Source organism: Heterocephalus glaber, unplaced genomic scaffold (assembly GCF_053883595.1).
Source record: "Heterocephalus glaber isolate CG9 unplaced genomic scaffold, H.glaber_assembly_v1.0 deba00001429, whole genome shotgun sequence".
Classification (NCBI taxonomy): Eukaryota; Metazoa; Chordata; class Mammalia; order Rodentia; family Bathyergidae; genus Heterocephalus; species Heterocephalus glaber.
Window position 1 is genome coordinate 6946107 of NW_028258294.1, and position 72089 is coordinate 7018195.

Below are 72089 nucleotides of genomic sequence, written 5' to 3' on the forward strand. Positions count from 1 at the left end.
GAGCATCAGTATGGAATTGGGAAAGAACAACAGGAAGAATCGGCATCAATGAAGAATATTTTTAGCTGGAAGCAATGACTGTGAGACTTTGTGTTGGTTCCTCCCATTGGGTAAAAGCAGCTCTATTTCTCTTTGGCTGTCAAGGTCAGTCATTTTATAGTAGTCTCTCTGTCTTATGAGCAACACTGGAGGACTTGTTACACAGATTGCTTAGTTTCTGACTCAATTGAATTAGGATTGATGTGGGACTTCTCACTTCTAACAAACTGTCAAGTGATACTGATGCTGTTGCTCTGGGAATGCCCTACTCAGAGCCACTTCACCAGGTAATTGTCTAATACACTTGTTCTATCTGATTAGGGATGGGATGTGTGAAGTCTTCTTCCTTTAGTGTGAAAATTGCAAAAGTATCAATGGGTATGTTTTGGGGAAAGATTTTAACTATAGGAATAGTAACATGTGTGGCTATTGGGCAGGAAAAAGAATGGACTATATGACCGTTGACAGTGTATTTCGGGCTGTCTAGCACTTGAAAACCTAGTCTATGTTTGTGAAATATTCTACTCTGTGATTTTTCATGTTCTCTAAACAATTTCTCAGTAGATAAGCTATAAAGCCTAAGCATTTCTGTTTCCTGCCAGTAGCAAATAGGGCACAGGCACATGATCTGATTGCTTCCATGGTAGTGGTGGGCATAGGAACTGTGGAGCAGTAAGTTAGAGCCATCAGTGTCTTGTAGCTATAGCCACAGTATCTTCACAAAGATGTTCCTGTGCTTTGGTTTTTTCCATAGTTATGCCTGGAGGTCCACTTTAATCCCTTTCTATATAAAAATGATTTTCTATAAACTACTGTTTCTCTTCAGCTGAAGTTGTATTGGTGGTGTACATTGATTGCAAAATAGAACCTAACTGTATGAGTAAGTTTTGTTGTTGTTAGAACACAATGCCTGTAACAGTCAACTTTCCCCTTTCTGAGACACAGTACCCAATACCCACAACTTACAGGAAGAGATGTTTAATTTAACTCACAATTTCAGGGGATTCAGTACATGTTTGGCAGGCTCCAAGGCATGAGCATCATAACAGAAGGAACAAAACTGCTCGGTTCATAGTAGCTGGGAAGCAGAGCAGGAAAGCAGCCCCAGAAAGGAAGGAGCAAGGACCAGATAGAGTACCCAAGGTCATGCCCCCATGACCCAGCCAGATACACTGAGAAGTGTGCTCCACCAATCTGATGGATGGTTCCCAAGCCAATCAAGTTGACACAATCAAGCTTAACTATCACATTACCTAACACCCACAATTTAAAAGAGGATAGGTTTAGTTTGGCTCATGGTTTCAGGGGATTCAGTCCAGGGGTGACTGGCTCCAAGACAGAAACATCATGGAGGAATGGTATGGTGGAGCAAAGTTGCTGAGTTCATGATAGCCAGGAAGCAGCAGAGGAGGGGAATGGTGCCAGAGAGGTGAGGGATCAGGTATAGAACCTGAGGTCATGCCTCCATGACCTACATAAAAACTCTCAGGAGTATGCTTTACTAATCCCCTTGCAGAGTTCCCAGCCAATCAAGTTGACAATCCACTTTAACCATTACACTGACAGATAACAAGCCACAGGTCAAAAACGATATATAGTACAGGTGAGAAAGTTTTACAATAATGTCATTTCAATAATAGGAAAAATACCTTTTTACGTGAATGAGATACCATTTTCATATGCTTAAAGAACAAGCATCCAAAGCATTGTTTAAAGTGAAAGGGGATATTCATGGATGAGTCTTAAATTTTGTTTCACTAAAACTAATCAAATGGGGGACTAAAAGTATAAAATTCAGAAAAATCTATTTACTAGGTAGGATATATCTCTTTGACTATTTTGCTAGATGTGGTGGGTCTCCTCAGATGAATATTTTGCAAAGACAGAAACTTGCTTCTCTGAGCAAACACAGAAAATACAATATTTTGATGTTATATATACTGCCTGTTTTATATGTTTATCATCCTGCTTTTCTTCAAAATTGATAATAACAATGACCAGAATAATAGTCCTAAGGTTGGTCTATTCTTCAGTGTTGATTCAAATTAAGTTTTTTAAAAACTATCTTGTTTTTATTTTTACTAGTACATGTTTGCAGTACATAATGATCACATTCCTCATGGGGAGTTGGAACATGTACATAACAAACCTTAATTCTTTTTTCATAATCTTCCCCTCCCTCTCTCTATCCATCTCTTGGTACACTTTGCATTTGCAAAAGATCTATCTACTTGTTTCTTATTATCATTTATTTTGCTCTTTAACTTATTAATATTTTGGGTTTCTTATATATGAGAAACCATGCAATATTTAGGCATATGTGTTTGATTTAGTTCACGTAACATTGTGGCCTCAACCTTCATCCATTTTCCTACAAATGACTCAAATTTATTCTTTTTTATGGCAGAGCAGTACTGCATTGCGTATAAATAACACATTTTTAAATCCAGTCTTCTATTGATAGACATATAGGCCATTTCCAATATTTAGCCATTATAAGTTGTGTTGCTATAAAAAAATTGTGACAGTTAATTGATTTTATCAATTTGAGTAAGAAACACTCAACTAAATTGGATCAGCACAGTTCTGGGTGTGATTGAAGGAATTTACTGGAAACAGAACACTCATCTTGGGTGTGAGTGGCACCAACCATTATGTTTGTTGCCTCAGTGAAATAAAAGAGAAAGAAGAAAGGATCACTCTGTTTCCTCACAGGAGCTTCAGTCTTCACATTCACCTTGGACATCATCTCCTGCCTTCCAGCCCAGACTCTTCAGCCTCCAGCACAGAACTTTCAGCCTTCCATTGTAGACCCTTTGGGCTCCTGATATGAATTTGCTTGGGACTCTACAGCGAACTCCAGATCTTCAACTGAATCCTTTGGATCTTCATTGCATAGACACCCCTTTTTCACTCTTCATCACCTGACTTTGAAGGCAGACATCGTAAGCCTGTCTTGTAAATCCTTATATATTTGTTTATCTTGCATTAAATGTTTCTCCAATAGGCACTGACAGATATACAAGGGTATTCATGTATCAGTGTAATAGAGTTTCTTTAACAATTTTCAGAAGATACCTAGAAAGGAAGTAGTTGGAGTGAATGGAATTTCTATTTTTAGCTTTTTGAGAAATTTCCATAATGGTTCTAGTAGTTTACATTGCCAACAACAATATAGAAACGATCTCCCCAACCCAGCCTTGCAAGCATTTGTTATTATTGGATTTCTTGGGTTTCTTTGTTTTGGTTTTCTTGAGACAGAGTCTCACTATGTACTCTAGGCTGGCCTAGAACTCACTGTGTACCCCTGGGCTTGAACTTGTGGTGATTCTCTTACCTTCTCCTCCGGAGTACTGGGATTGCAGGCAAGCACAATCATGCCTGGCTTTGATTTCTTGATGATAGCCATTCTTTCTGGAATAATATGGAATCTCAATATTGTTTTAATTTGCATTTCTGTAATGGCCAGAAATGTTGAATTTTTTTCATATATTTATTGAACATTTGTACTTCTGAGAAGTGTTTATTCATTTTAGTTGTCTATTTTTTTAACTGAGTTTTTTATTTGGGGGTGATTTTTAAAAATTCTCTTTATAGTCTAGATATTAGTGCTTTGTCTTTAGCAAAAATATTTTTTCCCATTCTGTATGTTGTCTCTTCACACTGTGGGTTGTTTCCTTTGTTGAGCAGGAGCCTTTCAATTTGATATGATCTTGTTTGTTGATTCTTGATTTTATTTCTTGTACAGTTGGGGTCCTGTCCAAAAAGCCTTTGCCTATGCCCATGTTTTTAAGAGTTTTATTTATTTTACCTTCTCGCAGATTAAATATTTCTGTTCTAACATTGAGATCTTTTATCCATTTGGATTTCACTTTAGTACATGATGAGAGACATGGGTCTAGATTCAGTCTTCTGCATATGTATAGTCAGTTTTCCCAGCACTATTTGCTAAAGAGGATGTCTTCTCTCCAGTATATATTTTTGACACCTATGTCACTGATCAGATAGCTGAATGTGCCCAGGGCTATTTCTTTATCCTCTAGTCCATTCACTGATCCACATATATGCTTTTCTGTCAGTACCGTGCTATCTTCATCACAGTAGCTTTGTAACATAACTTGAAATCTGGGTTTGTGATGCCTCCTTCTTTGCTGTTGTTGTCCAGGACTGATTTTGCTATTCTGGATCCCTTCTGTTTCTATATGAAGTTTAGGATTGTTTTCTCTAGTTCAGTTGGTATTTTGATTGGAACTGAATTAAATGTATATCTCAGTTTTAGAAGTATGGTCATTTTGACAATATTGGTTCTGCCTTTCTTGTGTGTGTGTGAGACAGGGTCTCACTATACAGTTCAGGCTGGCCTCAAACTTACTAATTAGCCCAAGCTGACCTTGCAGTTGTAATACCCCTGGCTCAGCATGCCAAGTGCTAGGATTATAGGTGTGTGCCACTATGCCCAGTTTACACATTCTGATTTCCTGTTGGATGTCTTTTTTCAGTGTTGTGTTTTTAAAGTTACTCAGATGGCTATAATCATTCTTTGATATCAATATATTTGAAACCAGATCTATTTAGTTCTAGGGGCTTTTGTCTGATTCCTCAATATAAAAATGTAGAGATATTTATCAAACATTTTGGTTCAACTAAGAGGAATTTTTATTAAATAACAAATAAATTATTTTGTTGTATATATTAAAGGTATTATACATATTAAGGTGTACAATATGATACTTTACAGTGTTTGAGATTGAATCTAGGTCCTTGTAGATGCTAAGCAATCCCTCAGTGTGCCATTTCCTTAGCCCAAACATACACACACACACACACACACACACACACACACACACACTTCAAACATTTTATAATATACTTATTGGAGAAACCAGTATTATTCCTTGTTTTTATTCCAGTGAGATGAGTCTCTATTAACTGTTATGCATATAGTAAAATCATTATTAGAGTCAAACAAATCTGTTTTTACCTTCCATAGTTACCTTAGTGTGTATGCTGCTAAAATCTATTCTCTTACTAAGTTTTCGTTATGCAGTGCAACATTAGCCACACTTCCCAAGCTACACTTTAGATCTCTAGAGATATTCACTTCTATAACTGCAAGTTTCTTCTCTTTGAGCTACTTCTCATTTCCTCCTCTCATCACTTCTGGTAACCACCATTCTAGTCTTTGTTTCTGTGTATTTGATTTTTTTCCCCCCAGATTACACATGCGTGAGCCTGCAGTAATATTTTTTCTACTCTGTAGCTTATTTCATTTACCATAATGTGCTTCCAGGTTCCAGATTACATTTATTCTCAGTTGTGTGGTATTTTTTTTTTTTTGTACCGGGGATCGAACTCAGGACCTTGAGCTTGTGAGGCAGGCACTGGAACCATTGAGCTAAATCCCCAGTCCTCCAGATTATATTTATTAAAGAGACTTTAAGGTGAAGTAAAAAATGTTTGTGATGATTACAAAGTAATTTTGTTGGGGATGAATGATCTGTGTATGTTTGGTTTCTTAGGATAAATAGTTTGGTACAGCTTTTGCTTTGTGAAGAATAGAAACCATTTATCGAACCAACTCTCTCACATTCCCCTGGAGCACACCATGTCCTCTTATGCCTTCTTGTCTCTTCTTATCTTGATCTTTTCACCCTTTTTAAAATGTTCAAACCTGAGTCTTTATAACTTCATCACTGAATTATGTGACATTTTCTTTCACACATTACCTGATGGCTTTGCTTGTCTGGTTTCAAGAAAAGCAAGCATTCTGCATGAAAGGTGATGCAATAGGGGGATGAACGGACTAATGCCTGGCAGCTTTTCTCAGGGTAGTCTGCAACTTAGGAAATTAGCATTGAGTCCTGACTATTGTCAGTACAATTGAGATAAATACAAGGTTGATCGTTTTTTGTAGATCTGGTTTGCAGAATAAGAATTCTGTTCCCATTGCTATGAATTACGATATCCTATATCAGTCTCTGTGATCAAGAAGAGTAACTAGCTAATAAAGTCTCATTTCACTGAAGTAAAGATATGAAGCAGTTTTAGTGTTTCCAACATGTGCCTATTATAAAATTATTGATTATCTCTTCCTTGCTATTTCGCCTTGTTAGGGATCCCTGGAAGTATTACTAGATGGCAAATGAGCAAGAAATCCTCTTGCCATCTAATAATACTTCCTTCATCTGTAGACAAGTGGGCTTACTCTACTATCTCCAGGGGATGGCATAGTACTCCAAGGTCTCCCTTGGGATTTATCTGGTGCTTTGTGATGCTGGTAATCTCTGTTGATGTGGTAGATACCCAGTTTCCATATATTTCCTTGGTGGAGTCTTCCTGGGAAGGGAGGTAAGTTTCTTTTTTTTTAAACTTTATTTTATTGGTATATTTTAGGTATACAATATAATGACATTCATCATTGGAAATTTGCACCTTTACATAATCTCTTTTGGTTCTTATTTTCCCCCTTCCCCTGCCCTCCCTTCAACCCCTCCATTGGGAGGTAAGTTTCAAAACCTAGATTATGTGGGCTTTGGTAGTCACTTTCGTAAGTCTAAATTTTGGTTTTGAGTTTAAAAAGAAGGCTTCAGAGGGTTTATATAACATGGTTTGATTGTTTCTTCAGTTAGAACTTTCTGTTGAGTCAAAGATGGTCTATGTAAGAGCAAGACTTGAGGAAAGACCGGTTAAGAGGTTTGCAGAAATCTAAGTGAGAGATGACTGTGGCTAACATTAGGAGAACTGTGGTTGAAGGTGATTGAAGACATTTTGATTTCAGAACCATCAGAGCCTTCAAAAGGTTTGGATGAGATGTGAAAAAAAAAAAAATGAGGAAGGAAGACCCAAAGGAAAAGGTGAAATCACAAGCTACCAGGCAGTCATTAAAATCACTGGAGAGGGCAGGGGAATATGTTGGTGCTTGTATTAATCATTGTCCTGTTGCTGGGGTAAAATACCACACAAACACAATTTAAAGGGTAAAATGTTTATTTTATCTCACAGTTTAAGAGGTTTCATGGGAAAAAATGACAAATACAACTTAAAGGAGAAAAGGATATTATTTTGGTTTATGGTTTCAGAGGTTTCAGTTGTCACCTGGCTCCATGGCAGAAACAGCATGGTGAAAGAAAGCTACAGATCTCATGGCAGCCAGGAAGCAGAGTGAGAGGGAAAGAGCCAGAATGAGAGAGAAAAGGCTCCACCACTAGCATATACCCTTTCAGATAATGCCCTCAGTGACCTATGTTCTCCAACCTGGCCCCGCCTCCTAACAGCACATTTAGCCATGAACTTGAGGTTAGTTCCCTCATGATCCAATTGCCTTTCTAGACTCCACCTCTGATGCTGCATTGGGCATTGAGCATTTACTATCTGAGTCTTTGTGGGATGCTCCATGTTAAACCTTAACAGTGTGCAACTGGGGACAGTGATGAAAATAGGAAAAAAACATAATCGAAGGGAAGTGACCTCAAAAACATATACAGTGGAATAATGGTGGCAATGGTAAGATCTGTCCTTTTTCTCTGTCCCCATGGGTCAAAGGAGAACCAAGAGGAAATGTCCACTTAACTGGAAAGTGGTATTGTCAAACAAAACTAGATATCAGACAAGATGGGGTAGAAAAAGGGACTGTTTATGATAAGATTAAGAATTATAGACATAATAAGATTACACTAAAGAAATCCGGGGATGGTGCCTGTAAATGAAGCTAGAAAATGAGGGTTAGATGAAAAAGCTCCAGTGCTCCCTAATTCTGGCATGATCCTTTAGCACTATCATGAGCAATAGACTGAAAGTACATGTTAAGAACAAGGAGTGAACAATGCTGACCAGAAAGTCTGGTTTAAAGGTACAGTTTTACAATTTACCAGTGTCAAGGTTCCGACTGGAATGTTAGCATGATAGTAGGTGTTTTCTGTGTTGATGGGAGAGCGTAGGACAGCTCTTCTCTCTGTTTTACAGTTTTGCTTGGCTCTTTCCTAATTTCTACATTTATTGTTAGGTAGAGTAATTGTGACATCAGAGGGAAACCAGCCAATCATGGTTTCTGCTTCTCTTTTAAGTTTTCTTCTTGTTTTTATTAGCCTTTTTCTTACTATGAATATGTCTTCCTTTGTTACCTATTTCACCTGATGTATGGATTTTTATATATTGCACAATAAGCTAACATAATATTTCACTTCTTGTTTGTAACAATTTTGGAGTCCAGAATCTTACTCAACTGGAATGTATCTCTTGTCATAAGTCACAGCTGTCTGATATTAACCAGTTACTTATTTGGAAAATGAACATTGCTGCTGGATGATCATATCATGTGAACCTAGTATCATTTCTGTGGTAATGTTACCATGTGACATCATGAATGGCTTAATGTCTATACAGTGATCATACAGGTTACACATCTCGCATGAAGGATAAGGCAGCATCTTTAAACAAACCATGAAATTAATGAGACAGCAGCTGGTGAGGCTGTGGGTTTGAAAAATATCTAGCCATTTTATCATCAAGCTAAACATTATCTCTTATTTAATAAAACTTAATTATGTTTATTAAGGAATTTACATATACTACTTTATTAGTACATATGTCACACTGTTTTCAAACTCAGCCATCTGAAGAAACTTGCTCTTTGGAGTTACAAGATTACTTCTTCTATGATTCAAGAAGAGAGAGAGAAGAAAAAAAGGGTTGCACAGTCCAGATATAAGAGAATTTAACCTGAGGAATGGAGAAATTGGCGAGTTTTTTCATGTGACAGGCTCACTGAGTCATGAACAGGTCATGTAGTTTAGTTGTGAGATTGGTTTTGCAATTGAAAACATTTCATCTACAACTTTTAGCTTTGAAGAAAAAACTTAAAAGTATTAGCATAAGTCAACAGTGTTGTTTTGTTAGGTGTGTCTTGGAAAATGCAAACATGCTAAGATACTAATGATTAGAAACAATTTTTTTGTAGTAGCCTTAATTAAGATGGAATTCTGAATGCTTGCAGCTTCTGTGTTACTAAAAGAACTTGTTGAACCAGCTAACTGGATCTTTTACAATGGGTTGTCAAGATACAGATTGCAGATGGCGCCTAGTTGGGAATCCACAACGTTCTCATTTCAGGCAATACTGTTCCTTCTTGCAACTTTACATTTCATTTCTCATTTGATATTTGTCTTCACTCCGTATTATAGGGTTTGTAAAGGTAAGCCTCATATCCTCAGAATTTTGCAGAACCAATGACATTCTATAGCTCCTCAGTAAATGTTGATTGAATTAACAGTCTAACTAGAGTTGGAGAAGATTAATCAAGTTGGCAAATTATGCTAATTAATACACCCTTTTCTTTTTTATAAAACTTCAATTTGTGGTCAAAATTGAGATAGCAGTGGGAATGCAAACTTCACTAATACTTAAGTCATTTTAACATTAGTTGCCAGTTTCTCTAACAAACCTTTTTGTAGCGATGATTTTGATGTGGTCGAGATAAGAGTTGGTAGCCAAAGTCCCATTGGGAGCAGACAGGAAAAGTCAAGAGTCTAGAAATAACAAGTTACATTATCAATTCTCACCATGTTTATGTGTAACAGAAGTAACATTTGCTATTGTTTATGCATAGAGGATACTCTTGTCCCAACTGATAGACATAGGAGAGTTATTTAAAACTTTTTATTCTTTGTTAATGCAACAGATAAAAAACTTCTGGGTGCTCCTTCAGAGGGATTTTTAAACCACATTTGAGGAATACAGTTACTTCATTGGCTATTGCACTTTTTGAATGATTTCATTCTAATTTGCTACATATGTGCTGTGGCTGTGTGTTATGGAACTTACTTTGTTATGAAAATACATATGGAAAGTTATTCATTTCTGAGATAATAAACAGCAGAGGCATCATATGGCAAATTGGACATCCAAGGGGCCAGTAACTGAAGGTGCTGATGTTAGGAGGGACTTTAACAACATAAAGTGCCGCAGACCAGCTGCAGTCGATGTCGATGTAGGGTAGGAAGGGGAGATGTCCTGGGCCGACGATGAGAAAAGAACCTTCTCAAGCAATGTTCAGGTTCCCTCTGAGAAGTCTCAGGGTCTGATTTATTTTTATATCTTTAAGCAATAGCTAGGAAGCATTGGGCGGAACATGTTTACATTTTAAGTTGCCTTAGCAATTTCTACTGAAATAAAGGTTATTTTTTGCTAAACAAAGTACAGTTTTTCTAAGCTGTTTCATTTTGTTGATCATCATGAATACATACTTAAATATTACAATTGTCCCCTTATTTACCCACACCTAAACAGAACAGAAAGTAACTTAATCAAAATCTTTATATCAGCGGGGGTACAAGCAAGATTTAATCAACTAAATGTCAAACTTGTGGTCACCAGCTGGCCCTTGAGAAACTGCACAATGGTTAATATAGTTTGCTATTAGCTCTCTATTTTTCGGATTTTTTTTTTTTTTTTTGTGCCGGGGATCGAACTCGGGACCTTGCGCTTGCGAGGCAGGCGCCAGAACCACTGGGCTAAATCCCCAGGCCAAGCTCTCTATTTTTCTATACCTCTATTCATCTTAACTAAATGTCATTCAGGTTCATAGTCCATGAGCAGGAGATATTTACAGCACTTTGAGAAATATTGAGTAACTTGTCTCCTTAATGTATTTACCTGTCTTAACATTCTTTCTATTTCCAATTTTCCACTATTTCTTACACCTAAAGTCTGTCCTTTCAATCTCTTCATAAGACCCCTTTAGTAAAAAGAATGTCAGCAATAAGAGGGGGAGTCATAGTAGTGGGGAAACAGAGGGGGTTTTAGGAGAGGTTTCTTTAGGAGTGAATGTGGCAATAGAACTAAGAGAAACTGGAATTTGGGACTTGTGAGCCAGATCAGATTTCAATACATCATTGCCAATTTGCCTCATGAAGAGTTTGTTGTTAGTCACAAACACAGTGACTCCTGTGACCAGAGTAACAATTATAAACATTATGGCAAGAAAAAATAAAACATGAGGGTACGATGTGTTCCATGCTTTCTTTCCCCCAGCTGGAGCTTTGTCAAGCAGCATTGGAGGTCCGTTGGGCTTCGCCAATAAAGACATTTAAAAATCAATTAATTCACTAAAGATATTTATTGCAAAGCTAACTTTCAGTGATTCTACAAAAGTTTCAAAGGAAAAGCCACTATGTATTCCAGTCTATAATTATATTCAAGAGAAACAGATTAGATGCCTCTAATACATTGTTAGAAGCAGAGAAAGGTGCTTCACTTCAGGCCATCCACCAGGACTGCAGACAATGCATTGAAGGTTGTGATATAGGGGGGAAAATACAGCTCCCAACCCGCTAGATGTAAGATACACCAAGTTTCTGAAATTGAAGAATGAACTCCAAAGGACAAAGGAGGTTAAAGAGTAGGAAAAGTCTATTGGGGAATAGGAGTAGCTCCTGAGAGACAGTGGGGGACCTGGAAATGGGTTGTGACTGAGCCTCTTTGTCAGGGGTAATTTCTACGGCAAAGTCACAATATGGGTACAATGTGGGTCAAATTATAACCAAGATTGCAAGTATAGCTGCTTTGCTAATATTGATTAAGTAGGGAACCAGGTCGCATAACAAGGAGGCATAGAAAGAACAAAGGCATTTTTTCAAAGGGATGGGTCCAGATGCTCTAGACCACACCCACCTGTGTGACTGATAGCTATCTGGACTTTACTGGGCCAGGTGGTGGTAATTATAGTATAATTCCAAGTTACTGCTTATCCCTTAGGGAGGCACGTAAACCTGGCCATAACATCTTTATTTGGGGTCTGGCCTTCCAGAGGTGCTCCTCCAGCCACAATTCTGACGTCTTTATTTTTTCTGCTGACTTTCTGGGCAGCCCACTCTCTGTCTGACTGTATATCAATTTCTGTCTAACTTAGCTGCCTATAATAGTTGGACATAAACCAAGATATGCCATCTTCTTCAAAGTCCACTCAGAAATTTTGGTTTGGCTGCAAAACTTTTTGGTTAAGTATAAAATGTCATTTGTAAGTTGCTAAATTTTTCCCCTGGGGTGAGGTGAGTGTGTGCAGGAGTTCTATTTACACTACAATTTGCAAGCCTTCTAGACACTTTTAAAGAGAAATGCATTAGAGGGCAATACAAAAAGGTAGACAGGGGAATGATATTTAAAGAACCAGCTGTCAATAATAGTGCAAGGCCCTGTCAAAATTAATTTCATTCATTTCCTCTCCAGGTATGTAAAAGCCTCAGTTAAAGGAGAGGAAACTGGAGATTGTTCAAGTGAGGGGAACGAAAGAACTCAATACCATCAGTGTGAGTGTGGATGGATGGATGAGGTCCTAAAGCAGCATTTAAGTGCAATTTGCAGCTGAAATTCATAACTCTTGGGGGTGGGGATGGCAAAGAGGCAGTAGTTCAATTCTTTAGGAAACAACTAGGGACATTTTCAGCAGCTCCTGCTGCCAGCTTTGCCCGAGTTCCTGCAGGATACACAGTATGGAAGTTGCCTGCCAACAGGAAGAAAGCCTCCTCCTTTGGCAGGCCTTCCTCTCTTCCCTCCAGAAGTGGGCCAGGAAAAACTTGGCACTGGCTGGATTCTTTAATCTCCAGCCCTTGGGGGCGGGCGGAGGCGGGGCTTGTGAAGGTTAGCAGAGGTCCAAACTCGGCCTCCTGAACGCTCAGCACCTTCCAGTCTGGCACAATCTCTGTTCACCAGGAGCTCCGAGTCTTGCAGCGACCGCAGCAGCAGCCCAGGCCACAAACCCAGAGCACAAGAAGCCATGGGGAGGTCCAGGCGCCGACTGTACCTCTGGATGTGCTTGGCTGCAGCGCTGGCATCTTTCCTGGCGGGCTTTATGGTGGGTAAGTAGGAACCGGGCCTCCCCTTTTTCTCCCCACTCAGGCTAGCTCTCCTGACTGCACTGCCCCCTGCGAGAGACCGGGAAAGCCGGGGCTGGAGGGCTGGAACTGGGCACTGGTTTCCTGGGCAACTCTGAGGACTGCAGCAAAAAACAGAAACCAATGCAATTTCAGCAAAACTAGACGCTGAAATTCGAATGTAATAGATACTCATCGAGTTCAAGCTACTGTTAAGGGCTGTTGAAAAGACAACTTAGGGCTGTCACCATCCACGACAATGGAAAAGATGAGTCCGCAGGATCAGCTAACATGGACAGCTCTTCAGGGAACTGCCCTTTCTTCATCTTTAAATAAATACATTTCGGAATGCTCTCTGTGTGCCTCAGGCGCTGTTCCAAACTAGATTGGGGCAGGGAGAGTAAGAAATGCCTCCTTTCCGTGATTCCTAACCTGAAAAATGAAAGCACATCCCTCAAGTGAAACTTGACCAACTCAGAGTTATATTACATTTCAGAGTTCAAAAGTTTTCTGCATTGAATATGGATCTTTTAAAAAATAATTTCAACACGATCTATGTATTTGTTAGGTACATATGGGCTCTGTCTTTTTCATTTTAATTTTAGACAGAGTTCTTTTCAAAAGCAATTGTGTGTGTGTGCGCGGGGTTTTTTTTTTTTCCTCAGGCTGGTTTATCAAGCCTCTCGAAGAAACAACCACTACAGAGCGGTATCATCAAAGTATACGGTGGAAACTAGTATCAGAAATGAAAGCAGAAAATATCAAATCATTTCTTCGGTAAGTTTGTCTGACATTTTTCATCCCAGAAGTAGTGTTTAAAATGCTGCATAGTCGAAAGTGTGTTAAAATTGGTTATATCCGTTTGTGAGGTCTTTGTGTGAAGTTATACATTACTCATAATGTAGTTTATGATTGTTTAAAATCTCTTTAAGCCATCTGTAGGGATGAAATGTGTAGTTTGTTACAGAAGTAGGTGTTTCTTCCCTAATTGCATCTTCTAAAAAATGTATCTGGTTGGTTTAAATTCATGCAACTTTGGGCTGCAACTGAATGTTATTCTTTGTTCCTGACGCATGCATTTAATCAGCATAGTTCTTTTTTAAACACATCATGTTCTCTTAGGAAAAGTGAAGCGATTGTAGACTCAATGAGTTAGTAAAAATGAGATCAACATTTCAGATTCTGTCTGCTACAAAGTTGTTTACAGATAGAATAGAATGAAAACAAAAGTGATCAGTGCAAATTCTTCAGCTTCTAAGCATGATGAAGAGTGATTTTCGGGGGAATGTTTATAAACTTCTCGAGGCAGTCAGCATAACATTTATATCTCTGTGCAGACTCTTTCATTGGGGTGCCATTTGAAAAATCAGCTTTATTGAAATATGATTTGCATAAAATAAACTGCCTGTCTATAAAACCAAACATTTGAGAGTTTTTACAGGTGTTTATTATACTCAGCACAACACTTCCTCAATCAAGACACAAAATAATCCATCATAACCTTTGCAGCTTATTTCTCCCTTTAGCTTTGGCCCTAGACAATCACTGATCAGTTTTATGTCACTATAGCTGTATTTGTGTTCCCTAGATTTTATAGAAATAGAATCACAGGATGTGCCATATCTTATCTGGCTTCCTTCACTCAGAATAATAATTCTGAGATTCATCCAGTTGGTTGTATGTGTCATTCCTTCATTATTTTTGTTGCTGAGTAGTATTCCATTGTGTGGGTATATTCCAAGGGATAGCTGAGAGATCTTTGGGTTTTATCTATTTTCTTACTATGGTGAATGAAGTTTACATAAACATATTTACAAGTTTTTTTGTGGACTTACATTTTTATTTTTCTTGGTAGGGCTGAATGATAAGTATGTGTTAGTTTTGGGTGTATCTAGTGCTAGAAATCAAACCCAAGGCTCACATATGCTAGGTAAATGTTCTATTCCTGAGCCACATCCCTAGTCCTCTTTAGCTTTTTTTTTCCCAGAGAAAAATAAATTATTTAATAAAACATTTCTGATATGTATAAGCAAATCAGTAATAGAAGAGGTAACACTTTCTTTTAATGGTAAACTTTCATGCTAACTTTATAGTAAAATGGAAAAACTCATTTTCATACAAAATCTGATTCCATTTAATTCAGGTATTAATACATAAAGAAAACATGTCTTTTTCAATCTCTTTGTTATTCTTTTTAGAGTCCTGTTTTATGTAAGGGGCCTGACCTAACACAAAAGTCAATGCCATGTTCACTCTTTATACTGCAATGCAAAGATTAAACTTCAGGACTTGTTCACAAAATTAAAGCCCAAACTATCATTCTTTCTCTGTGCTCAGAGCTTAGTGCTGAGGTCGTGAAGTGATGAGAGGCTTTCTTCTTTTTAACAAGCAAAGAATATTATAAACAGATTCACCTGGAAATACTGAAAGTAGTAGGAGAACTCTTCTATTAGTTCATTTGAAGGCTGGCACTTAACCTTAATTCATTAGTCTCTGCTTTGATTTACTATGGTATATGCTATCAAAAGACATTTCCACTTCTTTACAATATTTAACTGAAGGGAGAACCACACTGATTACAAAGAAGTTGCTTTATGTGTTGCAATATACTTTTGAGGGAAAGTTTATTATGCATTCATTTTAATCTGAATGCATTAATCAGTAAATGTGTACCAAATTTGCAAAGAGATTAAAATGATAGACACAAGCCATTTTTCTCTTCGGTGTCCCATTTGTACCCTTCATAAGTGTCGGTGTGAGTTCTAAATAATGATATTCACATGCAGCAAGCAGCTGGAGAGGGCAGGAGGAACTTTCTATCCCTTAGGTTCTTTCAGTGAACACAGACATAAGCACTAAAGTGATGTTTATCTGAGTCACATTTACTGCTTAGCATGACCATCTTCTACACATGTATTTGTCCTAAGAGGCAACTGTATACAGATCACGGGGTAAATTCCTTGCATACAGCTAAGATTTATTGCAACAGAATCCTAGTCTCAACTCTGTGTTACATTTTATCCACATAAGACACCTTAAGCACTGTGCTTGCATACGTGTCAGCTATTGATAAAGACTTCCAGGGAGCAGTATGAGGGTAAATGAAGGGGAAAAGTGCAAACAGGAGGGCCATTCCTAGGTTTTGTTCTCATTAACATTCACTTGACTCCTGAACCATCTATTTCATAGGTTCCTGACCTGTTCAGGTGTGTGTGTGTGCCGACACACAGGAATGTGTTTGGGAACCAGAATCGGGTATGATAGCTCTGGAAGCGAGTAGAAATGAAGGGAATTACATTCTGGGGTACCTCCTCTACAATGAAGATACTTAACTAGCAGTATGCCATTATTCTGTGGACTTGTAGTGTCTCTAAAAGAATTTTTGTTGTTGTTGCCATTAAGAGGGCCTCTCTCTGTGAAATCCTGAAACATTCCTTTGGACCTTCTGGATAAATGCAGAAAACAGAAAAGGGATAGGTATGTGTGTGTGTGTGTTTATGAAGGACCAAGTGTGGTAAGAAGGCAGAATTATGTCTCTATTCTCTACTTTGATGACCATTCTGCTTGCTCTTTCTCCCAGATAGCCCTCCTGGTCACACCTGGTTTTTGCTGTCCAGCTCTCTGTAACATCCTTTAAAAGCAGCTGCCTAAACTCTAACCATGTGTTAACCATGTATTCTGTGAAGACATTGCATGCATCATTTTCTGATGCTCAGACCAAGGAGGAGGACAACAACTTCAATAATGCAAGGGCAAGATGGTTCTTACTGGGCTTGTTTCTGGCCTAAAAGAAAAAAGGACCTTGGGAGATCCAAGTAATTTCCAATACAAGATTATAACAAGACTATATTTAAAGTTATGATCCCTTGGCAGAGCAGAAAACCAACTGCGGTTGGAACGTCTCCTGCAAACACACATTACCAATGCCGTTTATAGCACCAACTGAGTAGGTCTATGGCAAAAGACAGCAGCCTGAGAACTGTGCCTGAAATAGAAAACCTCTGAGAAACATCAGTGGTCCTACATGTAACAAAGATGGATATTTTTATCCTTCACACATTTAGAGCCTGTGCTGTCCTATTTACAGTGGCCTGAAATTGTAGGACTGCGCATAAAGCCCTTGGTGGGACTATTTCTTGAATAAATTTGACTTTGACATATTTTAAAGTGGAACATATTTTTAAAAACCCCAGTTAATAAAAAAATAACCTTAGAAGATGTTTGCAGGTAACGTGGTATAAACTCATTGTTAAGGAGAACAACAGTATTATTCTGCTGGAGGACAGAGTCCTAAAGGCAAGCTTGGCACTCTCTGTGACTATGGTATTTTCCTCTTGATGATACTGAGCTCTCTCACAAGACCACTGAATTTAGAGCAATTTTCAGGCTTATAACTCCAACACTTCATCATACTTTCAGAGATATCCTCTGGACATTGCTGAGGCGCTGACATCCGGTATCCTCTCTCCCCTTGCTCCTGCACTTGCTGATTTGTCATGCCAGGGTATGGACAGATCCCTAAGCTGAAGGTCTCCCAGAAGAGGATGCCAAAACTCCACACATCACTCTCAGAACTGTATCTCCTGTAATTAAGAGCTTCTGGTGCTGTCCATTTAATGGGAATCTGCTTTAAGCCAGAAGATGAATACACGCCACCATCTTCTTGACGAGACATTCCAAAGTCACTGATTTTCAGAACATTATTTTCACCTACCAGGCAGTTTCTCACAGCAAGGTCCCTGTGTATACAGTTTTTACTTGTGATAAAACATACCAGCAGCAGCATCTAAGGAAAATATCACTAACTGTTGGAGTTTTAATTCATCTTTCTCCTTTCTCAGAAAGGACAGGAAATCACCTCCTGGAACCAGTTCCATAATGATATAGACAGGCTGTCTTTGTGTGCAAACTCCTATAAGTTTCACAATATTAGGATAATCATATTGCTTGAGAATTTTGGCTTCTTGTAAAAATTTTATTTTCAATTCCTTAGGAAGATCTTCTTTACATGTTTTAACTGCAACAGCAGTTGTGGTTTTTTTTTGTTTGTTTGTTTGTTTTTTTTGGTACCGGGGATCGAACTCAGGACCTTGTACTTTCAAGTCAGGGGCGGTGCCACTGAGCTAAATCCCCAGCCCCTGCAACAGCAGTTTTATCCTTTAATATGCCCTTATACACTTCACCAAAATTTCCCTTGCCCAGTAATTCTCCCAACGGGACATCTTCATGGTTGAGAATCCATTTTTTATCCTTAGGAGTAGGATTCAGGAGAACTACACCTGATTTCTTAGTGATGACTTGTTTTGTTGTATAGTGATGATCTATAAATTGAGGGATGCTTGAGAATCCAGTGCCCTCAAATTGATACAGATGATCAACAAGTTTTATGATAAAGTGTCTCCTTTGTCCATCAGAATATACAGAAAGGACATATTCACCAGGTTTCCCATGACTCTCTCGCACCAAGAAGTCTCCTTGTTGTTTTAACAGTTCTTGGGCTTCTATTCTGGGAATTGCACCATGGTACCAGTCATGGTCTGCCAGGGGCTTCTCACTCACGGTGATCATGTCAGAGAATGATGGAGAGCCCAGTGCAGATTTTGGAGACCTAATTATTCCAGTAATTGAATGACGAATAGACTCAAATTTGGATAGTCTCTCCTTTCTTTCCATAGATGTAACAGATTGTGCATCTTCTTCATAATTTGCTACTGGAGGTGGCTCTTCTCCATCATTTTCTTGCACTTTTTGCTCTAATAATTCTTTCTGTGCTGCAAACTTTGCCTCAGTACATCTCAGCTGATGGACTGATTGTTGCAACTCTTGAAGGGTCTGTTTTTGGCTTAGCAGCAGCACAATATCAGACTTGTTTATATAGGACTTAGAAGACTCTTCAATTCTCTTCTCTAGCTCCAGGACAGCCTCCTCTTTATTTAAAAAGCATCTGCTGTGTCTGCATAAGTTCTTCTGCTAAATTTTTCAACATTATTTCCAAACTTTCTGCTGTTAAATTATTCCACATGATCTCATTTGCCTGCCTTTTCATTTTCTTCTAATAAGGAAGTGTCAAAAACCATTTCTTGTTCTTTAATAGCTGTTGTTCGATGAATGTCTGTGAAATTATTGTATTCTGTGCTAGGATCTATCTGTTCGACTGACATTTGAATTTCTTGATGAACATTTACTATTTCCTCTGTAATAAGACAGGTTATCTGGCTGTGTTCATCAAATACACCTTTTAGTGCTTTTATCATTTCTTCTTGCATTTTTTGTAAGGAGTCCAGAAGCAGAGAAAATGTGGCATCATGATTTTGAAGAAGTTGAGCCCCTTTCAATGCCATCCTCTTTGGCTGTTTAAGAAAATATAACAGATTTCCAAAGTGGTTGTGCCATTTGGCCTTGCTGCCCATGTGTGTCTAGTTGTTCTGCATCCTCGCCAATACTTAGTATTGTCAATAATTTTAATTTACTCACTACTATTATTGGTGAGTAGTGATAACTCACTGTAGTTTTTATTTCCATTTTCCTGATGACTAGTGATCTCCAGGATTTTATGTGCCTGGGAAACATTTGTACACCTTCTTTTATAAAGTCTCTGTTCAGACTTTTTAATTATGTATTCTGGAGATAAGTCCTTTGTCAGGTGTTGTGGCTTGTGATTAGATGCCCCGCCCCACAAAGCCTCATGTGGTTTTAGGTAGAGCTTTTTCAGACCTGATTGAATCTAGAATGTGTGATTGATTCATGGTGCAATGTTAGGCCCAAGGGCACTAGGATTAAGGGTGTGAGTGCTACCCACACTAAGTAGTCTGAATAAGATAAAAAGAAACGCTTCTCTTGTTGCTTTTGCTAATTTTGGCCCTCCAAGAACTGGTGTCCTTCTGTCATGTGCCATCCTGCCTTGGAGCCAGGCGATTAGGGACTGAAACCTCTATAAATTGTGAGCTAAATAAACCTTTCCCCCTTTAACTTTGAGTATCAGGTATTTTGTCCCAGAAATGAGAAAAATAACTAAGACATCAGGCATATGTATTATAAACTTCTTGGAAGGCTAGGTATTTTGTCTCCATAGTGCTTTTTTTTTTTCCCATGGTGCTTTTTAAGGCCAAGTATTTTTAAATCTCATTAAGATCCATTTAATTAAATTTTAAAAGTTTCATAATCTTTGTTATATCTAACTTTGCATGCAATTTTCTCCATTATTCTTTTAGAAGTTTTATAATTGAAGTGTGCATATTTAGTTGAACGATCTATTTGAAGTTAATTTTTATGTATGGTGTGATCTAAAGGTTGATGATATTCTTAAATACAAATATTCAATTATTCCTGAACAACTTGTTGAAAAATATTGATTTTTTTATTTTTAAAAATATTTTTCTACCTCTTCTTACTTTCTCTTCTCCTGAGACCAAGCTCTAAAATTCATATGCAGAGTGAAGTGCCTATGCTATGTATGGTATGTGCTCCTCATCTGTGTTGTAGTCTTGAGATCACAAAGTTCAATACTGGTTTCCATGGATGAACCAGAGTAAGCTATAATAATGAGGAATGATAGCAGCTACATTGTTGTTACATTGTGCACACAGTGCAGTGAAACACACACTGTCATATCAAGTGAGATAAAATGCTTATATTTAAATTTGTGTAATTTAAAAGACCGGGTAAGATGTTAACACTACTGAACTCTGCAACATATCACAGTGTCCCAATGAAAGCAACTAGAAAATAACATGAGGCATCAGAAGGAAAACACTGTAAACCTCTTGACCAAACATTAATACTATATGTCTATTTAATTTAATTGCTTTAATATTATATAGATTTAAATAGATAAGTAATGTATGAAATGATTAAGTATCTTCTTGTGATTTACTTTTCTTTCCTTTGCATCCAATGGAATGTAGAATTCACACACCAAGAATGATGGCAAGAAAAAGGATAGAGAGAAGTACAGTGCATTAGGAGCATAACTTTAATGAATGAAAGACACACAGATTTGTAAATGACTGTACCTAGAAGATGTAGTAGGTGGTAGCCTAAAAAGAGCTATTAGTTTTGAAAGAAGAGAAAGGAACAATATTAGTGCCAATAAGAATAATTAGGGATTCTAGTTGGCCTTCTAGCTCTGACATATGTCATGGGAAATAAAACAACTTGTAGATGAACTGGGTCTTCAAAGGATACCAGTTAAGGCAGTAGTCAAGCAAACATTCAGAGAATGGGCTGAAGATATTGCATGGAATTGTCAATCGTAGATCTAAGGGATTTAGCAAAATAGTTTAGGGTGGAAAGGAAAGGGTCAAGATTGGGTGATTGGTGGTGGGGACAATTTGATTTCTTTGAACCACTTATTGACAGTATGTCAACTGTGTAGGGCATTGCAGTAGGGCATGTGCTCAGTGAAGGTCCTTCCTCTCTGCCCAGAAATCTCTTGATTACTCCATAAGCCAATCATTCTGATTCTTTTCTGTCTAGCAATTGTTGGTTGAAGAAGGGGTGACCCTGTCATGCCTAATGAGATGGGAAGAAATCTTAACAGATTTTCTATAGCATGTTTTTCTTCATTAAAAGAAACATACAGTAGGGAAAACTTGTATTTGTTTGTGCTTTTTTTCTCTTCAACATTAGCAAGTTAATATGTGATCTCCATCTTCGATCACGAGGAGAAACTCCAATGCAAAAAAAATTCTGTTCTTTTTTTTTTTCATTTCTGTATTTCATTTCAGTGAGCTCTCTAAATCATGGAAGGTAAAGGTTCATAGTTAATTCCCCATCTTACTTTAAGGAAATATATTTCTTTTTCCTTAATTGCACGGATATTAATCTTTCATTGTAGAAAATAATGAAGTATGTAACGCAGAAATTTCATAACTCCAGTGTCACTGTTTTTCTTCTGTGGATATAAAGTGACTTCTGTCTGGATACATTTGCACTTTTTAAAACAAATACTTAAGATACAAACGTTTGTAATCTACATTTTCACTTAATGATTTAGAGAGGATAAGCTTCACAGAGAAGATAATGTTTGAAGAATTCTTGTGGGTGATTAATAGCTCTCAGATGGGAAAGGGTGTTGGAGGGAAATTCAGGGGGGTGGTACAATATCAATGTCTGATGGAAGGTGTTGTGAAAAGGCAAAAATGTAGGAGAGAGCATAGTCATTTAGTATATTTAATGACAGAGCAGTGAAATTTATAAAAAGAGCAGTAGAAACATGATTCTGAAAAGGTGGAAGGAGGGTCCAGGTGGGAAAGGCCCTAATATGCCCTGCTGGAGCAAGAACTATAGAATGCAGGATGTAGGGAGCTGTAGGATTTTCAGCAGTTGGGTAATAAGATCAGAAGAATTATTGAGAAATATCCCCATTTCTTAAGATCAGACAACTATAATTTCAGTTTCTGGCCTGGAGTTTATTAATTGTAACATTATGTTATGAACAAAGTATTCAAAAATACAGTTTTCTTGTTTGCAAACTGTGGACAAAGGAAGAATGGTTTTGAAGATTAAATGAGATAATGCATTTGAAAGTGCTAGGAGGCCTTTCAGCATAGAGTCAAATGTCAATTTACTTTTACTGCTATACATATTTTGGTTAACCTTTGATTAATTTAGAAACCAATATACATAAGTTTTTATTATTGCTGTATTGATGTAGGTGTGATGGTTGGGAAAGTGTTTTGAAGTACTCACCTAAAGCAAACTCTCAGTATTTTTGAGGTCAGTTACATGCTAAAATTCATTTGGTGCCCTGTGACAGGTGATCTTGATTGTCAAGTGGATTGGCTTGAGAAACCCCTAGGAGATTAATAAAGCACACTTCTGGGTGATTCTGGGTAGGTCATGGAGGGGTGACTGTGGGGATAAGATCTGGTCCCTGACCCTTCATCTCTGGCCTTTCTTTGCCCTCTCTGCGTTCTGGCTGCCATGAGCTTGGCTGCTTTTCTTTGCTGTGTCCTTTCACCTTAATGTTTCTGCCTCAGAGCCATCTGACCATGAACTGAAACCTCTGAAACCATGAGCTGAGATAAACCTCTTTTCCTCTAAGTTCTAAATGTCAGGCATTTGTCCCAGCAGTGAAAAGTTGACTAATACACACCCAGAGCCAAGATAGCACTGCCCAAACTCAGTTCAACATGTCAGTTCTTCCTCAATATAAAGGAGATCCAAGTACACTAGAGAATATAGAAATAAAAATGCTTAGACATTAACCTCAATTACATAAATAAGCAACTGCATACATGATACAGTCAATGGTAGAAGTGTCTAAGTCAAAGACAAAAATGCCCAACTGTTTTCTGACAAACATTAAGGTCTTTTACCTTTTTAAAATGCCCTTTATTTACTGATAAGTGGCAAGAAGTTTCATAATTGGTATAGAAATGTGATATTTTTCTCATATTGGGCCCTTTGCTGACTATGTCTGCCATGGAATGTGTTTTTTTCCTAAGGGAACATGACATGAAAACTGCAGTTATACATAAAACATTAAAAAACTTGCATAACTAGAGTTTGGTTTCTCTGGCTGCCTTAATATATATATCTCGTATAGAATTGGTAATGTAATGCCTAAAAATGAGTGATACATTTAGAATAGTTCTTACATATATCATGTGAATGTACTCTTTAACTTCTACTTGTTTTGTTTTGTTTTTCTCATTTTAGTTCTTTTACGAAACTTCCCCATTTGGCAGGAACAGAACAAAATTTACTACTTGCCAAGAAAATCCAAACCCAGTGGAAAAAATTTGGACTAGATTCAGCCAACTTGGTTCATTATGATGTTCTCCTGTCTTACCCTAATGAAACAAATACTAACTATATATCAATTGTGGATGAACATGGAATTGAGGTGATATACAGATTGTTGCAGCTTTCATATTTGACAATTCTGTGCTTTCATATGGGTTGGGATACAGGGCCAAGTAAAAATAGAATTTTTTAATAGTGCACTAGAATTCACACATTTTATAAAAGTTAATAAATTGCAAACTATTCAGTGTCTACTGTATTAGGCATGGTGCTAGGTCCTTAGGCCAGAATAAAGATGTAGATACGGTTCCTTTGTTTATGTAAGGTGATGCAGAAAATGGGATGCATTGTTTCAAATCAAAATGGTGAGTGCTCTGAAGAATATGATTAGGGCTTTCATGCCACACAGAGATGGGTCATTCAGCCCAGCCTGGGAGTTAGAGAAAGAAGTCTCCTTGAAAGAGCTGATATTTGGGTCATGAAAAAGCATAGGCGTTAACCATGTGAAAAAACAAGGTCAGACTTCTAGGCAGAAGAAAATACTGGCAAAAGCTTGGAAACATATAGTAGCTTAGCATTATTGATACAATTTAAAAATTTTCTGTTTTCAAGGGTATTAAATACAAACTGGGTTATGGTAAGAAATAAACCAGTAGATAGTTCTGGAAGCAGATGATAAAAGGATTTATTCTAAGAGCTTAAACTTCAGGTTTAGTTTCTGGGCCCTAATGACAAATCCTAAGCAGGGGAAAGATGAGTTAGAAAGGCATTTTAGGTAGATGGGGCAGTCTGGAGATTATATCTCCACTAGGCAATGAGTTGCAGTTAATGATATTAATAGTTACTTCAAAGATGATGAAGTCCTGAATTAGAATGTTAGCAGGAATGAGGCAAAAAGATGAATTTGGGGAAAAGGAAGTGTATCAGCTGGGGTTGATTAGTGATTGGAGGAAAGGAGTGAAAAAAAAGACTTCAAGACACTCCTGGACTCTTTAATATGGGTGGCCAATTTAGGCTATTAATAGAGATAGAGGACATAGAGCCAGAAGGAGGCCTAGGGGTGGTAAAAGATAAATTTTAACATGTTGTGTTTGTAAATTAGAGCTAAATAACCATCAGGCTATTAAATATATAAGTATGAAAAACTAGACACCATAAGTATATTTGCTGTTGGCAAAATTTTCATAGTCAATGAAATGTCATGGCAGGAATACGCAATGAGGTGAGCAATGGACTAGGGACAAAAAAATGAGGAAACTTTAAAATGAAGATGAGAGAAAAGTGCTCACAAAGGGAGAAGAAAAAGAAGAAACATGAAAGTGTCACTTTCGCCAGCAGTGTTTTGTGCGTGTGTGTGTGTGTGTGTGCACGTGCACTCATTTGTGTGGTGCTGGGGATTGAGCCTAGAGTCTTCACTGAGCTACACTTGCAGCCTGAGAGCGCCTTATAAGCCCTGTCTTTACACTTCATAAGAGAGCATTCATTTACTGGGGATTGCGTGTGTTTGTAAGAGTGTCTGTTATTTTGAAGACAATAATAATAAAGTTCATTCTCATTGTTGTCAGCAGAATTTATCTATTTAATTATAGAAACTAGTTTCAGTATGTTTAACCTTCAGTGTATACGTCAGGACAAAATTCATTATGCCTTAATAACAATCTGGAATTATTCTCTCAAACTTTATAATTTAATTCTTGCTAGATTTTCAAAACATCATACCTTGAACCACCACCAAATGGATATGAGAATGTTACAAATATTGTGCCACCATATAATGCTTTTTCACCCCAAGGCATTCCAGAGGTAAAATGAAAGACATTTTTTTATTCAAGTCTTTAAGTGTTTCTTTGCTGTATAACTTATGTAGTACAATAAAACCAAGGGAATTTTACTTGGAAATCATATATGATCATCTGTTGCTTGATTTTCTGTACTATGAACACTCAACAAAAATCAAAATAAACTTTTTTTTTTTGGTAACAGGGATCGAACTTGGGTCCTTGTGCTTGGGAGGCAGGTGGTGGAACCACTGAGCTAAATCCCTGGCCCTCAAAATAAACTTTTTAAAAAACAGAAAAGACTATCAGAAAAAGAAAAGAATATAACAAAAACACTAAAAACAGACCCTAATGAAGCAGATGCCATTCTTTGAAATAATAAAGAAACTTCTGAACATTCTTTTAATTCACTAAAGGCAATAGATTTTTTTTTATAAACTTTCTTCCACTAATTTCAATTTTTTACAGAAGTATAGATCTGTTTTTATAGGTCATACCACTGAAGTTTTTAATGTATGGTTGGAAATTAAACATAATGGGTTTTTTTAAAAAATTACATTACTCTAATTTTTGTGGCTCAGTATATAGTGATAATTTCTTCGAAAGAGAATATACTGTTCAAAAGATAGCTTATATAGTCTTTTTCTTCAACTTCAGAATTTTGAAAGGTTTTCCTGAAGACTGTCAGAATTTCATAGGTCTGTTTATTAATCAAAAATAGGAAAATAAAACTTCAACTGATGCAGTTTTGTGGAACAAATTTACCTTTGTTGTCTCTTTAATTTTAGAAGTATTATATATTTTTTTTCTTTTCTCTGTAGGGAGATCTAGTATATGTGAATTATGCTCGTACCGAAGACTTTTTCAAACTAGAAAGGGAGATGAACATCAATTGCACTGGAAAGATTGTCATTGCCAGATATGGGAAGATCTTCAGAGGAAATAAAGTACAGTATTGTTTTTCTAGAGGGAAGGAGAGAGGAGAGATCCTATAAATATAAATACTTGCTTTAGCAGTTTCCAAAATTGCTTTAAAAGTTATTTTCTTTGCTGTTTGCCATAGCTGCACAGAAAATCTTATTTCTATGTTCCCTCACATATCTAAAAAGAAATTATTTTTATTACAAAAGTAATGTTTGCTTTTTAAAATTTAATTGAAAGAAGTTAATATGAACTAAAAATGAAAACCTCCCTCAGTATTATCCAGTTTTCTTGCCCAGATATAATCTTAGTAGCTCTCTCTAGATCTAATTCTGTATAATAGGAATATATCTCTGTATGAATCTACATTATACATGTAAATGGAGTTACTCTTGTTTTAAAACAGAGGTCATTATATGCTGCATGTAACATTAGTTTATGTTTGTGCTCAGCCATAGTTTATGGATAGTCTTCTATTAGCACATTGAGAGTTGTATAACATAGTGCAGTAGCAGAGTTTAAGACCATAGATCCATACCACCTGGGTCTGTTCGGGGCCTCTGTTGTCTAGAGCTTTTACTGTGAGCAACTTACTTAACCTCTCTGTGACATAGTTGCTCCATATACAAAATGGAAATGCTTAATAATAGCACCAGTCTCACAGGGTCATTATTAGAATTAAGTAACTATGTTTGAAAGCACTTAGGAGTGGCTGGTATCAGTAATTTCTGTATAGCCGTTTATTAAATACTTAACTACTTTAAATGGTGATAAAATATTTCACAGCACCAATAAGCCATTTAGTTAATCATCTCCACTGATGGATATTTATCTTGTCTTGAATTTGTTACTATGATTATTTGTACAGTGAATATTCTTTTCCATATATATCATGCTTTGTGAAGATTTTTGTAGTACAGTTGTTCAGAAATGGAATGGCTGAACCATAGTGTATGTTCTTTCAAAATCTTGATAAAGATAATCAAGTTGACTTTCCAAACAATTGCAAGATATATTTCCACTGCTGCAACAGAGTCCTTTCTCAATATTAGAATACTTCTTAGTGAGTCAAGACTGATATTTACCTGTCTTTTGCTACAGTACTTCTGATAATGAAGAATTAGGTTATCTTACAGGATATAATTTCCTATTCTTGAACAGTTTGGATTATTAGAAAGATGCTTACAGAGACACTTTAGACAATTTTTTACATACTAAGACTGTTCTGCATAAAATTATAAATCAGTTTAATTAGGCAGATATTTATAAAATGCTTACTTTATGATGTGTGAAATTTTGGAGGGCGAGTAGTTAAAAGCGAGGAAGCGATGGTTTGTGTTCTTAATAACTCCCTCAGTATTTAAAAGAGACACTTAAAAGATATGAGTTCACTGTGATTTGTCCTATAATAAAAATGTGTAAAAACAAGAAGTACAAAGAAGAAAGGAGACATTAACTTTGCACAGTTGGGAAAATAAGAATGTTTCATGGAAAAGGTGATAACTTGTCTAGAGTTTTGAAAAATAAACAGATGTTTGTTAGGTATACCAACAGGAAACTGCTTTCCAAGCCAGACAACTGAGCATGTCATGATACTATATAAACAAATGTCTAAATTTTCTTCTCTCCCTTCCTTTTACTCCCCTCCCCTCCCCTTCCCTCCCCTTCCCTCCTCTCCTCTTCCCTCCCCTTCCCTCCTTTGCTACGTAATTCAGCCTGGCCTTGTGCTCAAGGCAATCCTCTTGCCTCATCCTTCCAGGTGCTGGGATTACAGGCATGCACCATCGCACCTGGCTTTCCTCACATTATTAAATTATTTTTTTACATGAATAAGCCAGTCATTTGCCCTATCTATATTATGGATTCACATTGCTCCTGCAGGTTAAAAATGCTATGCTAGCTGGAGCCATAGGAGTCGTCTTGTACTCAGATCCAGCTGACTACTTTGCCCCTGGGGTACAGCCCTATCCCAAAGGATGGAACCTTCCTGGAACTGCAGCCCAGAGAGGAAATGTGTTAAATCTGAATGGAGCTGGTGACCTGCTCACTCCAGGCTATCCAGCTAAAGGTAAGGGATGAGCCTGTCATTCTACTGTTTTTGCAAAATTACTCTTTGCTCTTTTAGGTGGGATAAAAGCAAACATCTTTACAGTAAAATTAAAATTGTGTACATTTATATAATTTTGGATACTATTGCTTGGAATGAATACATTTCCTTGTATTATTTTAGCTTTAAATTTTTATGAGGAGTTAGCATGAGAAAGGGATGTTCAGCTGATACTTTTCTTTTACCTTTAGTAGAGAGGTTCAGAAACTGATTTTCATACCCAAAGTAATAATTGCTCTTAACAGAGTTTAGATTTTTGTGAGTAACTTCAGGAATTATGCTTCTTTAGATCATACATTTCTATTTTTATTTTTTCTATTTTTATAACATTTTATATAACTCTTAAAGCAGTATTGGTATAAAAATTCACACAATACATTTCTATTTTTTTTTTTTTAAAGAGTGTCAGAAGACATTTATTACCCAATTTTTTTTTTTTTTTTTTTTGGTACCAGGGATCAAACTTAAGACCTTGCGCTTGTGAGGCAGGTGCCAGAATCACTGAGCTAAATCCCGGCCCAATACATTTCTATTTTTAAAAATAACGTTTTTTAATTTTTTAATTAATTAATTAATTTATTTATTATTTGTTTATTTTTGAGACAGGGTCTTGCTATGCAGTTCAGGCTGGCCCTGAACTCAGTATGTAGCCCAGGCTGTCCTTGAACTCATGGTGATCCTCCTGCCTCAGCCTCCTGAGTGCTGGGATTAAAGCATGACCACCATGCCTGGCCTGATGGGTTTTTAAAAGTGTTATTTTAAATGTAATATTTAAAATTTGAGATATATGTCAAACCATCTCCACAGCCAAGCTAATGAGCATATCTATTACCCCTCAAAAGTTTCCTCTTATTTCCATGTGACCCCTTCCTCCCAATTCTTCTTGCCTCCTCAATACCAACCTCTGGGCAGTCGATGATCTTCTTTCTGCCACCATAATTATCTTGAGACTTATTCACGTTGCTGAATTTTATCAAATGCTTTTTCTCTGTATATTGAGATGATCATATGTTATCATTAACTTTTGTTAATCATACTAATTTTTTTGGTGTCAACCTGACCCTACCATCCTGTAATAAATTTTACTAGTTAATTGAAGCTTCTCTAAGAATTCAAAACCTCTTAAAATAAATAAAATATTCTTGAAAAGTTCAAGAGAATTATGTGAAGTTAAAGTTAACAATCTAAAATCTCTATAATTGACTTTATCTTAAAATGCAAGTGACTTACTTTTTACTGTAGACTCAAACAGGCCATATTAGGTAAAACAGTTGTTTTATTTGGGGAACTTTTAATTTGAATATAATTGCAAATGTGTTGAAAATTTATAATAGCACTATAAGAAATTTCTGATTCATTCTCAGATCCTTCAATTATTTTCATTTTGCAGAGTACACCTTCAGACTTAATGTTGAAGAAGGAATGGGAATCCCTCAAATACCTGTACATCCTATTGGATATAATGATGCAGAAATATTATTACGGTATAGTTTTTTAGTTGGATATGAGAGTAAGATATTTTACCCTAAGATGTCCACTTTCTGATCTAAAATAAGTATAACCTAATTATGTTAAAGGTAAAGTCTTATATTAAAGGAATTTCATATAGGAATAATAGAGCATACTCATTTTATATCAAAAGAGAACAGTCAGTTTAGTGACTAAAAAAAATAATAAAACATTGCTGTTTCCCACAAATGAAACTCTCAAATGTAATACTGTGTCCAAAGATGGAAATCAGTACTGAATTGAGATTTTTTTCAAGTAGTTGAATTTCCTTAGATAGTCATACCTGACCTATAGTTTAAAAATGTGATCGTGGCCCAGTTTACACAATGATTCAATTTCCTTATCTGTAAAATGATTGTATTCTATAACTGATCCTCCCCTCCCCTCCCCTCCCCTCCCCTCCCTTCCCTTCCCTTCCTTTTCTTCCTTTTTTTCTTTCTGGTACCAGGGATCGAACTTAGGACCTGTGCTTGCAAGGCAGGTGCAGCACCACTGAGCTAAATCCCTGGCCCACTACTGATGTTTCTCCTTTACACTTCCATTTTTTAAGTGTCTGTACCAGAACTTAATAATTTCTTTGTAGGTGTCTACATGTAATCATCAACTTCTTTACAAATTAATTTCTTCTTAAAATAATCATGAATTTCTCATATTTTGGATTTCTTCAACTCACTGCTTCCCTACATAAATAACTATGGTTAAGAGTAGTGCTTCCCATCAGTCCTTGTTATTTAATTTTTTTTCTTAGCTCTTGTCACTGACATAAAGTACTGTATTACTACATTACTTATTTGTCTTAGTCATGGTTCATTAACTAGAATGTAAGCTCCAGAAGGGAAGGGTTTTTTGATAACTTGTTCAACAAATAGTTCTTTTTTTTCTTTTTTGGTTCTGGGGATCGAACTCGGGTCCTTGCACTTGCGCAGCAGGCGGCGAAACCACTGAGCTAAATCCCCAGCCCTAACAAATAGTTCTTAGATGTGGAGTGAAATATTATCCTCAGCTTCATAATTTTCTTCTTGGAAACTGTGATGCTCAGCCTCTTTTTTTCATTTCATTTTCTCTTGACAGCCACTTGGGAGGACTTGCTCCACCAGATGAGAGCTGGAAGGGAATGCTTAATGTTACTTACAATGTTGGGCCTGGTTTAACAGGGAATAATTCTTTCAGGTAACTTTGCTTTACTGTAATTGCCTGGAAAAGTCCTATAATTCAACAGAAAAATGTCAGGATAACTGTTCCACCAGATATATTCTGCTTATCTTTTTTTTTACTACTACTTGTGAACAGTCGTTTTATATTACTGAAGTACTTACAAAATGAATTACTGAATTATTCTTCTAGTGATATCACAATATTTTTTCAGTCTCAAAAATTTTATGAGTTATAGGCTCAACAATTCAAACAATGACTTTTTTAAACTTCACTTTTCACTTAAAGTATGCTATAGTTTGTCCAATAACATTCAAAATCCTATACATGTAAAACATTACTTTAAAATAAGGGCAGGAGTAAAAGAGAAGAGAAAGAAGCCAATAGCTATTCAATTACCATGTGGGTTAAATGGGTTAAACTGAGTAAATTTTGTAACTACAAGGGTCAATGGACTTATCATTATAGTTATTATTCCTTTTAACACATCAAAGCACCGTCATAGAAGAGGAATGATTATAAAAATTATGTCTGTTGAGCTTTGTCTCATGGAAAGTATAAAAGTTTTCCACTGGGTGAAAGAAGGCAGGATCAGCTTCTAGCATTGTGGAGGATCATGACATGAACAGGACTTTTAAGAAGTTTGGTTTGCCTGACAAGTTGGCAGAGTGGGAAATGATAAATCAGAAAAGATAAAGCTGTTTTTAGTAAAACAAAGTTATTAAATTAGTCTCATTTTCTAACAATTTATCTTAATTCTGTGAGCTTTAATTCTTAGAGTGCTTTTTAGCTCCTGATATTCTTTTTATTCCAGAATATTTAAAATATTAGAAATTAAATTTTTTTATTTAATAGGAATTTTATAAATATTTGCATAAGTGTTTAGGTCTGTAATCAAAACAGAGTATCTTTAAAGAGATTATTATTTATACTCTGCAGAGGAAGGAAAATATAACATACTCATTAAATGAAATGTAAAGGTCTTTCTGATTTACAATCAGAAGCACATAAACAGAGAGAACATATAGGTTTAGTTCTATAATTTCAGTCATCATTCAGAAGTAAACTCAAAAGTGTAAGAAATCTAAAAAAGTCTAGATATTAAAAAGCTGTTCTCCTTCACTGTGGGTATGAAGTTCTTGATTGATCTGACTTCAAAATGGACAAAAACACAATAAACAGCAACAACAAACATGAAAAACAAGATCCTGTCTTATCTCTCTCCCCACAGTTATCTTGATAATCTATTAATACTTTTGGAGAGATTACCAAATGATTACACAAAAACTAAATTCCCTATCACTGCTGCCACAAATGAAGCATAATTTATTCTTGCCCTAAGCAAGGTAGAAACAGAAATAAAATACAGTATCAGTAGAGAAAAAATGACACTCGATGCCATGACCCGCACAGCATAAAGGGTCCGAAGCAGGGGATAGCAGTGGGAGATGAAGATAGCCGGCAAGAAATAGAAACACAGCTTTTCGGGAGCTAATGGCTGCCTGGAGCACGCGCTCTTTATTTATAGTGGAAGGCAAACAGGAAGAGAAGGCAGGCCAAATAGTGGTAGTGGCCAACGTGGCCTAGGCTGAATGTAGCCTGATTGTTTCGTGATCTGGACATGCGCAGGAAGGGAACAGGGAAGGGTACAATGTAACTGTCTCCTGCGGCTGTGCCATACTGGGTCTACAATGAGTCAGTCTGTTTGACTCTCTAATCTGTGGAGGAGAAAGGGAGCCAGGAGAAGGCGAAGGGCCATCTCAGGCTTGGCCCGCGGCAACTCGACATAGAGAGTGGCAGCAAAGCTGGGATTTATCTCCAGGAGCCAAAGGACAATACGACAAATGGGTTTAAACCACCCATTTCTTTGCAAGATGGATCCATTGGACATCCCAGAGGGCCCTCCTAAAATTTACAAAAGACTATCATATAAGTATAAAATGAACATGTGTTACAGATTTATTTAACTTATTAGCTAATTTATTCCTTGTTAATTATTAGTACAGTTTCGGGCTGTAGGGCCAGGAAGGGTGTTAAAACTGTTTCAAAAGAAAACTCAAAGATTATACTAAAAATAGTCACGTCATCAGGAAAGTCAAAATAAATGTGTGTAAGTTCAGGAAAACTGGCTCCTTCCACAGTGCGGGAGAGATCTCAAATGGAATGTTCACTAGATATCATTTCTTTTCTTTTTGTCTGTTTTTTTGGTACTGGGGATCGAAATCTGGTCCTTGCGCTTGCGAGGCAGGCGGTGGAACCACTGAGCTAAATCCCCAGCCCTAACGGGTACCATTTCACTGGACATGAATTACTGTTAATATCATTTTACAAGTTCTGTCTCTACAGAGTTGTAGAGCAGTCTTTAAAGACAATGCTGAACGAGCTAGGATGTTTCCCAGTTTTTCCTTACCGGAGTGTCCTCATTCATCCCACAAATATCTATTATTTTCTGTAATCAAGGCACCAGTCTAGGTTCTGGGTATTTAGCAGTGAAAAAATTAGGGAAAAGAATTCTGTGCTGTGGAGCATATATTCTGGAGTTCAGTTTATTTGGAACGCATTGAGTTTGAAGTGGTAATAAGATAAACATTTTTTCAGACAATTCTGGAGGCAAAGGTAGCCTATGTTTATTTTCATGTTTAGACTTCACAGATATTTTTCTCTCACTAATTGTTTCTTCCATTATTCCTTTCTTAATTTTCTTAATTTAATGACATAAGGACATAATATCAATGAATTTGGGACACTTACTAATCATAGATTTTAGGCTCATATTTTTAGAAACATGCTATACAATGTTTCTGCATTTCTATTATTAATATGTTTTTCTTGGTGTTAGGGGTTGACCCAGAGTCTTGCCATGCTAAGTGCATGCTGTACCACTGAGTTACACTCTCAGATCTTTGTTATTATTTTTATCTGTCAGTAGCAAAAATAATTTTTTTTACTTAATGCCTTAAAATGGAAAAAAACTTTACCTATTAATCACAATCACCCATTAGTGTGAGGATATATTCTTTAGATGCTTTCATTGTTGAACATTAGAGTGCCTGTATATAAACCTATAAGGTAGTGTACATCAATCACCAAAAAGGTCTAAAGGGGTAGAGGAAGTGGGAGAGGTAGAGGAAAGGAAAGAAGGGAGAGAAAAAATACGAGAAAAGGAAAAAATGGAAACAAAGTCTCTGTAAATAGAGAGGGGTGGAGGGGTTGGAAGGAAGGCAGGGGAATGGGGAAAAAATAAGAACCAAGATGCATCATGTAAAGGTACAAGATTCCAATGATGAATGTAACTGAATTGTATACTTAAAATGCACCAATAAACTTAATGGGAAGAAAAGGTAAATGTTCAAATAACAAGTTTATGTTTTATCATTTATTACATAAAGGACTGTCATCCTTGTTTTTGCAATTAAGAGGAGTGCATTTAAAGTTTTTAGAACAAATACTTAACATATAATATATTTTGAATTGTAAATAGATACCAACAATACAGCTGTGAGGGAGAGAGAATGTATAATATATCAGTTTTTAGGGTGCATACATAAGTACTTAGGAGTATATTATCATGATGTCTGCAACTTCCTGGAAAACGATTCAAAAATATTAGTAATTATTGAATGCGAGCAGCAGATACATAGGAATTCATTGTTCAATTTTTTCTGTAGTTTTGAGATTTTAATTAATAAAAGTTGGAAGAAAACTATAAATGTAATACTTTATATGAAATAATTTATTCCTTTTGAAATTCTAGAAAAGTTAAAATGCATGTTCATAACATCAATAAAATTACAAGAATTTACAATGTAATTGGAATTATTAGAGGATCTGAGGAACCTGGTGAGTTAATAAATTTTTAAAGCATTTTGTTTTTACAAAGATTAAGAATAAGAAAAGATAAATTTCATTAAACAATTGATATTTTTCTGACTGATTTGAAACTGGTAAATTTTGGGGAAAAATCCTACAACTCTGAAAGATTTTACTTGATAGTGTTTTCTTTCTTTTTTTTTTAACTTGATAGTGTTTTCTATGAAAGAAACTCAAACAAGGGGAAGAAGTTTGACTGAAGACATAAATTACAAGTATTTATAAAGTGTTGAATTTCTTTTGAACACATTATTCTCCAGACAGGTACGTTATTGTGGGAGGTCATCGGGACTCGTGGGTGTTTGGAGGTATTGATCCAACCACTGGGACTGCAGTTTTGCAAGAAATAGCCCAGAGTCTTGGAAAATTGATAAATAGAGGTCAGTAGCATTGTTTTGGTAGGTAATGCCATGATATGACTTTATTTCACTTTATTTTTAGACAGATGTGTCTAACTATGTCTGTTAATGATTACAGGCTGGAGACCTAGGAGAACTATCATTTTTGCCAGCTGGGATGCAGAAGAATTTGGACTTTTGGGTTCTACAGAATGGGCTGAGGTAAATAAGACAGGGAAGGGCCGGCATGTGGCGCAGCTATGCTGTGCCTGCCTGGCAAGCGCAGGTTCCTGAGTTCGATTCCTAGTACTGGGGGGGAAAAAAAGACAGGGAAGGTTCTTGTGACTTTCTTGGTCAATAAAGAACAAGTGTGTGCACGTGTGTGTGTGTATGTTTGTGCCTCAGGATGATCATGGATAGATTTCATTACTTAATATGGTTTTAATTTGGAGAAAGACTGAAGAGAATTTAAGAAATAGAGTTTTTATTTTCATATCAGTTTTCCAATACAGAATATTTTAGGTTACAAATAGATTTATTCATTGTCAAAGTATGTTTGTGGTTGTTTTGTGAAAATAAAAATCAGTAAGCTCAGATAATTATCAGAATTAGGAAGCTGTTTTTTTACATATGAATTGACCTACCTAAAAAATTATATAGATCCTTGGAGCCAAATTTCACGTTTTTAAATTTCTTTGGAGGTCTCTTATTTAAGAAAATGTAAGATGTCTCATTAAGATGACTATACTTTGATTATAAATTCACATTTACAGATTCCATATAAAATTGCAACCATTGGTACATTGTACCTTTCACAACAGATGTGCACTCTGACTGTTTAGTATAAATGTTAATTTCATAAACTGAATTACTTTAGCAAATTAACTTTATAATTGCACAGGATCCCCCCACCATATATGATTTCATTTCATTTGTCACTGGCTCTTAATTCTCTAAGTGTCTCTGCTAGGCCCCCTCTCTTTCCTCTTCTTCCTTAAGCTTTCCTTTTGAGTAATTGCAGTGGGCTCACATATTCAAAGTAAGCTCATACTTTTTTTTTTTTTTGGTACCGGGGATCAAACTAGGGTCCTTCTGCTTGAGAGGCAGGCAGCGGAACCACTGAGCTAAATCCCCAGCCCAAGCTCATACATTTTTATAAAGGTGGGTGCGTTATATAAATACTTGCTTTTTCTCCACCATCTATTTATCATTTCTAAGTCCAGATTTTATAGAGTTGTTCTAAAGCACAATGCTTTGTCGTTGTGTATTTAGTTTTTAAAAAGAAACTTCCTCCTCACCCACCTTCTGATATATTATTTTAAAGCATTAAGAATCATATGAATCAAATAAATATGAGTGTAAAATCACATACACAGTTGTCTGCTACCACTTGTTTGTTGATTATATGCATGTTGCAAATTGTTATTTTAAATTTACTATTTGACTATGCATTTTGAAGTAGAAAATTAATTTAGATGAGTTAGGTGTCATTCATTAAGGTCATTTATACACCGGGCATGGTGGTGCAAGCTTATAATGCCAGGATGTGGGAGGCTGAGGCAGGAGGATCACTGTGAGTTTGAGGCCAACCTGCCTGGGCTACACAGTGAGTTCAAAGCCAGCCTGAATTACACTAGTGAGACCTTGCCTCAAAAAGAAAAAAAAAAAAACAAAACTAAAAAATTAAGGCCATTTATGTTTAGAGATATGTAATTTCTTGTGATGTGTGCATACACAAGTATATATATATCTGTTTCTTCAATTTCAGAAGTTCAAAATAAAGATAAAAAACTTAAGGTATAAAATAATTAACATGCTTTGCATTAACTTATGTACATATGGGTTCAGAAACACTTTTTCAAATTCTGTACCAGATTATCATGTTAAGCAGAATACTTAAATTTATAGTCCTGCATAAGGAATCTTTATTTCCACTGGAAATATGTTATAATGGAAACTCCGACTCTGTAGAAGGCAACTGTCATCTGTCCTGTGTTGCCAGGTGTGAAGAGGTGACACTTGTTACTTGTGCCATAGCCACACAAGCCTTAAGTACTTTTACTGTACCATACTGTCCTAAGGTAGAAGGCTAGAGAGAGAAAGATGAAGGGTTTTCTCAGCATGTTTCCATCAGCATGTCACTATTTTATTGGATCTTTGTTTTGTGTGTGTGTGAGTCTTGTTTTTATTCTAATCTGTACCTACTTTTATGTTTTCTCTGCCCTGCTCTCCTTTTTTCTATTCTTTTACTTCTCCCTATATTGTTATAGGCACAGATGAATGGACATTTTCTATTTTTCACTGTTAAAAGGATAACTTTACTTCTATTTCTACTCTTCGAGGACCCTAACCTTCAGTGGACATAAAGATTGATCATATCTGTTAAAAGATACCAATTTTTGAACTTTGTTTGCAGCAGCTCTGATTCAGTAGCTCTGGAGTAGGACCCCAGAATCTGAAAGTCTTATTTCTGCATATTTCTGATGCAGGGGATCAAGGAACTACATTTTGAAAATATTTTTCTTTGAGCCTCTATGCTATTACAACATACAGTAGTTACTGCCTCATCATATTCTTTTTTTAAACTTACATTAATGTAACCAACTAATTATCAGAATTTTTTCAGAATTTGTGGTTACAGATAGGCACAGATACTTGATTTGTAGAGGTATCTGTAGACAACTTTTTCACAAAATTATTTTGCTTATTTTGTTTACATTTTCACAATAGTAAATATTGTCAATTAAGTAACAACTTTGCTTCAACTATAGGAGAATGCAAAAGTACTCCAAGAGAGAAGCATTGCTTATATCAATTCAGATTCATCTATAGAAGGTAAAATTTTATTTCAATTTGTGTTCCACTAGTAAATTTTATCTCAAGTAACTTGTATTTACAGTTATTAAGGAGTACACTATCTTTTTAAGTGTATAAATTCCCACTTGTTAAGTGTTTTATACATTCTGTTCCCATGGGTTCCTCAGTAATAACTTAATTTTCCATTTTACATGGGAAGAATAATTAATCATATCAATCAATATGATTCACAACTAGGCTATTGCTCCTAATTTATTTGGCATACTTACCTTTGCCTATGTAGATTAATACTCTAGTATTATCATTTTTCCTATGGGAATACTAAAGAAATTTGACTGAAATATTTCACAGGAAATAGTTTACAGAATATTTTATTCAGAAATATTTCTTGTATTAACACATTTTCTTAAAAAATAATTTCCTGTGTTTATTGGGTGAATTTGAAGTACACATACTGTAAAAAACTACTTTTTGAATTTGACATACGGTATTTGTCTCTAGGTTTTCACTGCATTTTGATAGTTTCTATATGAATGGCAGAGCATACATACTAACATCTTGATACACACTATTGATTTGAATCCACGAATAAAGAATGATCTCTGTAGCCTTACTTCTTCTTTGCCAGAGTCCCCCTGAGAGCAGCTGCCAAAGGGTGATGGGTTGACTGCTCTGGAACCTTTTGCGATAGCCACCAAAGTTTCCTTTTTCTTTCTTCAGTCCTAAGTACACATTGGAGTCTCTTTCTCCCCCGAAGAACCATTTCCATCCTGTTTTATTTTGTGGGAATTGTCTTTGGTTTAAAGACTGCTAGGTCTTATTTAAAACTAGAAAATAGTTAGAATGAAGCATAACTGGAATTTCATTTGGAAGAATGAAATAATACTCTCTTTTATTTATTTTTCAGGCAACTATACTCTCAGAGTTGACTGTACACCCCTTCTTTACCAGTTGGTGTATAAACTGACAAAAGAGGTACAAAAGGGAATCTGTCTTACTATATTTTCTTTTTTCTTTTCTTCATTTTTGGTACCAGGGATCGAACTCAGGACCTTACGAGGCAGGTGGTGGAACCACTGAGCTAAATCCCCGGACCCTTACTATATTTTCTGATGAATGGAAAATAAGTAATATTTTTCTTCCTTAATTAGTGGCATTTAGCTTTAAATTGATAACAGAACATACTGTAGGTAACTGATAAATAACAAGTAAAAGCAAAATTTTTAATACGTGATTTACTTTGTGATATAACTATGAAGGTAGTATTGCCAGTTCTTGTTAATACTTATGTTCTTGCTAATACTTGTGTTCATACTTGTATAGAGTATCTAATATTAATCTGGTAGAGGTATTTTGATACAGTGCAAAGAACACTCAGTTGAAATGTGTTTAAAAATTGCTTTTACTAGCAACTGCTTCCTTCATTCAGCAAATGTTCATTGAGTGATTAATTTGAGGCAAGCCCTGTAAAATGAATTCTATTAACAACAGGGATAAAAGGACAAGGCCACTGAATTCAAAGGATAATCTAGAGAGGGTACAGACCTGTCAATATGCAATTAAATTCTCCAGATCATATGATACTATATACAATAGAGAACAGGTATGGAATAGAGACTCCAAAAATGCTAGAATAGCCAGGGGGAATTGGGAAGCATAAGAGGAGGTTTACAGAATAGTGAATTCTTGGACTGTCAAATGAAAGTGTACAGAAGTAAGAGATGGGGCATTTTAAGCAGGGGATGCAACACTGAAAAATGATGTGGAAGTATTAAAGAACTGTTTTCTGACCTGAATTTGGCTCAGTGTGACCTAAGCATAAGGTACTGGTGGAAAGGTGGTAAGAAGCAGTGCTTGAAAAATAAGACAAAAAAAATCTGCAAATCTGGTGATGGAGAAATTAATTTTTCACAAGATTGTTCATTATTTGCATGCCTGGGTAGTAAACAGATTAAGCAATAGCAAGCCTACAGGCAAAATAAAAATAATCATACTTGCATATTACATAGAAATGTTATAAATATTAAATGAATTATAGATAAGATAATCTGAAAACTAAAGCAGTTTAAATCCCTAAAAATTATATAATTTGCTCATTTACGATCTGTATATTTTACTTAAGTGGTTCCTTGCTATTGAATTTGCTTATAGAAATGTTTGCTTCAAGGTCAGCTTTAGATAATAATGTGAAGTACGTATCACTTTGTTCTAGATAGTATTTCCTAATCTCCCTTAATATAACCTCTGCCTTTTTACTGTTTCTCTAAAAACTCCTTTTCCCAAGTGAGAGTTCTCTTGTTACACTCATCACAACTCTCTCACCCTCATTTCATTGAAATGTTCACAAAAGCATCTTATATTAAAGCAAAGTATAAAAGAAAATAACCCTTTTTAGAAATTACATTTATGATCTGTGCTGTCCTAGAAAGCTAACTCCCACCTTTGATGTCAGGGATGGTAAGAATTTTGGAATCAGCAAGCAGGAAAGATTTTTGTCCATGCCCCTATGTACAAAAGCAAATGTTTATTTATGGCTATACCAGAACTCATAAACTAAAAGGCTTACTTCCCTGTAAATTCATTATTACAGTTCAACCTTTAATGTGTCAAACCAACCATAATTTGAGGGTACAGAAGAGCAGTTGCCATGCACAGTGAGAACTGGGATGAGGCATCCCTATGTGAAAGGAGCGCTATCCATGCTGAGAGTGCATCTAGCTGAGCCAGTGCAGACTAGGGGGAACTGAGCAGACCGAAATACAGTTCAGGCTGGTGAGAAACTGCAGGGGCATGATTCTGAAAAATGAGGTTTTTGCTGGGAATTCCATACAAGACATTAGATATAAGAACTTCAGCAGGTTCTCTGCCATAGCAAATTGGCAGGAATAGAATAAAGTAGAACCTGGTCAGCTGGCTGGAAAATAGCAGATATCTCTGCAGTTACAAAATTTGGGGGGTTATTTCTGGTTATTATTGTTATTATTATTATTATTATTACTACTACTATTAGATTTGTTCTCATATTGCACAGCTGGCCTTAATCTCCTGAGTTAAGTGATCCTCCTGCCTCAGCCTCTCAAGTAATTGGGACTACAGGTATATGCCATGGCATCTTGCACCCAAGCTGTTCCTGAATTGAGGACTTTGTATGTGATGATGAAAAGCCATCTTATCTATACAAAGCTATGGGGAAAATGAGTGTTCCTAGCCTGCCTATTACTCTGGGAGAAGATGGATTCATCACTGTCACTGTCTACTTGAAAGCTGATGCAGGCCTGAGTTATGAGTGAACAGCGCACCTTTGCACATGTGAATGAGATCTGAGGAGGACAGGTGTCCAAAAATGTGCCAATACCTGACAGCTTTATAAATGCTCTGAAATGTCTTTGCTATTTTCTCAGAAAGCCCTTTTCTTAGGGCACATTTGTCTTCCATCTGCTATTTGCATTTCTTTATAACACTTGGCTGTTTTCTTTTGAATTACTTATCATTACTTTGCATTGCATATTTATTTGATGTGTATGCCCAGTTAAGTTAGCCTGTGTTGCTTGAGGGGATAGCAACTTTTTCCCCTTCTATATTCTGAGTTAATCTATCAGTAAATACCTGTGGAACTTTTTCACGGACAATGAGCTGGCACAGAGCTGGGAACACCACATCTATAGATAGGTCAGAGAAGGTATCAGAGGAGATGAAGTTTAGATAGTTGCCATTATCCCCATTTTTACAGGTAAGCAAACTAAGGCTTACAGAGAAAGCAACACACCATATTACAATTCTTTCAGTTACATAAATAGGGTCTGCCTTGGTCTGTTTTCAATTAGTCAAAGCCATGAGGCTGGGTGCAGTGGTGCATACCTGTAATCCCAGCATTTGGGGAGGCTGAGACAGGAGGATAGCTTGCATCCCCTAGAAGTTTGAGGCCAGCCTGGGAAACATAGTGAGATAACATCTTAAACAAACAAAACCCCACAAAACAGAAATAAAAAATACAGAGTTCTCAACAAGCAAACAAATGAACTATAGCCAATAGGTGTGGTGGTCTGGATCTGTAAGAGACCTGCTTGGGTTGCTAATTCACAGTGTTTCCACCACTAGGCCTTTCTCTTTTTAGAGTGGAAACTAACAAAAGCATGTTTTTAAATATACTTTTAATGAAGGTATTCTTCATAGTTTTTTTGTTGCTATGACAGAATTTAGAAACTGGGTAATTTATAATGAACAGAAATTTATTGGCTCATAGTACTGGAGGCTAAAGTCCAAGGTAAGGAGTGAGCATCTAGTGAGGGCCTTCTTGTGTCATAACATGGAGACAGGGATCACATGGCAAGACAACAAGAGCTCTTTCTTCTTCTTACAAAGTCAATAATCCTATTTTGGGAACCCTACCTTCCTGACCTCATCTGATTCCACTTACCTCTCAAATGTCTCACCATTAATTACTGTCTGACTCTGGGGATTAAACTTCAGGGACACATTGAAGCCATAGAAGAAAGCAAAAAAACCCCATATATATATATATATATATATATATATATATATATATATATATATATATATATATGCTTTTAAACATTTTGAATAGAAATCTGAGGTTATGTATAGTTTTAAAAAAAATCTATACAATTCCAATTTTGTTTAAATAATTAGACCTTCTAACAGAATAGTACCTACACCCAACCCCCACCTACCCTGCAAAAGCAGGACATATAGTGACAGTTTCAAGTTCAGCTGGTTTTTGGGGGTGAAGGGGACAGTTACTAAATAGTCCAGGCTGGTCTCGAACTCATGGCAGTCCTCCTGCCTCAGCCTTCTGAGTGCTGAGATTACAGGCATGTGCCACCACAGGGGGAAGTTCTGTTTCTTATATTTATATTATGTTCCTATATTATGTCTATTGCCCTGAGATTTGTTTGAAGGTCTTCCTGGATAAAAGCGCTTTACTAAAGTAAATGTTTTATCTAATGTTTTGCTCCAATGTTTTTCCACTAAAAGAAATCTAAGGTATAAACACTGATATGATAGTCTTTTTTTTTTTTTTTTAAAGCTCAGTAATTTTTTTTTTTTTTCCGGTACCTGGGATTGAACTCGGGTCTTTGAGCTTGCACAGCAGGTGGTGAAACCACTGAGCTAAATCCCCGGCACTCAGATGACATAGTCTTAAAAAATTTGAAACTCTATGAAAAAGTTTACCGAAGTAAGCAGGAAATGAGCAAAATTCTTAATTGTGCCAAGTATACCTTAGGCAAAGTCACCAAAACGATAGGCATCATAAATGAACAAGAATTAGTGTTGGGTTTTTTCTTGCCATTTGCAAAACGATATTTTTCTGTGAATGAACATGATATGTATGTGCACACATAGGTAGTTAGCAGTAGAAGTTGATACCCAGTAGTGTATGGTATCATATTTGCATAAATATAGTAGCTTCTGCCCCTGATCTCTGGGATTTATTTTCTCTTTCTAGATTTCCAGCCCTGATGATGGTTTTGAGAGCAAATCACTTTATGAAAGTTGGTTGGAAAAAGACCCTTCACCAGACAATAAAGATTTTCCTAGGTAAATTACTTATATGCATTTTTTTGTCACCACAGCACAAAATATGAATTCCCCTTTGTCCCTTGTTTTTCCAAACATTTAATTCTTAGATGTATCATTAATAATTTGAGCGAAGGTAATAAAGGATTCCTCTGTCCAGCTTTTGTTTAATCTACAATAGAGCCCAGGTAGGTCTTCTTTTGCACATTTTTAGTAAAAATGATTTTGCTATATTATTAGTTATTATGTGGCATTATTATATAAAATTTCATCCAGATATGTAGATGCACTAATAAAAAATAAAACTTCACAGGATAATAAGGAAGCCAAAAAAAATGACAAATCATTTGCTTGTAGATTTACTAAGGGGTATTTAAAAGTAACCACTAGGTTTTATGTTTACTTGTAGTCATTTTATGTTTTATATAAATGTTTATTTTTAACTCTTCTCATTCATATGGTAGCAGTCTCCTTGAATTTATTTTTATTTTTATTTTTTATTTTTTTTGAGACAAGGTTTCGCTATATAGTCCAGGCTGGCCTTAAATCCACTGTGTAGCCCAGGCTGGCACTGAACTCACAGCAATCCTCCTGTCTCAACCTCCCAAGTTCTGGGACTATAGGCATGTGCCACCATGCCCAGCACTGAATTTATTTTGTACTTACTTGCTTTTTTATGCAGTGCTACTTTTTAATACCAACAGTTCATGGTGGTAGTTTATAGCTTCGTTCTATATTCCAATCCATTCTTATGAAAGGTTAAATGCATTTTCATTGTAAGTTTGACATGCTATTCAAGCAAAAATAGAATACAAAGAATAGTTTAAAAACATCTGAAGCCTCAATCTCAAAAACACTTCATCTATTAGTCTGGAAATAAGTAGTTATGTTCTTAATACATACGTAATTTTATATTTTGCTTTTATATCCCTCAAAATTTTCCATGTCTTTGCATACATATTGTATATAGGTATGTATATGTGTGTGTGTACAATGATTTTTTCATAATAAACAGAGAAATATAATTAGACTTGTTTCTGGAGTGAAATAAGACATGCATATATTCTTCATGACCTTAAATATACACCCCTTGTGACAGTTTTTTAATCACACTGTAGTACTCCAAGGGTAAGAAGGGCCTATGGCTTCATTGTTATCCCCTCTAAACAAAAGACATAAGTGCTAAAAATAATGGAAAACAAGTTAGGTGTGGTACCACACACCATTAATCCCATCACTCCTCAGGCAGGAGGAGCACTGTGAGTTTGAGGCCACCTTGGGCTACATAGTGAATGCAAGGCTAACCTGAGAGCTAGCAACATCCTATCTCAAAAACAAACAAACAAACAAAAATAATAAAATAAATAAATAAAAGTAATGGAAAACAGCATTGTCACTGGGCTGCAGTTTTGGTGGCACTGCCCAGTTCTGGTTGTATTCATGCAGATGTTTAGGTTTATCACAGCAGTTTTTCAGCATATGATAGGACAGCATCTTGAGGACTATTAATCTTTTTGTAATTCTTTTTTTGTTTTTGGTACCGGGGATCAAACTCGGGACCTTATGCTTGCGAGGCAGGTGGCAGAACCACTGAGGTAAATCCCTGGCCCCTGTAATTCTTATAACAAATGTTCCAGGTGATTCTTTGCTGTTCTTTTGGCAGGATTTATGGTTCCATCTTTTTAATTTTGTATTATTTATTTGTGTGTGTTATTTATATTCCATATCTAGAATCAATAAACTGGGATCTGGAAGTGATTTTGAAGCTTATTTTCAGAGACTTGGGATTGCCTCAGGCAGAGTTCGTTACACTAAAAATAGGGTAAGCCATTTTATATTTTGCATATATAGCACAAATTATTTTTTCTTTATTTCTTTTCTTTTTCTGTAATTTTTTTTTGGGGAGTACCAGGAATTGTATTCATGACCTCGGGCTTGCCAGACAGGCACTGTGCTGCTGAGCTCCGTCCTCGGCCCTATATTGAACTTTTTCATTATTGTAGCAAAATACCCAAGGTAATCAGTTCATAAAGAGAAAAGTATTTTGTTTCACTCTTTCAGAGGGTCCCATCCATGGTCAGTTGACCCTGTTGTTTTTGGGCCTGTGCTATGAAACAGAGAGAGAGAGAGAGGGCTGCATGGCTACCACCCATTCATGGGCACGCCCCCGATGGCCTAAGACCGCTCTCACTCTAGGCCTACATCTTAAAAGTTCAACCAACTCCTACGGGTCCAATCTAGGAACCAAAACACGGGCTTTTGGAAACATTGAAGTGCCATTTATAGTTTGTAGTAGAGATATAAACAGGTGTAAACTTGAGTATTAAATCATCACTGCATATAGTAGATTCTGTACTACTGTAGTAACTTTGTGGCCACATCCCATTGTTACTGTGGTGAGCTCAAGTGTTGCAAGTATTCATTTAAAATGACTGATGCTAATCATCCCTGCATTAGCAGTTTGTCTCTCCAGTGAGTTGCATATCATAGTAAAATGCTACCTCTTACCGTTCTTACATATTTTTCACCATATAATATATATCATACAAAATATGCATCAATTGGCTATATGTTATCAGTAAGGCTTCTGGTCAACAGCAGGCTCATAGTAGTTAGTTTTTGAAGGGTAAAAAGTTACCCGTGGATTTTCAAATATATGTGTTGGATGGGGTCAGTGCCCCAGCTCCCATATTGTTCAAAGGTTAACTTCACATAAAAATATGCTTTGATTGTTTTTCACTTTTTCACTTTTATACTTTGTAATTTATTGTTAAAGTTACCTAGTTTCTGTGACCACAGTAGATTAGAAGTAGACAATTAGATATAAAGGGACTGATACAGGGATTGCTTTCTAATGATGCTAAAAGCAGCAAGAATGATAGACCTGTAATAAGGTAGCAGATAGTAAAGACTAAAATAAGGATAGACAGATCTAAATACTCAAGAAATATTTTTACAGGACACTACCATATAATAACTTATGTTCATTGTAGTAGCTCTTAATTGTGTAATAAAAGTTAAATGGGGCAGGGATGGTAGTACACACTTATAATCCAGGCACTTGGGAGGCTGAGGCAGGAGGATCACTGTGAGTTTGAGGCCAGCCTAGGCTACATAGTAAGTTTGAGGCCAGCCTGAAATACATAGACTCTGTCTCAAAAAAAAAAAAAAAGGTAAATGGCATTTAGTTATATACTCCTTGGGAAGGAGAGAAAGATCTTAAAGAAATTATCCCTCAGCTATATATATATACTTGGCTGTCAAAGACCTTGCATTTCCAGTCAGCTGATAAGTTTGAACTATGCTAATGTGCAATTTGAATATATGTTCCTTAATTTTAGTTATCAGAAATGCAATGAAGACAATTTTTCAGAAGCAGCATTTTGAATGAAAAGTTACATAAATTAAAATGAATAAAGATAAAAATTTAAATCTGAACATTTGGTTGTAGTGCTTTAGTTAATTAGATTTTAACTTTTTTGCTTCACTGTGATAAAACAGGGCAGCATATATATTTTTCTATAGTCATTTTTGATTACATAAATAACTTGAATATTTAATATTTTTTTTATCTTCATGCCTCTGTCCTTTTTTTCAGAAAACAGATAAATACAGTAGCTACCCTGTATATCACACTATTTATGAGACGTTTGAGTTGGTAGAGAATTTTTATGACCCAATGTTTAAAAAGCAGCTTTCTGTGGCTCAGTTACGAGGGGCACTGGTATATGAGCTTGCAGACTCTACCATCATTCCTTTCAATATTCAAGACTATGCTAAGGCTTTGAAAAACTATGCAGCAAGTATCTTTAATTTAGCCAAGAAACACAACCAACAACTGACAGACTATGGAGTATCATTTGGTAAGATATTTTATAATCTTTAAACCAAGGCTTTAGAATATCTCCTATCATAATCAGTGCATACTGCTTCATTCTAGATTTTATCCCTGCCTCATGTACTAGTTCTAGCTTTTAGACAAAAACTTTAAATAAACACCTACTTAGGAATCTGATTTAATTTGGTATGTGTGGGATGAATCCATTATGGCTGATTTAGCAGTACAAACATTAGGCTGTTAAATATCTTTCTTGAATTACTGCTTTTAGAAACATTTTTACTTTTACAGGAACAAAAGGAGGAAAGTGCAACAATATTACAAAAAGACTAAAAAGTAGAGAAACAAGAGAAACCACCAATTCTAATACATATATATGCACTATTATTATTATTGTTGTTGTTGTTACTGTATACACTCTGTTTCCCTGAAAATAAGACCTAGCCAGAAAATAATCACCCTTGAAAATTAGAGATCAAAAATGTCAGCCCAGGGCCGGGGATTTAGCTCAGTGGCACGTCCAGAGTTTGATCCCTGGTACTAAAAAAAAAAAAAATGTCAGCCCCGATCAGCCTAACCTTGCCTTTCCTGCCTTACAGAGCAGCCACTGTGCAAGAGAATAGTGATAGGCTGATTGGGGCTGACTTTTGATCTCTAGTTTTCAAGTCTGATTATTTTCTGGCTAGGTCTTATTTTCGGGTAAACATGTCATCCATTAATTTTTTCTTTTTTTTGGTACTGGGGATTGAACTTGGGACCTTGCACTTGTGAGGCAGGCGCTGGAACCACTGAGCTAAATCCCTGGCCTATTAATGTTTTTCTACATGAGGGGTTACTTTTACATAGTTATAAATTATTTTTCCTTTTATAATTGGCAACTTAGTAGTTGCTCTTTTACTCCATATGTCTCTGATAAAATAGGAATGGAATATAATTTAGTGTAACAGTGTTGAGAAATGGGTCAGGAAGCATTTTGCCTGATTGAATTCCTGGCTCTACCATTTAGTCTGTGTGACCTTTGTAAAGTTAGTTAACCTATCAGTTTTCTTACAAGTTAACCAATAAAATGAAAGAATATAATGTTTCAAAGATTGTTGTGGAGATTGTTATGTGGGAATATAAAGTAGTAGTGGTAGCTGGCACTTAATGCTCAATAAATGTTGCCTAAGATGACTCTTATTTTAACCATCCTTTTATTATTTTAGGGATACATATTATTAGTATACACAAATATACAGAGGGTCTACTGTGTACCTACCTATTACTCTGTTATTCCTAGGAGATACAGTATGTATAAGACATAGCCAAAGTCCTCACCTATAAATGTATAGATGCAGAAGGAGAAGACAAAATGCTGAGGACAAAATACTAGGGAGTAACTCTGAGAGCAGATATCCTTGGTATAGAGTGGTCAGTAATGATTGTGAATTTACTTTGGATATTTTTACATAAAGGTTAGTAATATTTATGAAGTTATGAACAATAGCAAACATTTTGATCTAAAAATAAAAGGAAGCAAAGAAAATGTAGGAAATTGTGGTTATGTAATTCTTCCACCTGCTTATCTTCTTAGGGACCTGGTCTGATCTGTTGATTTCATTTCTCTGTCTCCATCTCTGTTGGTGACTCTCCATCAAAAGAACATTCTTACATGTTTTGTGTCTTAACAATAGCATTTCTTTTCTTGATGTGCCCCACTACCTTCACAAAATTCTTTAGTTCCAGACAAAAATAGTTCTTTAGAAAGGATTTTATTGAAGACGAAGGTCTGATGAATGAAAGAATGAATATGTAATCTACACTCCATGTTTCCATTGCTTTACCTCCCAGGGTCTTGCTATGTAGCTCAGGCTGGCCTTGAACTCACTATGTAGTGTAGGCTGGCCTTGCACTCTCACATTCCTGGCAACCCTCCTGCTTCAGCCTTCTGAGTTCTGGGATTACAGGCATGTGCCACCACACCTGGCTTTATGATATTTTATAATACTTCATGAATTTGCAAGAAGACTCAGTAGAAAAATAGTTTTATTACCAAGTCAGTCTTATCTATCAATCTGCAATGGAGAGGGCAGGGAAATGAACCTCTGAAATACGAATCACTGTGCTTACTCAATTTTTACTTTTCTGCTTTCATTTTAAAGATTCCTTGTTTTCTGCTGTGAAAAATTTCTCAGAGGCTGCTTCAGATTTTCATAGAAGACTTACACAGCTAGATCTTAATAAGTAAGTTTCAGATGCCTACTATTCTGAAAAGCAATCTGGTTGTAGGACTGAACTGTTTACACTCTTGTGAGCACTCAGCTCTAGATTGTTGCTGTTCAGTTATGGTGTGCAACCAGCAGCATCAGCCTGACCTCAGGGGCTGTTAGAAAGGCAGACGGCAGTCCTCACCCTGCATAAGGTAGATTCGGATTCTGCATTGTATTAAGACCTGTGGTTGATTTATCCTGACATTAACCTTTGAGAAATACTGCTCTGAATGGTAAACCAAAAACTAATTCCAAGACAAGGACCAGGCAGATGGGGTGGTGCATGCCTGTAAGCAGGAGGATCATGAATTCAAGTCTTGCCTGGGCAGCTTGGTGACTTAATGAGATCCTGTCTAAAAATTTAAAAGAAAAAAAAAGACAAAAAAAAAGAAAAGACCAAAGACAAATCTTAAAGAGTTTGTATGATGAGAATTCTGACCATAGCTGATAATACATAGCTCCATGTGCATTTGTAATATATTTATAGTTCTTATCTAGTATTGCTATGCATCTGTTTCAAATTTTTATTGATGCTATTTTGCATTTCATATAACTTCTTGCCACTCTTAGGGTCCAGATACTATAAAGGTATATTCAAAGTAAAATACGTAATCATAAACTGTTCCCCAGTATAGTTCATACGGCATTTACTTTTTCAGACTTACTCAGAAAGCAATAGTTTTGAAGAGCCTTTCTTTTCCTTTGGATTGTAGGAGTGCCTAGGGTACTTGTTTGACCCCCCCAACCCCCGCAAAAAAAGAAAATCCAAGGATTCCAGTGTGATGATGATTTCCTGTCTACACTGTGCAGCTGTCTCCTGCTCTTCTTATAACTCCTGAAATCTTCACTCACTCTTTATTCTTCAGCCTTTATTCGCTCTCCTTTCTTCCCCTGTAGGACACAGTGATTTATCAGGTACAACGTGATAGTACACTTGTCTACCTTTCCAAGAGGTGTGGTTATAGTATGGAGAAGTAAAGAATGTCTTTCAGTTCTATTTTATTAGTCTGTAGCCTTTAAAATCCATTTCTCACATAGGATTCTGTCTATTATAAATGCCAGAAAGATGACGCTGGTGTCTTATGTAGCTTACCACATAAAGCAAACTGTGTTCATATGCATTTTGTTAAAAATCTATTGATATATTTTCCCATGCCTTTAATATATTTTAAACATGATTCCATGGCAAAGTTTTAATTATATCTTTCTTGTTCTCAAAGTCCTATTGCAGTGAGAATTATGAATGACCAGCTGATGCTCCTGGAAAGAGCATTCATCGATCCCCTGGGTTTACCAGGAAGGCAGTTCTATAGGTAAGGGAACAACAGGCAGGCTCTTTAGTGGCACCCCACTATGACCAAAAACAGCATACCCAAAGTCTGCTGGAAACTGATTCCATCAATGAGTAGAAAGTGAATCTGTATAATGAAAGGAAAATGGGTAAGTTAATGCATCCAATAGTAGTATAATATGTGACAGCAGAAAAATAGACTCCACATTATTTGTTTCGCTACATTTACAAATGATATATTTGAAAAAGAACTCTTGATAACAAAATGTACAAACCACACTTTTTTTTTTTTTTTTAAACTCGGGTCCTTGCGCTTGCGCAGCAGGTGGCGAAACCACTGAGCTAAATCCCTGGCCCTCAAACCACACTTTTAAAAGGGATCTTAGGGATCATTTAGTTCTACCATCTACATGAACGCTTTTTACATACCCTCAGGTAAGTAGTTGTATCCAGTCTATTTCAACGCTTCCAGTGCTGTGGAAGCTTTCCTCAAGAGCCCATGCTGTATCTTGGATGGAGGATGTACTTTTATCTTTGCTTTCACCCTCTTTTTCTATTTACTCGGCTCAAGCTCGCTCTGCAGAGCTAGTTTCTCTCCCACCCTTCACTTTTACTTCCTCGAATATACTTTGCCACTGCAAAAAAACCAAGAAACCAAAAAACCCGGAAAAAAACCCCAAACCAAACAAGAACAACAACAACAACAAAAATAAAACACTTCCAATGGTGGAAAGCTTACTTCTTCATGAGAAGCCCTTTCCATTTTAGGGAAGCACTAATTCTGAAATCAAGATGTTCTCCCTCAGACCCTATTTTATTCTCTAAAGTCAAATAGAGTGAGTCTACCTATATTTCCATGTAACATTTGAAGTTTTAAAGATGATTGTGGTGTTCTTCTAAAGAAATAATAGTTTCTTTCTATATTTCTATGTCATGTTTGTTTCTATATCTTGTCTGTATGCCTCTGGATTGTCTGTATTTTCTCAATGTCCTTTTTAAGCTGGCTCCTTGGTGGAAATTAGAAAAGTCCTACCATTTAAAGTCAGACAGTCTATGTTCAAGTTTACAAACAGATATATGACTTAGAGTAAGTCACTCCTGGGGTTTCCCCATCTGACATAAGATGATGAAAATTGCTACTTTACGAAGTTATCATTGTCAAATACCATGTAAAAAGTAGTTCTGTATGTTACCTGCCTAAATTTTAATGATTAGTATTAACATTTAAATAATTACAAGCAGAAGCTTTTAGAACATAACTCTGCTATATACTAAGTGTGGCTGGAGAAAATTAACTTAGCCGGATTTCTCAACTGTAGGTAGAGATTATAAATTGCTTAAGGCATGTAGAAGATTTAGCTCAAGGAGGGATGTACTCAGTAAATGGCAGCTATTTTTTTTTTTTTTTTTTTTGCCACTGGGGATTGGCAGCTATTTTTATTAATAAGAACATAAATATTTGCTTATTCATTGATACAAATATCATAATAACCATCAGTTAGTCTTTATATAAATGAAAAAAATTGAAAGCAGTATCTCTAATTTTAATCCTCTTTTAAGTCTTATTACATTGGTACCTCCATTCACGATCTCAGTTGTCTCCATGATTCTGGTCACAAACTGAACTGTACAAGAAATTTACATATAAGGTCAACATGAACTTAACTATTGAATTTGATTCGGTTTTCATCCAACTTGGTTTATGACCAGAATGAAGTTCATGAACAGAGGCACCATTGTATGTTTTTAAACTTTATACTACTTATAATCAAAATAGCTATAAAGTTGCAATTCTGTAGAATCATGTAGAATAAGAGATAACGCTTCTCAGTATTCTCTAGTTTACCTCACACCCAGTGACTTATTTTCTTTGCAGAGAACATCAGTGTAACAACTTAGTATAATTTTAGTGCATTTATATCTGTATATATAAAATTTGTATATATTTATATGACATTAATACATGTATACACCCTTATGTAAATATATATCTACTTATAGTTACTTACATTCGTATTTTCTGTATGCAAATATATTTTATGTATACATATCATACATTTTTATATAAAAACATATTTATAGAAATGGAACTTTTTTCTTTTAATCTATCTTAGAGATCTTTATATGTCAGTGTATATAGATTTAGCTTTTTCTCTGACCTACATCCTTAGCTCTGTTTTTATCTTGAGACAAGGTCTCACTAAGTTGCCCAGGGCGGCATTCAACTTTCTGTCTTCCTGCTTTAGTCTCCCAAGTAGCTGTGATTATAGGCATGTGCTACCATGCTTGGGTAGCTCTTCTTGTTCATCTGCTGCATACCACACCACTGTATGGCATATATTTACAATTTTAACTACTACTTGAGATTATAATTAGATGATTATTTTCTCCCAATTATTTGCTGTTATGAAATGTACTTCCATAATATTTTCTTGTATCATATTTGAACACTGTTATTATCTCTATAAGCAGAACCTAGTGTTTCAGGGTCACAGGGCCAACATGTTTTTAAATTTGATTAGGCTACTCCAAACTGTCTTCCAAAAATACTACACTATCTTTTAAAAAATACATTTTCAACTATTAGCTAAACATTGAGACTATTTTGAAACAGTTCATGTTGCTATTTTCAGTGTACTACAGTAGTATAGAAATAATTTTTTCCTTCATGATTATAAAGATTACTTTATGAAATGAATATATATTTTACCTCACTTTCCCAATAACTTCTAAGAGAAATGTAGCTGTGATACAAATTTTGGCTACCTAGAATTTTTCATTCGTTTTAAATGACAAATATTTCTTTTTCTTTAGGCACATCATCTTTGCTCCAAGTAGCCACAACAAATATGCTGGAGAATCATTTCCTGGGATTTATGATGCCATGTTTGATATTGAAAATAAAGCAGACCCACATTTGGCCTGGAGAGAAGTGAAGAAACATATTTCTATTGCAGCTTTTACAATTCAAGCAGCAGCAGGGACGTTGAAAGAAGTGTTATAGGAAGGTCTCAACTGAGTGGCTACTGAAGGTGTTGCTGAAAGTCTGAGGATGAAATTTATCATTTTTGATGACTCATAAAGCCATCTTGATTTTCATGTCACGTTTTTAGACTTCCACCTTGTTCATCTGCAGAATGTTTTTGCCTCTTGCATGCATGCTCAAAGAAACTGAAAATGGAAACAACCCAAATGTCCAACAACAGATAAATTATGTGTATACACAATGAAATTCTAGTCAGCAATATCAAAATGAAAGAACTGTCAATATATGCAGTCTTACTGTCTGTACATACAGTGGTGGGTTAAAGAAGCTAGACAGAAAAAGAGTATGTAAGGTAAAACTTATATGAAGATGTGGCAAAACTGTGGTGACAAAAATCAGTGATTGTACAGGTGGTAAGGGGGGAAAATGGCTGCAAAGACACATGAAGCTTTCTCAGATAAGTGTTCTGTATCTTCAGCTGAGTGTTAGTTACACAGCTGTATACATTTGCCAGACTCATCAAACTGTAAACTTAAAGTGTGTACATTTTACTATATGAAAAGTAGGTCCCAATAAAATTGATGTTTAAAATCCCAGAAAAAAAAAAACCTTCTATGTAGGGAAACCAGAAGAGTACATCTTCTCTTGTAAAATCACTATGGAATACAAATAGTCAGAAAAAAGTCAGTAATATCTTTACTTTTGATACTTCAGTTTTACCGAATAAACATTCAAGTTGGCTTGGCAAGGAAATCTGCCAAAAATTTTAACACCTATAAAAATTATATCAGCATCTCCAAGCTTTTATAAAGAGCCTCAGAATTATAGGAAAACATGATTAAACCTTAATAAACTTGGTTGTTCAGTTACTTTACTGAAAGGAGTTGAGAATTAGAAATTAAAAGCTTTTATAGGCGTACACTAAAATTAAAAAATGATAGTGCAAAGTTTGCAACTCATCGTTCCTTTCACTGTTAAATTAGATTTTGTCCTCTTAATAGCTGATCATTAGTGACAGAGCACGTGATTCTGTGATATGCACTGTAGGCAGCTCATGACACAGCATATAGGATATGTGGCACAGTGTTCAATACACAGAACATGTGTTTGAACATTTTTTTTCAGTTTTCCCTTAAGCATTTGGTGTCATTTGAATTAGCTGTTAAAACTCCCCTTTAATCTCATTAAGTACTGTGTGTTGCTCGCCATTGTATATTACCTGTTTTGTTACTGATTTTTAAAATCAAATTTAAACCCATAAATTCCTTTCATAATGCAATAATTTAGTCATCTAAAAATCTAAATATGTTTAATACATTTGGAAGTTATCTAATAGAAAAGGATTCTAGTAAGCAATAAGCATGTGAATGTAATGTGTATAAACTTTAACTCAGAAGTCCTAAAAATTTGTTTTATACAGAAAATTGAACAGAATGAAATATGTGACACAAAGGTGTTCACTACATTTTTTACCATAATGAAAAGTAATGAAATATCAATGGACTACTGACTCACAATGATGTATTATACATTTTTCATGTAGGTGGTAAGTTGTCCATGATTTACTTTTGCAGAAAAGGTGATAAAACTAAATTTACAGATACCAAACAAAATGTCTACAGCTTTCTTTGGAGTGGTGGACTTCAACATGACTTGAACTCTTCGTATTTTCTGAATTGTTTTGTATGAGGATATACTCCCTTTACAATGGGTTAGATAAAACTGTTTTCATTTTGAACAGAGAAAAAGATATAAAGTTCTGAAATTCAATAGCACTGCATCTATTCCTATCTTTGTAATTTACCAGTTGTGCTATTCTGAGAATACAAAGTGTTCACTTATGTATACATAGATCATTGTAATGTATTTCCTACTTGTTTCAGAATTTCACATAGCTAAATTGGCCTTTGAGCTTTTAAGTAAGGAAATGCAATCAGTGTAAAATAGTAACATTAGAAATAATTAGAATTTTAACTTTGCCATGTTTGTAACTGGGGACTCATTTGCTTTATTTTTCTTCTATCTTTTCAGTAGCTCTTACATTCATCCATTTCTTCTGATCCTCAATGTGATTATTCTGGATTCAATCTATATCTCTCATTTAAATATCACCAACTTCCTTTCAGAGCAGCCTACTTCCTTTCCCCCTCTGTATGTTATACATACTGGCCAGAATGATCTTCCTAAATGTAGTCATGCCATGTGCTATTTAAAAACACTTCAGTATGGACCTCCACTCTCAGAGATGTTGTCATGACTGGCAGATAATCAGTCCTGTTGTGTTGACAACCAGTAAAAAGTGGATGAAATGCAAGTATTTTTAAAGATATCAAAACAGCTGTGGAAGCATTGGTCACCAGAGGTACAGTACAAATCTCTTGAGCTTTAGGTAGCTGAAACTGCCAACTGTTTTCTCTCCTGGGCACATTTGATTCCAGGCATGGGCTAAAGTTCGGGCTTCCCAAGGACTAAAGGCACTTTATGAGGGGATAATCAGCAGAGAATTCAATGTCCCTGTGTCCTCGAATCTAGAGGATTTCCAAACCCAATGCTAAGATATTTGCTTAGGAGCTGGGGCAAAGGTAGACAGCTTGGGGGCTCAGCAAACAAGAGTTGATCATTCCACTACTGTCTCTCAACTCCAGGCCTTTTCACATCCTAGTCTCCATGGACCCTGTTCCCTTATTTGGCTATCTATCCATGTTTTGTTTTTCATCAGGATTCCAGTATCTGTCCTTTAAACAATTCATAAAGTTCACCAAATATGCTCCACAGCAACTTTTTTTGATTTTTTTTTTTTCTGGTACCGGGGATCGAACTTGGGTCCTTCAGCTTGTGGGGCAGGCGGTGGAAACACAGCTAAAACCCTGGCTCCTTGCTTTTGGTTTTTTGAGACAGGGTTTCACTATATAGTTCAGGCAGGTCTTGAACTCACTATGTAGCCCAGGCTGGCCTCAAACTTGAAGCGATCCTCCTGCCTCAGCCTCCCAAGTGATGGGATTACAGGTGTGCACCACCACACCCGGCTCCACAGCAAATTTATAGGTTTATTTTTAGCATATTTATTTAACGATCTTTTGTTTTCCTTTTTGGGAGCTTCCCTGGAAGCAGATTGTGTTTGATCAATTATCACACATATAGGAAGTGAACAAAGTGTTGAATGAAACAAAATAATTATGCAAGGGGACTGCTACAGCGTTGAGGCTTACAAAAATTTATATTTTATTAAATACCTACATAAAATCTATACATTTCACTTACCAACTCCAAATGGTTCCTTTGGGAGAAAAAAACTATTCATTATTCAGAAATATAAACCAACTAAATTTTTCTAGCAAAGCATAAATATGAAAAGTGGATCACCTATATATGCTACAAATCTGAGGGAAGTGTCATAATTAACAAATATATATATGGTTCATTTAAACTCAGGACTGTTTTTCCTTTTTTGGTACTGGGGATTGAAGCCAGAGCCTTCACACTGAGCCTACATCCCTTTTTTTGAGGGGGAGAGAGAGTTGTTAAGTTTGAGTTGCCCAAGCTGGGCTGGAACTTGCTATCTTCCTGCCTCAGCTTCCTGAGTGCTTGGATTATCGGCATGAGCCACCATGTCCAAATAGGAACTTTTCAAAGAAAATGTGTTTTCCTTGTAATGTGATGTGATGGGGTATCATCCCTAATAATGACAGTTATATTTCTAGGTACATGACCTTGTTATCATCCACACTTAAGAATACAGAAATGTAGAACAGTGTTCAGACTCCAGCTGATGATCAGTCTATAAAGTTTTACATATATATGCATAAACCTTTAGAACAAACTGCCTACAGGGGACAAATTCATGACCACAGGCCTTTAACTTTAACTGAATCTTTTAGCTATAGAATCCCCACCCCCCCACTCCCCACCAAAATAGGTCTCACTATATGCTTTAGGCTGGCCTTGAACTCACAGCGATCCTCCTGCCTCTGCCTTCTGAGTGCTGGGATTGCTGGCATGTGCCATTACACCTGTCCTATTGGTTAAGAGAATGAACAGCTTATTTGACTAAAGCAAAAACTGAAAGCATATTATCTTTTCATGATAATTTAGTTATTTGATGTTTAAAAAGGTACAACACAAGCAAATAGCAGTTCCAATTTTGGGTTTTGAATGTTGACTTACTTAGATATATTCAGTGTCATGGTTAAGAGTTTTAAGGATTTTGGAGTCAAGAGTCTAATTTTAAAATCCTGAGGCAGGAGGATAACAGATTTGAGCCTAGCCTGGACAATTTAGTGAGACACTGTCTCAAAAATAAATACAAAGGACTGGGGGTGTATTTTAGTGCGAAGACTCTGGGTTCAATCCCCAATACTGGAAAAAAAAAAATCACCATTTACTGTCTGTGATCTGAACCAAGTTATGTGACTTTTTTTTTTGCCTCTGAATTTGATTAATAGCATACAGTATAATTCTGAAGATGCTCTGTGAATGAAAAGGTGTTGCACTTGGCAACGTGCTTTCACTAATTGTGCAAAAAAAGAAAACGTCATTATAGCTTCAATTTACGTCCTTTCACTAACATCTCGCAAATTTGTAAAGCACAGATAGAATTTTTGAAATGTCCTCTAATCAGTGAATTACAAAGTCTTGTAACTAGCTCCTTTTCCTAAAGATTTTTAGCTACATTAAAAATGGGACTAGAATTTCATCTGTCCTTCAGTTCTGATTTCCATTGGTTTTCTTTTTAAAAAACTTCCTTCCTCTGTCTCCTACTCAGTCTTTTCCTGCTGATAAATTCAAGTGGCTTTATTGAGGCTAAAAAAGGATGTGAAGGCCTCTTTAAGTCATTAAAAATGGCCTCAGTTGGCCTCTAATGTGAAGTAGGAAGTCTGGAATCAATTTGTTACTGGAATCTGGGTTTCATGTAATGTACTGCAAGATGTTGCTTAAACACCATTAAGATGTATTAGAAATGTTTGCTCATCTTGCGGAACACTCGCAGAACAAGTTACTTGCAATCCAAGGACTTACTGTAGCAGGGAAACTTAAGGTTTTATATAAATTTTAATGATCTCATAAATTGCAATTAGCCTTATGTATTAAACACTTATGAATTTTCCTGACACATAACATTTTCCTCTAACTTAAGAACATGTTTCTCGGATGTGAGGGTGATCTGGCTGCAACATCTGTCACCCCATTGATCACCAGGGTTGACTCAGCTTATCTGGCTACCAGGAGGGTGTCCTCTTCCTCCTCACTGTGAGCCCTTCCCCAGGCTGTGTGCTGGGGGGGTAGGGGTGGGGTGTTACGGGATGACACAAAGGACAGCTACTCCAATACAGGAGGAGAGGCCTGTCTATAAGCTTCATACCCTGAACCAATTCATGTCAATTTGTTCAGAGTTTTGGACTTAGCAGGCCCACTGACAAAAATCACTTCCTCCAAAATCTGTCATTCTTTTAGCTTCTCCCTCTACTTCCAAATCTGTGAGGTATTCTAAATTTTCACTCGGCTTCAAGATCTTCAGACTCATTTAGTATTACCTATCCTTCTCTTCCTGCTGCTTCTGTTGTATTTCATGCCCTTATACTTCCCAGAGTCTACTCCCTCTCCACAAGTTCTTTCCTATCAAATTCATCTAGCAATAAACAGAGTACCCAGATAAGTTTCTAATATGATTTCCCAATAAAAAGTAAGCAGATTATCAGAGAAATGGCTGATTCCAGAATTTGGGTAGAAAATATACAAAACGAGGGTGGAACATCTTGAAATGCCAGAAAATAAGTGCTAAAAAAAACCCCACAAAAAAACCTCAAAGCTAATCACCTACATACAAAAACCAACAATGAAACAGGTACGACAAAGAAAAATAGGAACCAACCTAAAGGCTGGAACAGCCAGGAATAATTTAAGCAATCTAACACTTAACCTCAAACATAAAATACACAATCTATATTCTATACTCATATGTATTAAGTGGGAAGGACATAAAAATGAGCAGAAACTCAAAGCAACTTCTAGATACTCTGCCCTCAAGGAGCTGGAAGTTAACTCGCTCCCTACTACATTCATAAATGTGGGCTGTGTATTGGGGACTTTCTTCCAAAGAACAGAAAGGAGGAAAACAAGTATTTACAGGCAGAAGAAAAAAAAAAAAAAAACAAAAAAAAAAAAACCACCTCACAAACACTACCTCAGCCAACTGATCAAGTTATTTTGACAGATATACCATTGAGACAGAGAAAAATGGCATATTACTTCTTTGGTTTTTCTTTCCCCAAAGTATATTTAATCATAAGAAAGACATCAGACAAATCTCAGCCGAGGGACATTCTACAAAATGACCAGTACTCCTCACAACTTTGGGTATTGAGTCTGAGAAAGTATCAAAACCAAGAGAAATCTATTGAGACACGATGATTACATATAATGTCTTAGATAAAATACTGGAAGAAAAAAAAATTTAATAAAAACTTTTAAAATATAAATCATGCAGTTTTCCACGGAATAGACAAAAACAAGCTAATCACACAAAATACCCCATTAATAATTTCATCTAATTTGTTGGAGGGAAAAGTACCTCAAATTTAAGGTTTTCCCCTTTTTAATCACGTAATTGGCTAAATCTTTTAAAAAAGATAATCTAATCATTTGAACAGCATTATCTGCTTAATAGAGAAGGGATGACAAGGTATTTTGAAACAATATTTAAGCAACATAAAATGTTTAAGGTTGTTAGTTTAATTTCAAGGGACATTAAAGGTGGCTTATAACATTAGAAAACCAAGAAATCATTAATGATTATTTAATGAAGACATCACCTTCAGAAAACTATTCGATGTAGCCAGGCATGGTGGTGCCGCCTGTAATCCCAGCACTCAGGAAGCCGAGGCCAGAGGACTGCTTCAAGTCTGAGGCCAGCCTGGGGTACACAGTAAGACCTTGTCTCAAAAGAAAACAAAAAAAACCCCAAAATTCAGAAGGAATTCTTAAAATCTGAAGTTCCTGAAAACATAAAATTAAATAGTGCAGAAAAAATTCTGCAAGCCTGGTATTTTAAAGATGTGCCACATATATAGAAACAGACATTTATAGTTACTTACAATTGGCAAGGTATACAACACCAGATGAATTTCAGTTAAAGTAAATACTTTGCACATATTTTTGCAATCAAACAGTCTGTTAAAATTCAAATAGATAAAAGTTCCTGTTGGATGTGGTAGCATAGGACTGTAATCTCAGCACTAGGGAGGCTGAGACAGGAGGATCACTAGTTTGAGGCCTGCCTGGGATACACATTGATAGTGAATTCAAGTGCCTCACTGGGCTACACAGTGAGTCCCTGTGCAAAAAAAAAAAAGTTATATAGTACAAATGCCTTAAAACAGACTTATCTCATGAATCTGTCTTTAAAAGTTTACTTATTATGGGTATACTCAAGATACACATTTCCAGACTTGGAAATGACTTTTTTTTTTAAAGTGGGGATTAGGGAAGCAGTAACTCAATGGGAGTATAAAATATTTGCAAGAATATTTCAAGGTCCTCTTCAATCTTTAATGGTTGAAGAACTGTTTAAAGAAAATCAAACAAGCTATGATGGTGCATATCAGTAAGCACAGCACTCTGAGAAGCCAAGGCGGGAGGATTCCAAGTTCGAGCCCAGACTGAGCAACCAATCTCAAAATAGAGCTGGGGATGTAGCTCAGTGTGAAGGCACTGGGTTCAATCCCTAGTAATAAAACAAAAACAAAACAACAAAAAAAACAAGTACTTAAGAAAATTCCTGGCACAAAGTTAATTAGAACCAATTCTTTGCCAATACACAGTCACATCATTAAGTTACACTAACCTGTAAACCATTTCAGTTTGTTTAATTGTTTATAGTACTTCAATAGTTTTACTAAAAATAGAGGAATTAAAAGTAAATGTTCTAAACCCAGACCGCACAGGAAATACTACAAAGAATCAACAACTGGGACCTCATCTTATTAAGAAGCTTTTAAACGTCAAGAGAAACCACCAACAGAGTGAAGAGACAACCCACACAGTGGGAAAAAATTTTTACCAGCTATTCCAATAAAGGACTATTATCTAGAATATATAAAGAGCTAAAAAAAATCAGACCACCCCCCAGTTTAAAGGCCCAATGCAAAAATGGGCATCTGAGATACACTTCTCAGATGAAGAATTAGAAACACCAAATAAATATATGGAAAAGTGTTCAACATCATTGGTCATTCGTGAAATGCAAATTAAAACAATGCTGAGATTCCATCTCACTCCAGAAAGAACGGCAATCAAGAAATCAACCAATAACAAATGCTGGAGGGGCTGTGGGGAAAAGGAACCCTTCTCCACTGTTAAAGGGAGACTGGTGCAACCACTGTGGAAATCAGTGTGGAGATTTCTCAAAAAACTAAAACTTGAGGTTCCATTCGACCCAGCTATACCTCTTCTTGATATCTTCCTAAAAGAATTAAAAGCATACCACAGCGATATCTGCACACCTATGTTTATAGCAGCAGGGTTTGTAGTCGCTAAATCTTGGAAACAGCTCAAATGCCCATCAACTGACGAGTGGATAAAGATGTGGTTTTTTTTATATAATGGAGTACTACTCTGCCATAAAGAAAGAGCTTCAGACATTTATAGTTAAATAGTTGGACCTTGAGACCATACTCTTTAGTGAAATAAATCGGACGCACATGTTTAAATACAGCATTGTTTCTCTGGTGTGAGAAAACAAAAGTGGAAATAAGGACTGAAATGTGTAATGGATGTTGGGAAATGGGAAGAGTGTTCAAATGGAAAGGGGAACAAGGGAGGAGGGAGGGAGAAAAGAAGGAAGGGACAAGAAAAAAGTGAAAATAGAAGGAAAAAATTGAAACAAAGCTTTTGTATATAGGGAGGGGAGGGGGCTTGAGGGGAGGAAAAGTATAAAATAAAATTTATTTAAAAAATATAAATGTTCTACTTACAAAGCTGTACTACATCAAGGTTAATTCTTAGTTTTATAAATGTTCTATGGTTATATGAGATTTTAACATAAGGAGATTCATGCACAAGAAAGAATTCTGCTTTTTACAACTCTTCTGTAAAACTAACATCTAAAAATAAAAGTTAAAAAAAGAAAGCTCAACTTCTTAGGACATTCTTTCCTTTATACTAGCAAATGTTCCAGGCAAGAAAAATATCATTTTAGGTTTTCCATGTTGAAGTCAGTTACTAAGTACATAATATACCTTGCTTTTACTGCTTTGCAATACTAATTACTTTGAATGCTAAAAAAGAAAAAGATTATTTCAAGAGAAATGACTCAGTAAAGTTAACAAGCATTTTTTATTAACTTTGACAAATTTATAGACTAAAACATTCTATCTAACTGTAATTGTGTCCCTGTATACATGAGTCTAAGGTAAGTATCACTTAAATTTTCATCTGGGCAACACATTCAGAGGATTTTAGGAATAATAAAATTGTCACCAATGAAACTGGTCTATATAGCTATATCAAAAGAAATAGTGCTTTTAAATCTGAGGTTAGAATATTTTACTTGCTTTAAATAACAGTTCAACCATAACAGATTAAAGGTATGTTCAGGAGAAAGCAGCCTCAAGAAGGAAACATTAAAATGATATAATGAAAATTACTGTGAATCAAATTTTCAACCTTTTTCTACAAATGATAAACAAAACTCCTTGTCTCTAAATTAACCAGGGTTTCTTTTTTTTCCTGGTACCAGGAATTAAACTCAGGACCTTCCACTTTTCAGGCAGGCACTGTGCCATTGAACTAAATCCCCCGCTCTTAACCAGGGTTTCTACAACAAGAAAAAAACTCTAAAAGCCTTAAACACATCTCTTTCAGTATTAGAGACTTACATACTCTTTACTGTCAAATTTCTTGCCATGTTATTTCAATGTCAACAAAGTATAGTTGCCACTTTTTTGACTTTATAATTGTGACAGAGCTAAACCTTTAAATTATGTAACTAATAGGTCTAATAGTTATCTGCTGACAATAGTAGAATGATATATACAAAGTATTAACTAAAATAGTTCTTCAGCACATGTCTTTGTAAGAATGTTATTACTCTAAGGGTTTTGGAAATAAATCCCTTTTAATTTACTTTTAATAAATATGACTAAATCATTTAATATGACTATCCCCAAATTATTAAGTTCTGCCAGAGCTACAAACTTAACAGTTCTTAATGTACAACTTCTTCTGGAGCTCCGCACTGATTCAAAAAATAACCCGTTAATAGGTGCAGTTGGCATAAACCATTGAATTTTGTGTTACTTACATTTACTAGAAATGAAGCACTATAATCAATACTATGCCACTAAAATTACGCAGCTCTTCATGAAAGCTTTAAAAACAAAACTCTGAGAGAATTAAGCTATTTCAACATGTAATAGTTGTCATAAAGCAAAACTTATGTATTTACTTTTCCCTTCAATGTTTTGCCACAAACCTTTATGTTTACACTTTTACAGTTTTTCATCCATCATGGAAACCGGATATGTATTTCTTTTTATAGTCAACTAAAAGATTAAAAGGTCTTAAGACTGTATGTAAATCAAGTATAATTTAGTCATAAGATTATACAAATAATCAGAAAAGAGATTTTTAACATTAATGCTTAGTCCTATAAAATGGTTAATTTTAGCCAGATTGATACTTCTATAATTTTACTTCACGTATTTTTAAATCTGTTTGGCAAGCAGTATAGGTATCGATTTAATTTTTACATTAAACTGTTAAAGAATTCTAATTTGTTAGTCAACACATATTCCCTTTTACCTTTCATCTCAGAATTAATCCTCCTAGAAAAACTATCCATATAGGAAGACAATGCAGATCTTCCCTAAAGGCTTTCAAGTATTGTTAGCAAAAATCCATGAAATATCTGATTAAAAATTGACATTTTATACTTTACCAATTATGGGACAAAAGTTCTTTAAAAAGTCTTACATTATTTTTCTGCCTAACACTGTATTGTACTGAGAAATCCTACAATTATGTTTATGAGCTATTTTCCAGCTTCTTCAAGTATGGGACACAAATATTCTTCTAACAGGAAAAATGAATAGTGAATCTTACAGAACTCAAAAGGAAGACAGAAGACAAAAAGATAACCTGACTTTGGGTTTTAAGAACCCAACGTTGACCCTGAAATGCCAAATTCACAGACAAAAACAGCAAAAAAAGATTACAGCAGCAAGCCACATCTTCACCACATGTCATTAAGAATTCTGAAATAGGCAATAGCTTTTTCTTCTTCTACTCAATCTGTGATATCTTCTTTTTGTTTTTCCTGTTTTTTGGTTGTAGGCAGTTCAAGGCTTGCCCACTGCATAGGTTCAGCTTTTCTCATGGTGATTTCAATCTTTGTAGCAGTCATCGTTACATAACTTCGCTTTACATCAATCACCTATAATATTGAAGAATTAAGAGAAAACTTGGGGCAGTTTTACTAGTACTGTATTAGAAAAATATCAGTCTTGCGTATGTTAATACCCAAAGCAAGCCTCTAAGGCTATGTTTACATTTACATTTAAATTTTTTGGTAAGCTGTATTAATGTTATATGTCTATACTTTCCATTAGTATTTACTAAAGCATTGCCTTTTATTCTGCAAAAGATATTTTAAATTATCAGAAAAAAATTTGATGGGTTCATAATACTTACACCCCATAATTTCACGTTTTGATGAAATTGTTTCTCTCCTTCAAATACAATGTGCACATTTAACTAAAAAAGATCAGAAAGTTGGTTAGATATTTTGGGTTGGTTGCTAATTAAACCCAGGGCCTTTCACCACTGAGTTATGCCCTAGCCAAAAGTTAATAAATTCACACTGAAGGTGAATGGCAATCACTGACTATAAAAATAAGATACTGATATTAAGCTATTTTAAGAAATTTGCAATATTGTGATTCTTTTTTAATTTATGAAAACCATGAACAGAAAAGAAAAATTGAAGTTTCATTATGAGAATACTGTATTATCTGTTAATTTTTTTTTTTTTTTTTTTTTTTTGTAACAGGGATTAGACTCAGGACCTTGTGCTTGTGAGGCAGGTGTGGTATCACTGAGCTAAATTCCCGGCTACTGGCTGTTAGCTCTTGTAAACGCCTATGTATCTCCAGAATGCTTTAGGAAAAAGAAATAATTTTTTATTTAAAACTTTCTTCTTGTTTTTTTGAGATGTGGTCTCACTTTATGTAGTTAAGGCTGGTCTCAAACTTGAGGCAACCCAGTGGCCTCAGACTCCCAAGTGCTAGGATTACAGGTGTGTATCACCAAGGCAGGCATTTAAATTTTTATGAAGGGAATTTAAAATTATTTTTTTCACATGGAAAGTATTTTAAGGTCTTAAAATCAGCTGAAATAGAAAAGGGTATTTTATAATACATTAAAATAAAAACGATGTGTGGAACACAATTTTTACTCAGTTAGTGTACTTACTGAAGTACTATTTGCTTCTACTCGACTAAGATCAGGAAGTGAATTTTTAGCATACACTGAAATGGTGACTTCGCCCCCAGTCTGATGCCAGTCATGTCTACATGGAACAACTTTTTTCCCCTAGAATACAAGAAAAATTTTTTAGTCAGTTAAGTTATTTTAATTTTGGAAGGTACACTAGTATGTTCAACCATGTTATTAAAAAGTAACAAATATAGAATACTCAAACGTTGACTAAATCTCTGAATCTGAAAATTTATACTTTTCTTTCTTTTCTTTTTTGAGATGGGAAGACTCAATACATAGTTCACGCTGGCTTTGAACTCCTGCCTCAGCTGAGCACTGGGATTATAGGTGTGGATCACCACACGCAGCTATAATTATTTTATAAGTTAAAAGACAAGGTTTATGAACCATAAAAGGTGTACTATATTGGGATTATTAGTGCCAAATAGCACAAAAGATTCATTTATTTAGCATAACAACATTAGCATAGTAACAGCTAACAGGTAAATATTAGCAATAAACTGCTTTCCTTCCTATAATTTAATAGGCTTATAGGGAATTATGTGCATAGCTGCATGTCTTTTTATAAAGCTGTCCAAGGAAGTAGGGATACTTTATTTTTTTCTTGATAAATTTCTCTGTAACAAGCAGAGAAATTCAAAAGTAGTCCAGTGAAACAAATCTGCTTTTCTCCTCTTTGGTTGGTGTGTTTTATATCTGTGAACGGTAGAAATTTTAAGTGACCAAAAAAGAATCAGAAATGTAAATGTTTTTAACATCAAATTAACAGAACAGTAATTTTTAAGAAAACAAAAAGAATAGGCTTTGAAGTTAATTTTAATAGTAAAAGACAAAGACACTTCAATTTTGGCAGGCTTCAGTACTTCACAAAAATCCAAATACCTGCATAAACAACACACAATGGCTATTTTGCTCAATAAGCAGTGCTGAGAAAGCTTGATTCAGATTAATTTCATTTTGTGGGTATGTCACTTGTTATTGTATGAGAAAGAAATAAAAAAAAAAGTCTAAAGACAGAATAACCCCAAATCTTTTTTTCTTTTTCTTTTTTCGGTACCGGGGATCGAACTCTGGTCCTTGCGGTTGCGTAGCAGGCCGCGAAACCACTGAGCTAAATCCCCGGCCCAACCCCAAATCTCTTAACATGAATACAACGCAGTATGTTATTCTGTAAAGGTTACTTACAGAATCCTTTTCAGTCCACATGTGTTTCCCGGTTGTACAGCCCTCTTGGGCTAAGAACGTATTAAAATCAGAGGTTTTTCTTCTGCAACAACTCCAATATTTCATCCTTTAAGTCATTACAAAAAATTTTTTCAGAAGTAAAATCTCAATTAAATCCAGAAGTATGGTGACATATGACTTTTTCTTAAAATCAGTAAGTGTGCAACTTTAGTATCTTAAGTCACTAAAACTGTTAAAACTGTATACATATCAGGAATACCAATAATTTAAAAACCCTAGTGCCATTTACTGTAATAATTTTGGAGCTCCTGAAGACACTAAAAACAACAAAATTCCAAGTTAGCTTTTCACTGAGAGCTCATGGTCCAACTTCCTCATGAAGTTACCGAAGTGCAATAGGACCAAAGATTTGTAATCTTCACATTCAGTTACCCAGTTAAGAAAAGAACATCAAACAAAAACTAGCTTATACAACCAGTGATGATCATTCATAAACAGGAGAACTCCATTATTACTTGAGAAAAATCCAATGCAGGAAGCTAGTAATTATAGTGAAACTTCAGACTTGAGTCCTGTACATATGGAAACAGATTTCAGTACAGTACTCTGTTTCTATAAACTACAGCATAACATAGAAGATAACTTGTACTGCGAACTATGAAAAGATATGGATTTTTCTCAGATGAGGTTCCCTTAAATGCCCAAGGGCAAAAATTTTAAATGTCCTGAACATGCAGCATGGCCCTTCAAACAAAGGATGTAAATTTATCCCAAAGAGGAAGAGTACCTACAGAAAAATACAGCGTATAATGAAAAAATGGAGGGTTTAAATCACAATGGTTATGAAATAACTGTAACCTTGTTTTTCTCACGTGTTTAAAGAAGACAAACCTTACATTTTTAGGTTATTGTATAAGATGAAATAGCAATGTAAGCAAAATGTTCAACATGCACAGAAAATAACTTTTAAAAAAACTAAATCTCTAACCTCTACCATACAATATTTTAATGAGTCATGCATAAGTTACCCCTCATGGAAAATAGGTACGCCAGAATGGTATACGCAGACTTCTTCTAGACTCTGTAGACCCTGATATGTCTAAAAGAGCAAAAAGAGAAAGAGTTGCACATTTCAGTTACATGTCATATGTATTTGTAGTACTAGTTACCTCTACGAACTGCAAAATATTCATGAAATGACAATAGTTACTTAGAACATTGATTAAGTTCATCCAGGCCATCCCATTAAGGAATCAAAATAATTCCCTTTTGGATATGGTTAAATTTTAGGTCCCTGTGAGAAAGGCAAACAGAAAAGTAGGTAACAGGTTATATTAAGATGCTTTCAAGTTTTTGGGTATGAGGTCTCATCCAACCATATTCACATATTTAGCGTTACAGAAACATGTTGAAACCAAGAGATCAGGACTCTCGACAGAAATATAATTACAGCATGATTTATGTGTATAGCAATCTCTTGGGAAATCTAAAAAGCAATTCTGGAAGTTCTAGAGTGGTGATTTCTTATCCCTAAAAATGGTAAAATGAGCTGCAGACCTATATATATATCCATGGTTTGTCTGGAAGATCCGGGCCCCATTGCTGCTGTAGATGAAGGCTCTACAGATGAATTCACAAAAATTTTATGTTAATAAAACACGGATGCAGCCAGTACTATATTTTCTTTATATTTCTGTATTTATATTAACTACCTATAAGTAAAGAAAATAAAATTTGGTGTTTATTTTTTGTAAATTCAAGCACTAGGTGCATTTATTTCCTAAAGATATTCCACATTCATATAAATCTCAGTATGTTAGATTTTGAATTTACCACTACTGCCCCTAAACCTATTTTTCTTCCCATCTTATTTGATGGTATCATATCCATTCAGTCTTCCAAAGCAAAATCTTCCACATTTTAGTTTCACTTTTCTCTTTACTTATATGTAATATATCATAAAACCCTGTCAATTTCATTTGAAAACATTTATCAGTTTAGTTTGCTAATCTTACCTATAAGGTAACAGAGCTTAGGCAATTAACTATACTATTTTTCTCTATTACTGTTAACTCACTTCTCTCCCTTTGCTTTCTCTTCTCTACTTATTACAATTAACTAATTACTATCACTCTCCTGTTTAAAGTTCTTTACTTGTGGCCCTGAAGTAAGCAAGTATTTCTTGAATAAGATGTTGCACTAGCCATGAAGGCAAAAATGGACAAACTGCACTTCATTAAAATTAAAGTGCTGATTCATCAAAGCCATCATTAGAACACTAAACATACACAGTATCCCTGACAAAGACTCTGTAGTAAAATACACGAACAATCCCTACAAATTGGTAAGAAAAGGGCAAAATCACATAAAAACTTTGGACATTTCACAACAGAAGATATACAACTAGCTAATAAACACACAAAAACGGTATTCAATCTCACTATTGGTGAAGTGCAAACTAAAGTCACAATGAAAACATCACATTCAATCAGAATGGCTAAATAAAGTGTGAAACAAGTAGAACCAGCTTCAATACTACTGATAAGAATATAAAGTAACACAACCAGCTTGGAAAATGAGGTGAAGTGTCTGTTAAAGCAGAAGTATACATACAACTCCATTTCTAGTCACATAAACAAATATACACAAGTCCCCAAAGTCATACACAAAACATTCACAAAAATTTTTTTAAAGGACAATGGAAAGGAAAATTTAATTGTGGTACCTTTAAACAATGGCATCATACCTTAAAGCAATGAAAATACCCCAAAATACGGCTACACACACAAACATAAATCTAACAAATATATTAAAAAAGACAAAGAATACATGTGCTGTGATTTTACTTAAATTAAAAAACAGGCAAAACTAATAATCAAAGTTGACTGGAAGAGGTGGTTGGTTATGTGTAGGGGAAGAAAAATGAATGCAAGAGGCCTATGGAATGCTCTACAAATGCTGGTATATTTACACTACGAAAATTGCTTAGCTCTAAATTTATATTTGCACATATTTTAACAAATTTCAATGAAAAATATCTTTAATGGTCTCCCATAGTCTAATATAAGACTTAACTTCTAAGTACTATTAAAGACTGTTAAGATTTGAGTGAGCACTGTTCATCCTTTTATTTCAATTCCACAACAGCAAATGTTAAACAATCCCTACTATTTTTTCTTCATATTACTGCTATCACCTCCTCCAGGAATATCCTTTTTTTCCACTTTTAAAACTCACTTGATATCTTCTCTTTGATCTTTTTCCATTACTCTAAAATTTGCACTGCCTTCTTCATTCCAGGAATTAATTACTCCCTTTTAACAACTGCATTATATACATGTGAAAATACTTCTCTTTCCATGCCCTCAAAAAGCAAGGTGAATTTAAATCTTCAACAAGTGGAAAAAATAAAATCTCATCCCCCGGACCCTATCTTCACTTTTTTTTTTTTTTTTTTCTGGTACCAGGGATCGAACTCAGGACCTTGCACTTGCAAGGCAGGCACCAAAACCACTGAGCTAAATCCCTGGCCCCTTCACTTTTTAATAACACCACCAGTCATCCACATGCTTGAGCCAGAAGTTCCTTTCATACCCAATTTATTAACAAGTCCTGCCAATAATTCCAAATTATGCCATTCCTTCTTCAGGTATTTGCTATGTGCTGGCCACTGTTCTAATACACAATATACAAAGTAAACCAAAGCTGGACATAGTAGTAGACCCATGTAATTCCAGAACTCTGAGGAGGCTGAGCCATGGGAATTTCAAGTTCAAATCCAGCCAGCGCAACTTATCCAGACCTTGTCTCAAAATAAAAAATAAAAAAGGGTTGGGGATATCTTAGTGTAGAGGGACCAGGTTTAATTCTTTGTACTGCAAAAAAACAAAACAAACCAACAAAAACAAGACTCTATTATTGTAAGTCTTACATGGGGAGGAGAGTGTTATATGGTATCAAAATGAGTCAAAAAAGGTTAAAAATGTAATGGAGAAAGAGAGAAAGAAAATGTTCACCATGTATGCAAACTTACGAGTAGGCAATAAAAGGTCTCCCTGGGACATTAATTATATTCCATATTTAACCACTTAACAGACTTCTATTCTTCAATCCCACTGTTAGGTCTATAACAGCATCTAAGCTGGTTCCAACAGCATACATTTGCTCTTCACCAAAGAAATCAAACTTGTCCTTAAAACAGGTAGTGGCTCCCCATTACAGTTAGAATAACGCTCAAATTTATCATCATGCTTTATAAAGACCTCCATTCTATTGTCTACCTCTTTTCACACTACTTTCACACCTTGCCCATGCTGTGATGACCTTGCTATTTCTTAAAAGCCAAGCTCAAAAGCCTCTATTCA

At 35.7% G+C, this 72089-nt stretch overlaps 2 protein-coding genes and 1 pseudogene across 6 annotated transcripts in view; 1 reads left to right on the top strand and 2 right to left on the bottom strand.

Moving 5' to 3' along the window:
• Nucleotides 1-12668: 12668 nt before the first annotated feature.
• On the top strand, nucleotides 12669-55820 carry Naalad2 (N-acetylated alpha-linked acidic dipeptidase 2). Of its 5 annotated transcripts, none has more exons than XM_004868192.3 (19): nucleotides 12670-12890; nucleotides 13571-13682; nucleotides 23568-23754; nucleotides 25356-25457; nucleotides 26254-26379; nucleotides 28235-28421; nucleotides 29851-29944; nucleotides 31041-31139; nucleotides 34876-34961; nucleotides 35252-35371; nucleotides 35469-35551; nucleotides 38101-38164; nucleotides 39054-39121; nucleotides 43614-43705; nucleotides 45416-45506; nucleotides 47283-47547; nucleotides 49664-49745; nucleotides 50992-51084; nucleotides 53877-55820. In XM_004868192.3, exons 1-19 carry the CDS (start codon nucleotides 12809-12811, stop codon nucleotides 54064-54066), a joined length of 2223 nt encoding a protein of 740 aa, XP_004868249.1. In that variant the 5' UTR covers nucleotides 12670-12808; the 3' UTR covers nucleotides 54067-55820. The 5 variants fall into 5 exon arrangements, 4 of the variants coding, with proteins under 4 accessions (XP_087068396.1, XP_004868249.1, XP_087068394.1 ...); XM_087212269.1 differs by having other exon boundaries at nucleotides 12699-12886; XR_002390358.2 differs by lacking the exon at nucleotides 49664-49745 and having other exon boundaries at nucleotides 12669-12890; nucleotides 53877-54065.
• On the bottom strand, nucleotides 17208-19246 carry LOC110346367 (tyrosine-protein kinase Fer-like; annotated as a pseudogene).
• A 7539-nt stretch (nucleotides 55821-63359) lies between the features above and the next one.
• The window catches only part of Chordc1 (cysteine and histidine rich domain containing 1), an 18579-nt gene continuing 9849 nt past the window's right edge, over nucleotides 63360-72089 (bottom strand). Inside the window, exons 7-11 of the mRNA XM_004868189.4 lie at nucleotides 68754-68824; nucleotides 67726-67831; nucleotides 66514-66633; nucleotides 65734-65796; nucleotides 63360-65476 (exon numbers count right to left, since the gene is read on the bottom strand). Coding sequence (XP_004868246.1) covers nucleotides 65330-65476; nucleotides 65734-65796; nucleotides 66514-66633; nucleotides 67726-67831; nucleotides 68754-68824 — 507 coding nt within the window. The 3' untranslated portion in view covers nucleotides 63360-65329. The remainder of the gene's footprint in view (nucleotides 65477-65733; nucleotides 65797-66513; nucleotides 66634-67725; nucleotides 67832-68753; nucleotides 68825-72089) is intronic.

Excerpts from the sequence above, each read along its gene's own strand:
- Naalad2 (XM_004868192.3), top strand. The coding sequence starts at position 12,809 with ATGGGGAGGTCCAGGCGCCGACTGTACCTCTGGATGTGCTTGGCTGCA. Across the intron at positions 26,380-28,234 it reads AGATCTTCAGAGGAAATAAA|GTTAAAAATGCTATGCTAGC; the intron begins GTACAGTATTGT and ends TTGCTCCTGCAG. Across the intron at positions 34,962-35,251 it reads TAGAGGATCTGAGGAACCTG|ACAGGTACGTTATTGTGGGA; the intron begins GTGAGTTAATAA and ends ATTATTCTCCAG.